General features: G+C 36.5%; 1 protein-coding gene, 1 long non-coding RNA gene and 1 other non-coding gene across 3 annotated transcripts; all 3 read left to right on the top strand.

Moving 5' to 3' along the window:
• The first annotated feature begins 1,436 nt into the window (after positions 1 to 1,436).
• Positions 1,437 to 1,543, top strand: LOC111890263 (small nucleolar RNA R71). Its single transcript, XR_002849786.1, has one exon. It is a non-coding gene; the product is annotated as a small nucleolar RNA R71 (small nucleolar RNA).
• A 46,232-nt stretch (positions 1,544 to 47,775) lies between these two features.
• LOC122194713 (uncharacterized) lies at positions 47,776 to 55,317 on the top strand. Its single transcript, XR_006184289.2, has 3 exons — positions 47,776 to 47,963; positions 54,035 to 54,252; positions 54,347 to 55,317. It is a non-coding gene; the product is annotated as an uncharacterized LOC122194713 (long non-coding RNA).
• Positions 55,318 to 56,339: 1,022 nt separating this feature from the next.
• Positions 56,340 to 59,342, top strand: LOC111890237 (receptor-like protein EIX2). The gene has a single exon (XM_023886393.2). The coding sequence runs from the start codon at positions 56,340 to 56,342 to the stop codon at positions 59,340 to 59,342; it is 3,003 nt and encodes a 1,000-aa protein (XP_023742161.1).
• Positions 59,343 to 72,089: the final 12,747 nt, after the last annotated feature.

Below are 72,089 nucleotides of genomic sequence, written 5' to 3'. Positions count from 1 at the left end.
CCAACAGTTGTATCATCGCCCATCATCGTTGGAGATATCTGTTCGTCGTAGTTCATTCGTTGTATCATCGTTGCCACCCTTCTTTTGTTTTCAGATCTACAAACATTTTTGATACATTTTGACTGGTAGTAGTGGTTGTAGCCTTCTCAGTCTAGATCTGTAGCTCAATCCGACTTTCATATGATGCTAGGGTGTTAGTGGAGGTGTTGACAAGTGTTGTTGTCGACGTTGATTAATGGTGGTGCTGGAGTTGGTCATGGGTGTGGTGGCGATGACCGGTGGTTTTAGAGGATTATAGCAAAAAGAGGTGAGGAATATAGGTAGGAGAGAGAGGGGGGGGGGGGGGGGGGAGAGAGAGAGAGAGAGCTATTTTCTTTTTCTTTTTAATATTAAACCATATAAATAAATAAATGAAAAAACTGGAAAAGCAAAACAAAGGGAAAAATTGTCACTTGATCAATGAACATTTTGTGCTCATGCTCTAGTGGGTTTTATCTTGCTCAAGATAAATAAGGAAGTGGCAGCTGATAAGGTTTTACATGATAAGTTTTAGAACTTTCCTGCAGGAACCACAATGTAACATTATGTCCATCACGTTGTGAAAACTAGGTAGAGCCTTTTTCTTTTGTTCCCTCACCTCTTTCGACTGTTGATTGGGAGGTTCAATGGCTGCTTTGAGGATAATCAGAAGCACAAAAATTGTTTCTTGTTTAGTAGATATTGCCATCATATGTTGTTGCGTTTTGGTTCGGAATTGCTAGGAAGTAAATGTCTTGCACTAGTTTTGACAATTATATAACTTATTTTTTCTATATTTGATAAGGAAGCTTGTTGATTTCTCAATATAACATTAGTAGCATTAAGCCTTTTTTTCGCTAGCTTCTATAAAGCTAGCTAATACTGATTCGAGATCTGGTTTTTTCCTGAGTGGTACTTGTTATTTTTGGTAGAAGTCTCGCCTTGTTTTTGGTATTTCTCTTCTTTTTCTTTTTGATACTCTTCATAGGTCTTTCAATCCTTTTTAGGCTTTCTCCAATCTTCATTGCAACGATCACCACTTGAGTAGCAAACTTGCGCCTTCCTAGACCCGTTCTTGTCTTAATCATAATCATTAGTTAAATGTGGCACGTGAAAGTTGTCATACCCAACTTGTATCGTGTGAATGGATCATCCCGTCTTCATGATCCTCCTAACCATATTGTCGAGCTTTTCCATCATCACCGTTAAGCCTTCCGAATCTCCATCACTATTTACTTTTCCTCTTGTCACATCATCTTTAGTGTTGTGATATTCTCATTAGTGCTTGGCAAATTCTTTTATTAAAGCCTTGTTTGTTGTCAGATCTTTCTTAGTCATTGGTCCTTGAGATTCGAGGAGCTCGCGAGTGCTCACATTAATTCCATCATACAAAAATGGAGATTTCTTGTTGGATGTTTAGATCATGTTGTGCAAAATTATGAACTAATCCTTTGTAAAGTTCCCAAGCTTCATATAAGGATTCTCCATTTAATTATTGGAAATTCTGGATTTCTTTTTTGAGCTTTGCTATCTTAGAAGGAGAGCTAAATTTTTGGATGAATTCATTTTGAAGGCTGCCCTCGTTGTGATCGCTCGAGCTGGAATTGAATTTAACTAATCCTTTGTTGCTCTTGTAACATCGTTGGAAGCATCCTCAGTAGCACCGTGTCTCTTGTAACATGTGGAACATTGAAGTAGTTTGCAATGTCCAAAACTTTGTTAATGTGTCTGTATGCATTGTTGTGATCCTTCCCAGAAAATGGAATATCCTTGAGTTTCACACCCCGCTAAAGCGAAAACACAAGGTGTCACAGTACAAAGGGAATCATAGAAAAAGTTAAAAGACAACACCAACCATAGTATTAAAAAGCAATACAATTTACAATGAGATTAAACAACTTTTTAAAATAAATTACAATGTATTTGAAAGAAAAAAAATGCAAATGCTCCTACAGGTGTTGTGTCTCTATGTGATACTTACTCGATGATTCCTCAAAAAGAATCTAAAACAAGCGTCAACTATAAAAATAGTTGGTGAGTACTCACAGGTTTATAACATAGTATAGTTTGAAGTCATGAAAATCAGAATATGGATAACTGTTTCCATAAACAAATGTTCATTGCTAAATAAGTAAATAAGTTTTCATGTATAGAAGTTCATTGCTAAAACGAGTAATAAAGTTTCCATAAATAGATGTTTGTTGCTAATATGAGAAACAAAGTTCGTTGCTCAAATGAGTAAACAGGTTCACTGCTACAAAGGGAAAACAAGTTTATTTCTAAGACAAGTAAATAAGTTTCCAGTTTTTAAATTCCGTTGCTATAATGAGACACAAAGTTTCTATGTGTGTAGTGATCAAACTATGAGTTCACAACGCAAGCCTAAGACTGAATGCCCTCTTGAATGCTATGTCTATCGCTAACATACAGAGAAATATGGTAAAATGCACTCAAGCAAATCGTGCGAGTGAGGAGTTGTCTACCTCCTAATAGCGCTATCCATAATGACCATGGGTTCAAATGAGTTAATGAGTTGTGTGAACTGATTCTAGTGACTTAAACGCGATAAGTCCTCATGAATTAACAATAGCATATACATACACAACAAAATATAGCAACCAAGTTTGATACAAGTCAAATTAAATACAACGAACAATAAACTGTTTTTGGACATGCTTTTCCACCTCAAAACATTTAAAAACTAATAATAAGGGGAGTCGTGAATACTCATATTGATATGTGAAGGTATTTGTGATGTCTTGAGCTAACTTCCCTCATGTCCTACTACCGATTCCCTACAATAAGGTTACACACTAGTAAGTCTCTAGTCGAAAATCTAACATTGGTATACTTAATTTCTACATTAGAATTATGCCAATATCATGTCAAAATTACGTTTTGTATAAGTTACAAATACTTCTTCGAAAATTCAGATTTCCATATACCAATTGACTTATTAACATTTGCAAGTGACAAATTCCATTTTGTGTTATTGTTTGAAATACATTTTAGAACTTGTTTACAAACTAAAAATCCAAAACTAAATCCTGTCAGTTCTAAAAATTTAGAAATATTACATTTCAGTTCTAAATATAATTTAGAACCCTCTTGTAATTTTCCATTATTTTCTAATATTCTTAACTATTTTTCTACTATTTAATTCCTTAAAAACATCATAAAATCATGAGAAATAATAAACAATTCATAGAAATTCCGAATCTTTTTATAAAACTGTTATACAATATGTATAAACTGGGAAAAATACTCAAATTAATTTTCAAATAGTTTAACCAGATTTTATGATTTTTGTGTGTTTATTATAGCAAAAATCTTAATAAATAGGAATCAGTTTATAAAATTCTCCAAACATTTTGTGCCACTATTATTTAACATATATAAGTTGGAAAAAATATCAAAGCTAGTTTTCAAGTATTTTAACTATTTTGCTTTGTTTTATTCATTTAAATAGGCATTAATTCGTGCAAAATAATTAATAGTAAGTAAAATTCACTAAAATTTTCATTTATGATTTATATATAGTATAAGATATTCTGATAAAGTTTCATAATTTATGGATAAGTGTAGCTATTGTTTATTAATTTAATTCCTTAAACTTTCATTAAATCGGGAAAAATAAGAAATTTTCTTGGAAAACTCTGGAAATTTTTTCATGGAGTCTTTATGATGTCTAGAAGATGCAAAAATTATGAAATATGGCTTTGGACATTAATAACTGTATTTTTATATTTATTGCTATTAAAAAAATAAATTAGAAATCACCAGAAAACAACCTTAGAAATGTATACAACTTCATTAAGAGTCGTTACATAGTGCATAGGTGATACCAGAATTTATTAACCATCAAAAGTATTTTATATGAATTACTGCTCTTTTTTCTTGCAAAACTACAATAAATCAAGAAAAACGAGTTACTTTTTGAAAATTTCTAGATCATCTAAGTTTGTTGTTTAGATTCTGGGAAAAATCGAATTTGAGCAGAAAAGAAGTTTTAGATATTTTTTATGAATAAATCCTTTATGGGCATTCTTAATAATGCACATTGATAAACAAGCCTTTAAGCTTGATGTTCATCACATGCATTATCATTTGAAGACCATGAATGAACTTAATTTGTTCAAAATAAGGTTTCTAAATGAAAAACTTGAATGCATGTGGTTTTGGATCTTTAAAACTTGTAAAACTCAAGTTGATCGATTTTATTTAGGTTTTGATCATTGGATTTCACCTTCTAACAACATGCATGTTGTTTTGGGGTGAAATCCTACCACCATCATAATCAAATTTGACATGCATGTGAATAATCTCAAAGAAAAGTGTAGAAGAGGGAGAAAAATGCAAGAAAACATTAAATTTTTGAAAGAAAAGTAAAGAAAATATAAGGAAATAAATTTAACCTTGAATATAATCTTCAAATGATGAAGATTTTTGAGTAAAATGAGGAATATTTTCTATAAATTTTGTGGGTTTTGAGCTAAATCATAGAGGTAAAGAATGGGGGTTTTAAAGAGAAGAAAAGAGAGAAAAGAGATATTCTGTCTCTCTGGATACCCAATCTCTCTCGTCATCTCTTTGGGGTTTCTCTCCACCAAAAAAGCCACCAAAATACTGAGATGTAAATGAGCTAATGTGGAATTAAATGTAAAAATCCCTCCTAGTTATTCTGCATCTATGTTTGTCAGTTTTTGGGAGGAGAAATTTGAACTTATGAGGAGGGTTTCGTTTTATTTTATTTATATATTTTGTATTAATTCCTTAATTTTTATACAATCTCTTTCAATTTATATAAAATGTGTATTTTATATAAATTTTGTTCATGATTCTTGAATTTTTAGCTTATAAATGAAAGGTTAATGTTAATGATTTAAATTAATTTCCTTGATTATATTTCTACATTTTAAATATATTAATTTGATATTTTAGAGTTTATAAAAATTTTCATGGGATTTTAATGTAAAACTTCATAAATTTAAGTTTTTAGGACTTTTAGGGTTTTAAGGAATTTTGTAATTCCTTGGATATGAAAATTAATCGAATTTTTAAACATCAAACTATTTTTTTGTTTCAAAGCTCTTCTTCAAGTTAGAAATAACATTTGTAATTTATTTTTTATCGGTTTATTGGCGTTTCTATGTAGTGGTTTCGAGACTAAAGTGAATTTGATGAATGTAGTATACTAGTCCTAGTTTCAACTTTGACTTAAGTTTCTATAAGACTTTAACCTAATTTCTATTTCTAGGTCAAGTGCATGAAGTGTCTACATGATTCATGCAAAGATGTTCAATTCAAAGAATGACCCGAGTATGGATAGTCATTATAGTTAAGTAGTTGTAGAATTCACATACCAATGTGAAATCTAAGTACACTGTCCTTTTATTCTACTTGTTTCCAAGTTTATAGTAGGTTATAACATAGTTCCTAGTTATAAAGTATATTATGTGTCGTACCTATATGTGCAATTAAGTATATTCAAATCTAGAATTGTCTAAAATTTTGATGGTTGTCACATTGAAATCATTGGAATTGTTGGTGCTTATATGCGCAACTAAGGATGTGTCCCTTTAGCTTAAAATTAATTGTGATTGGAATTGTAGGTGTTACAAGACTTGGCACATCGTTATTATGCATTTGCCTGTTGTACTCTTCTATAGTCATTATGTTGATGTCACCCATGTCTTTTACTTCACTTTCTACCTCGCTTTTAGATTTTTTTCTGATTCATGTCTGCTCTCTTTCTCATCTGGTTGTTTCTTCAAAGGTAAGATCATGTCCAACTTGAAACAAGATTGTGAATGGATTTCATCGATCTTCTTGTCCTTTTTCTTGTGAAACACGGATTCTAAATTTTTAAGTTGTGGCACAATATTTAAGGAAGATCCCATGGTCATGTACTACTAAAACAAAACAAAGAAATCGCATACAAATGAACAAAAACAAAATAAACTAAAAACTGAGATCATTATGTTTTCATGTCATGGAGAATGTATCATCACAACGTGAAAGCTGCCTAAACAGAAGACTTGGTCATTCTCGACTCGACGAGTCATTCTTGGACTCGACGAGTCCATGGCTTGACTTCCCTTTTCTGTTGTGGTTCGAAGGAACCCAGTGAGTGTTAGAGTGGTCTTAGAGGGGTCCGACGGAGTGACTCAATGCATTAGACTTTGTCATAGACCTAGAAATCATAGTAATCAAGGAGTTGTTCATACAACTCGGCATGTCGGATGAAGGTTTACGGGTCATAAATGGGTTTATGGCCGTACAACTCGGCAACTCGACGAGTCCATGGCTTGACTTCCCTTACACAAGATTCACACACTTATGCTCCTTTCTCTCTCTCTCTCTCTCTCTCTCTAGCCATACACTCTCTTCTATTCGTCAATCCCTCCTCAACCACCTAACACCTATATATATACTTGGGGAATATGGGCCATAAATGGGTTTACGGCCGTAAACAGCCATCATGGCTGTAAACACAACTACAAAAACATATTACATGACCAAAAACTATTAACGCATAGAAAAGTAAAGTATAAACCATATTTTTGACCCAACAATCTCCCCCTTGGTTTATATCTTTCTTTTCTAATTGACCCAACAAGCTCCCCGTAAAAAGTAGTTGGCTTTTCTGTCAATCTTTATTTGGAGCTTGGCCTCAGCTTTAATCTTCAAATTCTTCACAACTTGAAGATGAACTTGATGAATCCTCAATGAACGACTTCATCTTCTGCAGTTGGGATTTTCTTCAGAATTTAACATTGAATTCACATTGGGTGAGGAGGCTTGATGTACTGATTCTCGAAAGATAGCGCATTCAGCTTAAGAATCTTCAAGCAGGTACAAGGATAACAGAAAATTGATTGAGGAGGTTTCAATACAATATGTCACATAATCTTCAAGTGCAACTTCACCTTGCTTCTGGGGATGAAAGATTTAATGTTGAAAGAATATCTTCATTTCTTGCCCCTTCGAATGAGAATTCTTCGATGATCACGGACGAAGCCTTGGCTCAAAAAATTTCGACACATACTCCATGAGTTTCATCTACATCTAAATTCACTTTTCAAGACAAAACAAAATTTGATATAAACATAAAACTAAAAACAAAGGTAGCACACAATATTTTTGGATTTTTCATATTTTCTGAAAAAATAAAACAGAAACAAAAGTATTTCTAGAGTTTAGATTTTTCTGAACAAGAAATAAAACAGAAATAACACTATTATTTTTTTGATTTTTAATTTTCTGATATTTGTTTGATTTTTTATTTTTATGATTTTTTTTTTATTTTTAATATATATTTTTTTAATTCTCCCCCTAAATTTGTGCATAAAAGAAAATTATGAACAAATTTAATAAAAAAACAAAAACAAAAGATAAATTTAAGACACTTTTGGGATCAAAGTTACCAGACAATCCAATATCATTTATCTGCACACACCTGCATATTTAGATCTGGTAAATCACCGGTATTGTGATCCACTTAAATACAAAGGATGTTGACAAATTAGACAGGTTATAAGTGACAAGACAATGAGATCTATATTCTTAAATGGACATTTAGCTAACGACGACCAAGGATATTGTTGTCCACTTACATTAAGCAGCGAGATCTACAGACAACCTATTAAATGGTTCAATTTTAGATGTGCTGGAACGTGTTTCCCACTTCCTGACATACCCTGGTAATCAAGAACTTCCAAAGAACTCTTTACATTAGGTGGTTATGCAATCATTAAGAAAGAAGTCAGATATAGAAGTGCATATGTTGTATCCTAGGTCGGATGTCTTCCAATCACACAGAGGGAACAACATATGACTAACATAAATAGGGGGTTAAAGAGGTAGTACAGTGCACATGATGTGTCCCAGGTCGGATCTTCTGATCATGAAGAAGGGATAACATATGGCTAACAAATAAAAAGAATTTCATAGATATGGATATGCATAGAGATAGAGTTGCATATGTTGCATTCCAGGTCGGATATATTCCAATCACGCAAAGGAAGCAACATATGACTGACAGATAGAAAGCAAGAAAATAATTTCCTACAGACCTATTTTATCAGAATCCCCCAGTTGCTCTATCAATACCGGAATTAAGGACATGAGTCCATACATCAAGGAAATGTTGAGCCACAGTTCTAGATAATTAACTTTTAGTGTATCTCGCAGGCTCCCATGTTTATCTCACGGCTCAATCTACCTTAACGTCGTATTGTCACTCCAAATGAAACTATCTAAGTCCATATTGTCTAGTCCTTTCAATTTTCAATCTAAGTCTAGTCCTTTTAAATCCTTTGTGCCTACCAGCATATTAAACATGGAGTCTAGACAATTCGGATTTAGTGCATTACATGAATTTTATATTTCCCTTTAGAACTAGACTTCATATCACTTCCCAAACAATACATACCAACGAAAAACTATAAGAAAATAAAAGATTGTCTTCAAAACGAATCAGTTTAAGATAAACTCCGGAGTATAGAGAAGAGAACTCAAACTGTAATTCACCTATTGAATTTGCATCCAGAAGGACTGAGAACAGCACGCATAATCTCAGAACAGATCCAAAAATTCTTCATTTCATTAAGCACTAACCCTATGTGTGATCCCTTCCTTTCTTCCTTTCTCGCAAAGGACATATATTCTCACTTAAAGTTCTGAGTGTTGTACAGTTGAGAGATGTCCCCTATCATGTGCTTGGAACAGCCAGTACCAACAAAACGAAGTTTGATGATATGCCTCTATAGCTGCTCCGACACAGAACAAGATCAGTTGGTCTTTAGAACCCAGTCCATTTTGAAACTGGGTTGACCTTTTTCATCCTTGCACGGTACTCTCTCCCATGACATGTCATGTTTATCATAAACAAAAGATGAAGAAATATTAGAGTCATTAGATGATTTAGGAGTCTTCACCTTTGGTACCCATCTATATTCGGGTTTAACTCATTTCTTGTTCAATATGATGGGAGCCTTGTCTCTTTCTTTTGAACTTGAAGTTGAACATCGAGATGACTTTGATGTTGGCTTCACGGGAGCATCTCTTGGATAGCACTTCTTGGACAGCATTCCCTTATTGTTCTTGGGAGTTGGATTCTTGGCCTTGTAGGTTTGATTCTTAGCCTTCTGCGCATTCCAGTCACCATTGTGCGATTGTGACCTCGAATGATTTCTTTTGAAGAATCTCCCACTTTGCGCGTTCTGCTAGCCTTGTGGGTAGAAGGGAACGTATGCGCGATCTGTACAATTTTTGTCAATGTGTCCAGGTGTTCCACAGTGAAAAAATATATTTTTCTTCACTGGGAAGTTGTTTCTTCCTGCCCCTGGTGGTGTGACCTTGCCTTGTCTCTTATTGTTCCCAAAAGCACAGTTGCAGCTACACTCTGATTTGCATGTTTTGGTGGCATGTATTTACCAACAGCAGGTTGATTAATAACAACTGAGTTCGAAGCAACCGATTCAGAGTTCAACGAGACATTGGTTTGTTCAATAGTGTTCTCCTTGTTCTCATCTTCCGCTACTTTACATGCACAAGAAGTAGAAACATTATTATTTTACATCTCATCACCCTCAGTTGGCCCTGATTGTTCAGTCTTAACTGAAGTTGGAGTTGGTTTAGGGAGTGGGTCAAACTGAGTATGTGTCTCTTCCTCGTTGGTCTCAAGGGGTGGGTTATAATTGTCATTGAAGGGAGGTGGTACACTATGATACCCTAACCCCTTAGTTTGATTATCTTTGAATGTTAATTGTTTTTCAATCATCGATGCAACTACCTCACTTGACACATCAAATTTCTTAAAGTTGAATTCAACATCTTTATATTTTGCTTTTAATGCATCAAGTTCGGCAGTCACAGCATAAAAATCTTTCTTAAGATATTTATAATGAACATATTTGTCACTGTACTCTGACTGTAATTTCTTAAAGTCATTAGTCTTGGCCTCTAATTGTTCTTTTAATGGTTTCAGGCCTTTCCTAAGTTAGTACCCCTCATACTTAAGTTCCTCATTTACTCTTTTTAATAAATCGATGTGTTCATGTAAATTTGTAACAGTTTTAATGCAAGTTTGAGAGCATGAAACTTCATTGACCGGAATGTTTGAGGAAGTCATTGTTTTAAAAAATATGCCCTTTGACTTAAAACTCAAAAGTCAACCTTAAAAGTCAAATTTAAAAAATCAAACTTAAAAGTCAAGCTAGAAAAGTCAAACTTCAAATTCAAACCGAAAAGCTAAATTTGAAAATTTGAAAGTTAAACGAGAAAGTCAAAGTTTAAAGTCAAAGGTCAAACTTGAAAGTCAAAGTCAAAATTTTAAGGTCAAAAGACAAAAATAAAAGTCAAAAATCAAAAACTAAAATTTTTGGGTTGAAAATGAAATTTAAAAATAAAAGAAATTGAAATTTTGGGCAAAATATGTTAATAATGCGAAATTAGTTCGAAATGGAATCGTTTTGAATTAAATTTGGAAGGATTGGAACGTGTGTTAAGTTGGATCATCTGGAAGGCCTGTTGGTTGAGGAATCAGGGGACCCAAGTTCCAAACTTGGCAACCCCCAAAACGGCCCCCTTTTTTTAAGTAAACAAGCTGCTGCAAGACTATATGATTTAAATTTCGAAGGCTTGTAACGTGTTCCTTGCTACATCAAGTGGTATGGCGGTGGTCTAAAGTGGTATGGCAGTGGTCTAAGGAGGTGAGACACTCAGGTTCGAATCCAAGCACCCCCAAAATCCCCTTCCCTCCTTTTTTTAAGTATAGGTCATGGTGGTTGTTTACGACCGTAAACCCATTTATGGCCCATATTCCCCAAGTATATATATAGGTGTTAGGTGGTTGAGGAGGGATTGACGAACAGAAGAGAGTGTACGGCTAGAGAGAGAGGGATAGAAAGGAGAATAAGTATGTGTACGTGTGTGAATCTTGTGTAAGGGAATTTCATTCATATCATTCAAACAAGATTCATATTCTTCTTCTTCTCTTCTATTTTGATCTGGCATCATCCATTTGATTGGGATTTCACACCATCAAATGGATTTGATTGATACACATGCAGATTTGGGACTTACCAGGTTGAGGCATGACATTGTGAGGTTCTGTGATGGTTTACCAAGGATCTGAGTATGATGTCCTAAATTTCAGATTATTTTGAGTCTTGAGTTAAGAGATGGTAAGTGGTGTATCAAGTATTTATGGTTCTAGTGGGATCCCTTCGGCTAATTGACATCAAGCAAGGTTATCTAAGAATGTGAATTGCAGCGAGAAAAGGAGTTTTATCATGGCAGTTGCCAACAGGATTAGTGATGCTTATTTTGGATGGGTGTGTGCACCTATCTATGTTGAGCCGTGGACCATGAGTTAGTGAATGCAGTGTGGTGTCAACTGGAGGATGAGTTCATGGGGTGATAAGAGAAAGTGTTTTAAGACTACGGAGAGCTATAGCATCCATGAGTTAGTGCGAGAGAGTGTGGTGATACTACGGGGAGCTGTAGTATTCACCAGTCAGTGAGAGGGTGTGGTGATACTGCAGGGAGCCGTAGTATTCACCAAACAACGAGTGAGCATTGTGAAACTGTGGGGAGTCGTAGCTTTCACTGGTCATAAGGAGAGCGTTGTGAATCTACAGGGATCCATAGTATTCACTAGTCAGGGCATGACACATGGGAGTTCCTAGGCTTGGGTAGCCTTATCAATTGAGTATGTGGGATTTGGGTGGTCGGGCCAAAGATGAGACTAGGATCTACCTATTGGTCGTGAATCGTTGTATCCTGAGTTAAGGTGTGGTTATCGTAATCGGAAGGAATTTGAAAAGTGATGTACGCGTGAGTTGCAGGTCATGGGTTATGAGATTAGTACTTCATTAGGACAAGTGTCTCCAATTCTGCATCGGGCTAGACTCTCGAGTTTGAATTGGCTCTAGTGGTGTATTGATAAGACGAAATGATATATCAGATTTAGAGGTGGGTTCCATTTTGAGGGGTACTGTGTGTTATCTGATGTCTTAGACATGAGTGAGCCAGCTTGTTTGTAAGGGAAGGACCACGAGACGTATGTCACTAATGATTAGTAGCGAAAGAGGTCGGGAGAGTTGGGTGTCAAAGTCTTGAGAAAGTTGGATGTTCAATCACTTTCTATGTCACATAGTGAGTTCCTTTGGGACTACTATGGAACAGACTATGACAGGACCCTTAATGATCTTATCTATTTGGATGGTGCTTCTAAATCAGCAATGATTTGGAGGACTAGTAAAGCAAATTTGATTAGAATATAAACTTCCCAAACTTCCATGGACATTGACAATGGTAATATTGGAAATCTGGAAAAGCTTTCTCTACCCAATGGAAAGGGATCGGCCATAGTCAACTCGGTTGAACAAATGGTAAAGAGAAAGGCTAAGTCTGAGATTGTCCCATGTACCATTACCAAAGAGTCCATATGTTTCTCTTGTCAAAGGAAGGGGCATTGATTGAGAAGCTTCCTATTGACCTGAAAGATCATAAGGTTGATCGAGTCAAGTGTAACGACGTGAAAATTTAAAACAATTTTTTCATTTTTAAAATGCATACTTTTATAACACTTTGTAAAACAATCTCATTTGTTCAATTTTCAAAACATAACTCCATAATTGAATAATTAATAATCCAGGAACCTCAAAACATAACTCTTCCTCCGGTGTATACAATCAAGCCAATGTCGTCCCGCTAACCCGAAAACCTGAAACACATAACACTGTAAGCACGAAGCTTAGTGAGTTCCCCAAAAATACAACATACAACACATACGCCTTTCCAGGCCATAACTCTATGGGACCTTTCGGTCCAAGTGTCTCAGGGGACTTCTGTCACGAATCCCGGTAGACCTTCTGGTCCTTATCATACATAACATACATAACACATACATATCACACAAAAACATATAGCACATACATCTCATAGCATATAAGACCTTCCGGTCACACATAGGCACCCTTCCAGGAACAGTATAGTGAGAAGACTCACCACGGATGATGCACAGCTCCTATATACACTGTTGATATGCACCGGCCTCTAACTCTGTGCCAAACCCACAATTATCTCAATTAGGAACTAGGTCCAACCCCTTACTTATTAGGTCTAAAGATAGACCACCTACCAGCCATCAATGTCCTAAACCCATTGGGCCCACCAAGGCCCAATAATAAATGGGCCCTCACACGGCCCAATTCCCAAACAAAAAGGCATGCCCAACCCAAGGTCCCTAAGCACATATATACACTTCTCTAATCCAAGACTCTAGTGCATGAGGTCCAAACTCCAGGCCCAACACAATGCTTAACACAAAAATCCCTAGAAGGAGTTACGCGGGGCGTACCCCCTTGGTACGCTCAGCGTACCCAATCGCGCATGGAATTGATCGGGGACCTCAACCCACTACGTTGCGCGTTCTGAGACTTACGCCCAACGTAAGTCACAGACTCATCCTTTCGGTATTTTTGGTCTGAATAAGTTAAGACATGGGCTCATGTCACAGATCTAGGCTCTCTACTGCCTCTTAATCCATAAACTCAGAACCTTTAAGCCTTTGCATGGCTATAAAGACCACCAACCTCTCCAAACTCTTAATCTCTTTCCTCATTAAGTTCTTAACTCAAGCTTGACTTAATATTAACAACCAAGACTGGATTTTGAAGAACTTACAACTCATAATACACTGAAATAAGGTAGATTCTAACTTATGGAGGCCATTTGCTCAAAAAGCCTCCATCTTGAGACTAAAAACCCTAAAAGTTGGTCCATCAAGCACAACATAAACATGATAAGGAAAGATCTGAGCTTTTTACCTCTAAAAGAAGCTCCAGCCTTTGAAGAACTCAGATCCAACCTTGTAATCCAACTTCTAGCCTCCACAAAGACCTCCTCTTCTTCTTCACCATCACACAAAGGCTCTTTCTAGCTCAAAACACTCACACACAACTTTAGAAAGATGATGATGCTCTCTTAGGGTTTCTCACTGTGAAATGGTGGCTAAGGATAAGGCCATAGCATTCCTTATATAGTGCACAAGTCTCATTTAGGGTTTGAGTATGGGCCCACTACGCCCAGCGTAGTTCAAGGTATGCCCAGCGTACCGTGAGTATTCTGCGCCAACATAAGCACATGAGTAAGCGCAACGTACTCTTCAGTATGCCTAGCGTACTCATTCGTAATAACTTTCATTTAAGGGCAAATCTTGACAACTTGAAGAAGAAGAAGGGTTAAATAGATATATCCAAATTCATGGATGTTACAATTCTCCCCCACTTGAATTAGACTTCATCCTTGTAATAGCTCCTTACAACAAAGATCGAACCCAACTAACCGAGAAGCACCACCAAAGGTCCTTAAACCAGCGACTATCACTTCCAAAGATACTTGATCCCACCAAGGACTCCTGACCCGAAAGGGGCAGACCCAACTGCCATTACGGTACTCAATCTGAATCTTCAGAACTTGAAAACTCTTGTGGTCTACCTCCTTGCCAGACCACCGTCGAAACTGTTGGGTTTTGAGCAATCTAACACTTCCTAAGTGTGCATGCAACCCTAATAAACCTTGGATCTATTTTTCTTCTAAAATATATGCAAATAATAACTTCCAAGGTTTCTTCCTAACTAGCATAGCATAAGGATTATGAATCATAAAACTACTAGTAGAAATACATACCTTTTGATGATGGTTGATTGTTTGGAGTTTGAGAGCCAAGCACCAATAGTGTGAATGCCTCAAATGGAATCACAAATCACCACAAACGTATGGAAAACTTTGAGAGAGTAGTATACTTTCCTGTGGAATCGGCCACCACTAAGTCTCACACAACTAGAGTCTACACTTAAGCCATATTTCTTGCATCATATGCTTCTTTATATAGTGTGCATGGCTAGGGTGAAACCCTAATAACCCATGTCTTTTCCTTTCCAAGGATCCATGGGTTAAAAGCTCCATGGATCATCCATGGACTTCCGTATTAGCTTAGCCCATTAACAAATGAGTATTAGCCCACACTATATAAAATATAATAGCCCATAATTTAATCAGTCTTCTTTTTAATCTCTAAATTAATTCATAATTAATTTAAGACTAAAACTAATTTAATAACATGACTTCATATTAATATATTATAACTTATAATATATTAATAAATCGTAAGTATACAATTCTCATAAAATTATCCATAAATCGTTTGGATGAAATGCAACCCAAATGGACCATGCCGGGTCGGGTCAAGTATGTACCAAATAAGTTATGGACTTAGACACCTTATCCAACAGACTCCCATTTGGATAAGTCTAATAAATATATTTGCGTATGTTACTTCAGGAACCAACCAACAATCGTAGCTCTCGAAAACTCTGTTGAACTATGAAGCGCCATTTTAGATAATTGATCATATAATCCTCTGTTCTCATGATATTAGCCGGACAAATACATGGAACAACGTTGTACTTATTGTCCAGCAGTTTGTTTCCCGATTTTCGATTTGTTTGACAAAGAACTTAATCGAACACATCAATTTAGTTCTGACCGACCGGTACATAGGTCACAACAAAATCATCGAGGGGCCCAGATATCGCTTCTATTTCTAGAAAGAACATATAAACTTCGACTCACATGCTTGTTCTACTACTTGTTGAATTGTACACAAAGGCACGTTTTATAACATCAAGTTACTGATGCGTTTACGTGCAATCAATGCACAACCAACTCATAGGTAACAACTCATATCTCTAGGTTTGAAGATTTATATGATATTACCATCTCACGATCACTCGAGATAAATTCCATGAAGTGATACAAATGAGCGTGGGTTTATTCCAATACTCATAACTTATGAGCACTCATGAATGTTGTAGCAACCATTACTATGACAAAACCCATTTAGCCATGTACAAACTCGATTCATGACAGTCTTGATTCATACCTACTTCCAACATATGAACGACTGTGGAGTGTTTAAATAACTTAGTCATTCGGAAAGAATAACCTAGCTATTTTGGAAGTCAAAACATGCAAAGTGAAACACAATAATAATCAAATCCAATATGGTCTCAGAACCCTTTTGAATATAAATAGAACCACCTTTTATTTATCACCATATTGATTACACATTATTCATTGTATAATGTTTCAAACAATCAACTTAAGACTTGAATAAAAACAATAGTCGTCCCATGCTCCAGGCATGTACACTGTGTTTTCTAAACAATAGTTATGCCATACTCCAAGTATGCACATATTGTTTGTCTATGATCTTTACTTTGTGAAGTAGATCAATTGACCATGATTCCAATGTTGCTCATTTCACAATCCCAAATCCTTATTGTAAACGTAAGAATTTCTAATTTCTACCATTTACCAAAAATCTGTTAGACTTTAAACTTATATGCATTAATCCTCTCATAATGATTATGCGCAAGGTCACCAAAACCTTGTCATCAGTCATTACAGAGGATTCCAAAGGAGATCAACTCTATGGAAACGAAAGTCTCATATTCAAAGTACATTGCTTTGAACATCCTTCTTGCATTAAGGTTTTCTAATCTTACATGGATTGAATAACTTCCACCTATGGAGACGTTTCCATAGTCCCATTTTGACTATCACTTCCGAACAAGAGTTACTTCTTTTCAGAACATGTCAATACGGTCCTTTCCGACAACTTACATCATCCTTCCAACTTTCCCTGAGCAACCAATCTTTGGCGAACCTCATATTTGTCCTCGACAATTGCTTAATCACTTTAGTCATATCCAGTTCTAGACTTTTCCCTTCTCAATGCCTTAAACATTTGGAAAATTTAGAAAAGATGAATATTATAGCACATGCAATCGATCCTATATCCGAAGCATATGGGACACGATTCATGATGTTTGACATAAAGACATGATACTAGACCAGTCTTTTGCTACAATATTTTTTATTTGCCATGTTTTCAAAATTTAACTATGAAGAGGGATGCCGTAATCATAATCGAATTTTGAAAACGCAATATATATAGAATTTCTTCAAGTTGAACCATTCCAACACAAAATTCATATATATTCTTGACTAAAGATGATTAAAATCTCAATCTAAGCTTTAGAACTGAAATGAAGTATAATTTCCTCTCCCTTAATTATAGCAAAACAACTTTTCAACCCTTGTAGCTTCACGAATTGAAGCATTGTTTTCTATAATTAACATTGCTAGCTTTCAATACTAATCATAATTATCATGCTACCACTAACATGATGATTATTAGCATAACACTTATGCTCCCACTAGCTTTGACATGTATTCAGAAATCGGCTGGACTTCTAAAATTTAGATTCATACATCTTTCCGTAGATAGCTCACCTGTGTGTCTAAGCAATTTCAAGAACTATGAAAAGGGATGCCGTAATCATAGTCTCAATTTCTTAGACCTTTGCCATTTCTCATAAGTCCATGTTAGTGTGCCGGTTAACCACACACGCTCCACTAACGACTTTTGAAAATGCAAATAACACAATTGATATCTACTTAAAATCTACTTAGTGAAAGCGTTTCCTCACCATCATTTTCATGAATCGGAGAGAAACCTTATGACACTTAGATTTTATAGTGTATGAGTTCCTATCCATGTGAATTTGTCAAAACGATAATCACAAGACAAGGTTAGTGACAAATTCAACCTTACATGGATTAAACTTGTTTAATCTTAGTTTCTTGTCACCTTGGTAGCACAAGGCCCACCAATGCTTCCAAGTTGAACTCTGATAACTCACATGCAAATTCAACTTATTTGAAGTAAGTACAGAAATAAGAATTATGTCAACACAATAGGTTGCAAACCTTAAGTCGTGTGCTAGTGATAAATTACAGGTTTCACTCTTGATTAAATCATGAAACTCTTTCAGGATCTTTAAGGCTCCCACTATCCCCTTGACATATAAGTTTCCCCAGTCAAGAACCATTCCTTGACAAAACAAATATTCAAGGGATAGTGCGGATTCTTATCAAGACTAACACTTCACACAATTGGTCTTAGTTGGTCTTTGTCTCATCCAAGACATCACAACTTACCAATCTCAAATGTATAAGGGTAGAAACATTTTACACTACATTTGATAAGTGTTTTAAACCTTACTTTATGTCACTCAATGTTACAATCTTGGAGTACGACTCTAAGAATTGTTTTGGAACGAAGTATGACTCATCTTCTTGATTTTAACCAATCCAACAATTCATGACCTCTCTTCTTAGCCATAACAATGCACTAAGACGTCCTTAGAGTATGAATTTGTGATATGGTTTCATAATCATTAAGATGATCATGAAATATTATACTAAAGTACTCTCCCATCCTTTCAGATTTGAGAAACTTTTATCTTTCTTCCTAATTTGATTCTTCTCATTTGTTTTGTCATACATTGTAACATTTCCAATGTTATAGAATTATACTTAACCTCATAAGTATAATCATATTTACTAATCTTTAGTAAATCATGACAAATCAATCTTTGTGGTGGACCTTGACCAGCGCATACCCAGTGTACCTAATTCCTTAGCCCTTCAATTGACTCACATATACATGTGATCGAAGAATTAGTCTTAATTTTCAAAGATGAAAATTCTCATTCATCATACAATACAACTTGTATGATTCCAAGTTTCTGTCCAATTGAAACTTGGGTGATGAAAAACTTTCTTCATTTGGTAAATTCAGACACTACCACAAATGAAAGAATCAAATCCACTTTCCAATATTGCTATTACTGGAAACATATAAGCAACAATTTTCCACAGATGCCATTGTAAGGATATTTTTAAAATAAATAAAATTAAAACCCTTTTTTTCTTTTATTTTAAAACTTTGCGGAATAATTTATCCTTACAATCCACATGAAAACCTTGTTGTTATCTATTCATAAGCAATATATTATAACTCTTAAGCAACAGCTCAAAATTCTGATTACCGAACCATGCGATCGAAACCCACCTTCGCAATCAGAATCAACATATACTTACTTTAAGCTTCCTATCTTTTCTTTTGATTCTTAAAAACATCAATATGTGACCCATTTACATTATGTAATAAGAATCTCCAAATAGGAACTTAATAGAGTTAGTCAGTGGACTTTAACTGAAGTAGAGTCAAACTTTTTGACTTGATCAATCTTATGATCTTTCAGGTAAATATGGCAGCTTCGCAATCAGTGTCCCTCCCTTTGGCAATAAAACATATAGACCCTTTGGTAATGGCACATGAGACTATCTCAGACTTAGCCTTTCTCTTTACCATTTGGTCAACCGAGTTGACTATGGCTGATCCCTTTCCATTGGGAAGAGAAATGCTTTTCTAGATATCCAATGCTACCATTGCCAATGTCCATTTAAGGTTTGGGAAGTTGATCTTCTAATAAAATTTGCTTTACTGGTGTTCCAAATCATTGCTGATTCCACAACACCAAGCAAATAGATAACATCATTAAGGGTCATGTCATAGTCTGTCTCATAGTAGTCCCAAAGAGACTCACTATGTTACTAAGAAAGTGATTGAACATCCAACTTTCACGAGACTTTGACACCCAACTCTCCCGGCTTGTCAATATGTGACTTTATCTCCAAGATGTGAGCACACATAGACTATGCTTGCCAATAGGGATTGAGTGACTTTAAACTTTTCAAGAACTTGTGGGTGAGGGAGAATAATTGGAGGAGGTGGAGGAAGTGAAGCATGATGTTGAGGGACACCATCTTCAAGAGATTTGGGAAGATCATAGTTGTCTGAACCAGACATCTATAATGGGAGAAAATCAAGTTAGTTGATTCAAAGTCCTTAATATAACACCCAATATGAAATATTAAGGCTAGGACCCAACACAATATTTTATAACTTGGAAGAGGGATGCCGTAATCCAAGCTATAAAATATTTGAAGGTAGGCGAATGACGATTCACCAATTTCCACCATGAAAAATGAAATAATTTATTAGGTTTTAATTGGATTTGAAATTCCTAGATCTTTTGAGATTCATTGAACTTTTCAATGGCATGTTTCAATCTCGAGTGTGCCCTCTCAAATTTTATGACCGGGATGTCGAGGATCACAAAACAAGGTGTGAATAACCATACCAATTCACTTGATACCCTTAATATTATCACCTAATCAATGTGCCGGTTAACCACACACGCTCCATTGATCTATGACAAACATTAAGTCACCCTTCGTGGTCTTTACTAGTCCAAGTTAGTGTGCCGGTTAACCACACACGCTCCACCAACGACTTGGTAAGGTACAAAGTGTGAATTCCATGGGCTAGCACCAAATTCACATTTTTCCTAAAGTAACTAAGATTGGGAATTAAATAAAAAAAATATTTAGTTACTTTATAATAATCATTATACTTTTAATGAGAATTTAAAGTCATTGTCCTACCCGTTCGGCTAACGACCCTCCACCAGTCAAGCAAGCGGTGGGTGAGAGTGGACACCCATTAAGTTGCCATTTTATAGGCAACAACCTTATACCCACCTTATAGACCGGCTTCGTGAATGAGGCCTACTAACGGTAAAACGGCTTGTTCTTATACATATATATAATAATTAACCATAAATCTTATAATAGTATAAGGGTAGAATTTTAACTTTTAAAACTTCTAGGGTATGGAATTAAAGCTTGTGTGAGACTTTACAAATTCCAAAACTTGAGGGCAAGTTTTGAAAAATTCATAAACTTTTGGATATTCATAACTTATGAGTTTTAATTAAGTGTTTAATACTTTTAATGAAGAGTCTCTTGGAAATCCATAACTTGAGGACAAGTTATGAAGTTCATAAAAGCATTTATTAGAAAAACTCTTCAAAAGTGTAACTTATGACTTCTTAAAAAACATTTAAAAGAAAAAAACTTTTGGAATTCCATAACTTGAGGATCAATTATGAATTCCATTAAAACACATTAAGATCAAGAATTAACTAACAAACAATTTGCAAATAATTCCTATGATCTAACAAAACTCATATGAACATGAACATCCACATCAACAATTTCAAGAATCATATGAACACATATAAACTTGAAATTTTGATTATAACTTTGAAATTGGTCCACCATCATCATTACCACATCAAAAACAGGTTTTTTGAGTCGAAAACAGTTTAAGGTAATGATTCTACACCAATTCCAGCACCAAAACTCGAAGATATGCTGTCTGGGGGTCCAACTCGTCGAGTGCATGAACCAAGTCGCCGAGTTGGATGAATTTTGTCTTGGACTCGGCGAGTCTGCTGTGCAGACAGCACATAAACTTCGATTTTCAGCAATTTGCATCAAGTATTCAAGAAAACAAGCCTAGGCTCTGATACCACTATTGGGTTTTGAGCAATCTAACACTTCCTAAGTGTGCATGCAACCCTAATAAACCTTGGATCTATGTTTTCTTCTAAAATACATGCAAATAATAACTTCCAAGGTTTCTTCCTAACTAGCATAGCATAAGGATTATGAATCATAAAACTACTACTAGAAATACATACCTTTTGATGATGGTTGATTGTTTGGAGTTTGAGAGCCAAGCACCAATAATGTGAATGCCTCAAATGGAATCACAAATCACCACAAACGTATGGAAAACTTTGAGAGAGTAGTATACTTTCCTGTGGAATCGGCCACCACTAAGTCTCACACAACTAGAGTCTACACTTAAGCCATATTTCTTGCATCATATGCTTCTTTATATAGTGTGCATGGCTAGGGTGAAACCCTAATAACCCATGTCTTTTCCTTTCCAAGGATCCATGGGTTAAAAGCTCCATGGATCATCCATGGACTTCCATATTAGCTTAGCCCATTAACAAATGAGTATTAGCCCACACTATATAAAATATAATAGCCCATAATTTAATCAGTCTTCTTTTTAATCTCTAAATTAATTCATAATTAATTTAAGACTAAAACTAATTTAATAACATGACTTCATATTAATATATTATAACTTATAATATATTAATAAATCGTAAGTATACAATTCTCATAAAATTATCCATAAATCGTTTGGATGAAATGCAACCCAAATGGACCATGCCGGGTCGGGTCAAGTATGTACCAAATAAGTTATGGACTTAGACACCTTATCCAATAGAAACATCACCTAGTTAATCATACACCGACTAACAGAATCTAATAACACTCTACCAACCCTGATTCCTTGATCGATCCCGATCGCAACCTCAAAAGGAATAGAAAGGTCATAATCTCCTGCTTTCTCCACGGATTACTGCAAGAACCATCGTCTGGATTCATCAGAGAGAATGAACCCCAAACTCTAATCTCGAGCACCATAAAGTGATCATGCTTGCTTGAAAATATCCTCTGACCTCTATAAACCGAATAGATGAACCTCAAGTTCAGCCATTCCATATCCATAGGTTATCACCGATTTCCCATCTTATAATAATTGTCTCAACTCTTGGTGATACACAAGTCACGCTGTTCGCTTTCCCTCAAGCAAACACTACAACTCTACTGAAGATCGAATTACGCCTGAACTTTGTTGATTACTGCCCAATAGTTCAGTGCATCCTATTGCGCCTCCCGAACCAAGGCCCTGAGCTACTCAAGTCTAAGACATCAGATGACAAACAATACCCCTCACATGGAACCCACCTCCGATTCTAGAATCTCATCTCATCTATCCCACACCACCATGACTCAACTCAACTCGGGAGTTTGGTCCGACCCGTAGTTGCAACCACTCGTCCCGATGACCCATTCAACTCATGACTCGCGACCCGCAACCCATGCGTACTTCACTTATCCAATTCCTTCGGATTGTGATGTCCACACTTTACTCAGAATATAATGATTCCCAATTATTGAGGAGACCCCGGTCTCGCCCCTGGTCTGACCACCAGGCTCCAAAAAACTCATAATTTAGGGCTATTCAAGCCTAAAACCCTTCTGTGTCATGCTCTCAACAAGAGTGCTTCAACATAATAATCTCTCGCTAACTAGTTCATACTACGGCTTCCCATAGCATTACAACAACCTCCTACTGACTAATGAGTACTACGGCTCCCCATAGTATCACAATATCCTCTCTCTAACTAATGAGTACTACGGCTCCTCGTAGCATCACAACACCCTTTCTCTGACTAGTGAGCACTACGGCTCCCCGTAGCATCACAACAACCTTCCACTGACTGATGGGTACTACAACTCCCCATAGTAGCACAATACCCTTTCCGTTTGGCGAATAACACAACTTTCCGCAGCATCGACACCCTTCTCATTATCTGGTGGATACTACAGCTCCTCGTAGCATCAACATACCCTTTTGCACTAACTCATTTAACTGCAGCTCTCTACAGTCTCACCCCACTAGTTCTTACCACTCCACAAACTCATCCTCGGATCGACGGCACACTGCGATCATTAACTCGTGCTCTGCGGACCATCCATAGATAGGTGCATGCACCTACCCAAATTATGCACCACTATACTTGATGAAAATTGTCATAACAAAACACCTTTCCTTGCTGCAATTCTTTGCCATAAAGAATGCACTTGCCGTCTCAACTCACGACCCTAAAATTATCCTAAATCCAAGACATTAAGTTCGGATGCCTCGATACACTACCCTAGAAGCTCACAATGTCTCGCCTCAGCCACTGATCTTCCTAATATACAACCCGAAATTCAGAATATTTCAAATTCTTACTTTGAAATATGGAGGGATCGTCAACAACCTAGAACATGTTGATGGTGATCCGAAACTCCTTCCCATTTTTCTCATACCCATGCCAGAATACTCCTAATGACTTTGAAATTTGTTGACTAATCAACTCCTACCCTTCCCAAACTGCATAACAGCCCAAACATTGAACCAACATTCCTCAACCAACGAACTACCCTACGATCCAACCACCTTGATTTCATCATTGTAACCTCAAAGAATTCCTATCCACCACAAGGTCTCTGACCAATGGTCACTTGTTGTGGAAACACTCATCCTTTTTCAACCATATACCACCTACAATATCTTGCTCTGCACCTTGCCTCGATCACCAATAACCCTGGACTCATGAATCCACACCGCATGTCTCTATATCCAGATCTCTAACCATTCTCAAACGAATCTCTGATCCTCTTAACAAAATACCCGGTCCTCCTCCACTTAGGTTTTGAACCGTAACCAATTGGTGCACCAACACTTTATCCCATAGACTGTCTCCACCAGTAACATCGCACCCAAACCCGCAAGGTGCAATGCAACGCTCGATGATCTCCCTGACAAAGATTAAACAACTCCAAATACCCGAATCTCATAGGAAATCCTCAGAACTGACCATCATGACTGCCTCTAGTCATTCAGAATCTCACATCATACCATCACCGGACCTCCCAAATGTCCAATATTAACCCTGACTCCTAATCTGGAAATAATGAACTATCATGCTCCACATCCTCAACTTCTCGCCCAACCCTCCGACGCGTCCCTTATCATAAGAGCAGAAACCACATTTCCACTCTCTATACCCATCAAAGAAAATAAGAGTCGCCGCCCTGATATACTCCTCTTGATCATCCAACGCTGCAGCTAACACATTCCTTATTATGCTCAAGTAGGGTGTATCCTGGTCCTTGACCATCTCAGTCCCCACTGACAACCTGCTCAAGCTATATCATTCCCTCGCGACAGACCTACTGTCGGATACTCTGATTGAAGATCACCATCAGTGCGATCCCACAGGGCTCACCCCCAACTCAGAAACCGAATCTCAATAGCTCTTACATCTCCCTCAGGAAACGGAAATAGCACCACTCAAGTCACAAAGATAACATCTCTACTATCGGTCGGTTTCCCTGATCAGACCGCATTCTTCCAAAACGCACCATCCCTACTCAACTCTGAGTCTTGAGACTCTGTTGGCATATCACCAAAAATCCCTCGGAGCTAACTCGATTTCCCTATCAAGGGATGCTCCACTAAAACTCGTTCATCTTGGCCTTCTGGACCCATACTCTTTCACATCCGACCTTGATATAGATAATCACTACAGAAAAACTGGTAAAACCAGAAGCACTAATCGCCACATATCATGGTACTCAAACCATGATATCTCCTCTCAATCTGCCACCAATCATGGTACTCGAACCATGACATCACCTCTCGATCTACTTCCAATCATGGTACTCGAACCATGACGTCACCTCTCGATCTGCTACTTAGAACCTCTGGAATACTCCCTGCATCGAGTATGGGTCCTCTGCTTTCAATAGTACGGGCCCATACTACCTGCCACATCTACCCATACTCTCTAAACGGACCACCCCAGATTGCCTAAGTAGCTGCTCAACCTTCTCATCACCAATCTCAATACGTGTGCTTGCTCCCCAACAAAATGCTCTACTTTGTCAGTGTACTTATCTGACAAGGTCACTTCCTAGGCTCTTCCTAGGTTCTCACGCTTCTCCGCCATCAGCTGCTGAGAAACTCCTTATGATGCCAGTCATCTACCTCCTGAATATCGTCACATTCACTTGGTAGCTAACTCCCATCCTCGGGATTTCCACAAAGCACGAAGCAAGCAGCATTCGGGCGTCGGATAAACACATATAACCCGCTCTAGGTGATAACTCCACTAGCTCTACTCATACCCAAAATATATCACCGAACTCTGCAACTCTACTCCCAAGGGTATCTCGTTACTCTCTCAGTAGGCTCCACCAATGCTCATCTAGGTATCTTTCCTAGATTACTCCTCTACTCAAATCCCTCTCTACAAGGATTCCCGCTGGATACTGTTACTCAGCACATACTCGAAAGCGCATCACAGATAACATCAACTCTTAGGCTAAGGCATCACAAATCAGGTCACTCTAGTCCTAATATATGAAATACCTAGCCTATCTCTAGCATGCATAATATCTCATAAAACATAAGGTAAGGGTATTTTGGGAAATCACCGTTTAGGCTCTGGCTGATTGTACACTCTGCTCTTTCTCGTTTTCTCTTAGAAACTCTTGCTCATTTTAGAAAAATCATTTATTTTGAAAATTTTCCTCCATTCCTTAGTTTGAGTCCAGATATAACCGAAGGTGCATCCGAATCCCTCAAACTAAGGCTCTGATACCAACTTGTAACGACGTGAAAATTTAAAACAAATTTTTCACTTTTAAAGTGCATACTTTTATAACACTTTGTAAAACAATCTATTTGTTCAATTTTCAAAACATAACTCCATATTTGAATAATTAATAATCCAGGATCCTCAAAACATAACTCTTCCTCTGGTGTGTGCAATCAAGTCGGGGCCGTCCTGCTAACCTGAAAACCTGAAACACATAACACATAACACCGTAAGCACGAAGCTTAGTGTGTTCCCCAAAAAACCACATACAACACATTCGCCTTTCCATACCATAACTCTGTGGGACCTTCCGTTCCAAGTGTCTTAGGGGACTTCTGTCCCGAATCCCGGTAGACCTTCCGGTCCTACCCTTATCGACCTTCCGATTCGTAACCTCCTGACCTTTCGGTCCATGTCATCTTGACCTTCTGGTCCTTATCATACATAACGTACATAACACATACATATCACACTGCACCATATAGCACATACATCACAGAGCATATAAGTCCTTCCGGTCACACATAGGTACCCTTCCAAGTACAATATAATGAGAAGACTCACTTCGGATGATGAACAACTCCTATATACACTGTTGATACGCACCGACCTCTAACTCTGTGCCAAACTCACAATTATCTCAATTAGGAACTAGGTCCAACCCATTACTTATTAGGTCTAAAGATAGACCACCTACCATCCCATCAATGAACTAAACCCATTGGGCCCACCAAGGCCCAATAATAAATGGGCCCTCACATGGTTCAATTCCCAAACAAAAAGCCAAGCCCAACCCAAGGGCCCTAAGCACATATATACACTTCTCTAGTCCAAGACTCTAATGCATGAGTTCCAAACTCCAGGCCCAACACTCAAGGCCCAACACAATGCTTAGCCCAAAAACCCCCCAGAAGGAGTTATGTGGGGCGTACCCCCTTGGTACGCAAAGCGTAACCAATCGCGCATGGAAGTGATCGGGGACCTCAACCCACTACGTTGTGCGTTCTGATACTTACGCCCAACGTAAGTCCCAGACTCATCCTTTCGGTATTTTTGGTCTGAATAGGTTATGACATGGACTCATATCACGAATCTAGGCTCTCTACTGCCTTTTAAGCCATAAAGTCGTAACCTTTAAGCCTTTGCGTGGCTATAAAGACCACCAACCTCTCCAAACTCTTAATATCTTTCCTCATTAAATCCTTAACTCAAGCTTGACTTAATATTAACGACCAAGACTGGAATTTTACGAACTTACAACTCATAATCCACTTAAATAAGGCTGATTCTAACTTATGGAATCCATTTTCTCAAAAAGCCTCTATCTTGGGACCAAAAACCCTAAAAGTTGGTCCATCAAGCACAACACAAACATGATAAGGAAAGCTCTGAGCTTTTTACCTTTGGAAGAAGCTACACCCTCTGAAGAACTCAGATCCAACCTTGTACTCCAACTTCTAACCTCCACAAAGACCCCCTCTTCTTCTTCACCATCACACAAAGGCTCTTTCTAGCTCAAAATACTCACACACAACTTTAGAACGATGATGATGCTCTCTGAGGATTTCTCTATGTGAAATGGTGGCTAAGGATAAGGCCATATCATTCCTTATATAGTGCACAAGTCTCATTTAGGGTTTGAGTCTGGGCCCACTACGCCCAGTGTAGTTCAAGGTACGCCCAACGTATCGTGAGTAATGTGCGTCCAACTTAAGCGCGTGAGTACGCGCAGTGCACTCTTCAGTATGCCCAGCGTACTCATTCACCATAACTTTCATTTAAGGGCTAATCTTGATAACTTGAAGAAGAAGAAGGGTTAAATAGATATATCCAAATTCCCGGATGTTACATCAAGAAGTTTGACTCTACTTCATGTAAAGTCCACAATCTAACTCTGTTAAGTTTCTATTCTGAGATTCTTATTACATGATGTAACTGGGTCACATGTTGATGTTTTAGGAATCAAATAAAATTGAAGAAACTTAAAGGAAGTATATGTTGATTCTGATCGCGAAGATGGATTTTGATCGCATGGTTCGGTTATCAGAATTTTGAGAAGTTGCTTAGGTGTTATGATATATTGCTTAGGAATAGATAATAACAAGTTTTTCATATGCTTTTGCACTATAAGGATATTTTTTTCTGCAAAGTTTTAAAATAAAATTTTGATTTTATTTATTTCTTTCATTTGTGGTAATGTCTAATTTACCAAATAAGGAAAGGTTCTCATCACCCTAGTTTCTATTGGACCGAAACTTAGAATCATGCAAGTTGTATAGTATGATGAATGAGAATTTTCATCTTTAGAAAATTAAGACTAATTCTTTGTTCACATGTATATGTGAGTCAAGTGATGGACTAAGGGATCGAGTACACATTTTTGTGTATTGACCAAGTCCACCACAAAAGATCGTTAAGACCATTCGTAATGATTTACTAAAGTTAGTAAATATGGTTATACTTACAAGTTTAAGTGTGTAACTTGAGTTTCAATGTATGGAAGAACGGATGAGAAGAATAAAGTTAGGCAGAAAGATAAAAGTTTCTCAAATCTAAAAAGATGGGAGAGTACTTTAGTATCATGTTTTGTGATCATCTTAATGATTAAAGATCCATATCAAAATTGGTCTTCTAAGGACATCTTAGTGCATTCTTATGGCTAGGAAGAGGAGTCATGAATTGTTGAAATGGTTAAATCAAGAAGATGAGTCATACTTCGTTCCAAAACAAGCCTTAGAGTCATACTCCAAGATTGTAACTTGCGTGACACATCTGAATGAAGGTTTATAACACTTGTCAAATGTAAGAGTAAAATGTTTTCTACTCTTATACATTTGAAGTTGGTAAGTTGTGTTGTTTTGGATAAAACAAAGACCAACTAAGAGGCCAATTGTGTGTAGTGTTTGTCTTGATAAAGAATTTGCATTATCTCTTGAATATTTGACAACATAGTCTTATATGTCAACAGGAAAGTGGGAGTCTTAAAGATCCTGAAAGAATTTCAAGATCTAAAAAAGAATAAAAACCAGTAGTTTGACACTAGAAAACGAAGTGAGGTTTATAACCTATCATGTTGACATATTTCTATTTATGTGCCCATTCCAGTTAAAGTTGGCTTTGCATATGAGTTCTGACAGTTCTCAATTGGTTGCAAAACAACTTGGAAGCAATGGTAGGCCCTTGTGCTGCTAGGTGGCAAGAAGTTATGATTGCACAAGTTCAATCCATATGAGTTTAAATTTTTCACTAACCTTGTCTTGTGATTATGGTTTTGACAAATTCACATGGATAAGCACACATACACCATAAAATCTATGTTTCATAAGGTTTCTATTCGATTTATGAAAATGATGGTGAGGCAACACTTTTGTAACATCCCGGATTCCCAGGTATTATTCATTCTTATATTTTTTGTATTTTGTGAGGAGACTCGGCGAGTTGGAGCTCAAACTCGCCGAGTAGGATCACGATTTTGGACGCGGGTTCGCATCTGGACTCGGCGAGTCCAAGGAGTGCACTCGGCGAGTCCACGCTGTTTAATGAAACCCTAATTCTCCGGGTTTGGAGCGTATTTAAGGGCACTTATAGCTTCCCATTGCGGCTACCAGTCCCTTGAGAGAACCCTAAGAGAGCTAATTCGTTTTGGGAGAGAGGAAGTCACTTTTGGGCCTTTGTATTCTTTTTTTAGCATGAGGAAGGTGGCAAGAGCAAGGAGGAGGTGAGATTCCAGCAGATCCAGAGTCAAGAGGCTTCATTTTGAGGTAATGGTTCGAATCTCCTTCAGTTTTAGGGTTGATCTTTAGAGTTAGGGTTTTATAACCCCTTTAGAGAGTGATTATGTGAAGCAAATGGTCCCTCTTTGAGTTTGTGCCTTGGATCTGGACTCAAAGAGGTCCAGAGACCTTAACCATTGGAGCTTTTTGGGTTATTATGGAGTCATTGGACCTAGGTGGTTATTTTTGGGACCAAATCTCCTTTTGATGCCTTGTGGGGGTTATACAAGCATCAAGTTTCGAACTTTACGTGACATTCATGCTTGGGAAGGCCAGATCTATGGTTTGGGAAAGCAGATCTGACCTCAGAAGGTCAATAGAGTTTGTGCATGGCATGAACTCGCCGAGTTGTTCTTGAGACTCGGCGAGTAGGGTTAGGGTTTCACATAAAGTGTTCAGCGAGTAGACTCGCCGGGTTGGGGGATAACCCAGTGAGTTAGGGAGAGTCAATATGGGGCTGAGTCAAGCCGGAACTCGCTGAGTTGTTCTTGAGACTCAGCGAGTTGAGTCGTGGTTGCCCTGCGATTCATACCAGGTGGAACTCGTCGAGTTAGGGAAGTACTCGACGTGCCAAGAGAGGATCCGAGGGAGTCAGTGAACGCGTATAGACTCGCCGAGTCGCTTTGGTGCACTCGCCGAGTCCGGTCAAAGTTGACCGTTGACCAGAGTTGACCAGTGTTGACTTGATAGGGTTAGTCAACCTTAGTTGTAAAAGTGTTAATTAGAGATATATTGTATTATAGGAAGATTATAGCTCGGGGGATCGAGCATGAGTGATTTCAGGGATTTGCGAGTTATCAAGATACACGAGGTGAGTCTTCTCACTATACTTTACCTTGAGTAGGTAACTAGAGTATGTGATACAGTGTTTGTATGCAATATATGTGTTATGTGTTGCACTGCATTATTCTATGTGATTTATGTTGTGCATGTTTACAGAGTTAGAACCTGAGGGTTCACAAATTTTGGGTGCACGGACCCACAAAGTTATAGCCTCGAGTGGCTAATATGTGTTATATGTGGTATTTTAGGGAACTCACTAAGCTTTGTGCTTACAGTGTTTGGTGTTATTTGTTTCAGGTACTAGTGACGACCGTGGGAAGGCGCCGGCTTGATCAGTACACACACACGGGATTTTATGTTATGAGATCTTGGGATTTTTGTATGACATGGATTGAATTTCAAACATGGGTGTATTTACGAATATTAAATGAATTACGTTTTTATAAAATGCGAAAAATTGTTTTGAAATTTACGGTGTTACAACTTTCACTAAGTAGATTTTAAGTACATAACAGTTGTGATATTTGCATTCTTAAAGTCGTTAGTGGAGCGTGTATGGTTAACCGACACACTAACATGGACTTGTGAGAAATGGAAAAGGTCTAAACAACTAAGACTATGATTACGTCATCCCTTTTCATAGTTCTAAAAATTGTTTAGACACACATACGAGCTATCTAAGGAAAGGTGTATGATTTTGATAAAGTTTTATCAAAGCATCTTGTATCAGAAATCTGAACTTTGGTAAGATACTCAATAAAGTATTGATTTCTAGAAGTTCAGCTGATTTCTGAATACATGTCAAAGCTAGGGGGAGCATAAGTGTTATGCTAACAATTATCATGAATCGTGTCCCATATGCTTCAGATATAGGATAGATTGCATATGCTATAATATTCATCATTTCTAAATTTTCCAAATGCTCAGGGCATTAAGAGGGGAAAAGTCTAGAATTGGATATAAGTAAAATGATTAAGCAATTGTCGAGGACAATCTAAGGTTTACCAAAGATTGGTTGCTTAGGGACAGTTGGAAGTATAGTGTTAATTTTGGGAGGACCATATTGACGTATTCTGAAAGGAGACAACTCTTGTTCAGAAGTGATAGTCAAAATGGGAATATGGAAATGTTTCCATAGGTGGAAGTTATTCAATTTGTGTAAGATTAGAAAAACTTAATGAAAGAAGGATGTTTCCAGGGAGTTGATCTCCATTGGAATGCTCTGTAATGTCTGTTGACAAGTCTTTGTGACTTTGTGCATAATCATTACAAGAGGATCAATACATATAAGTTTAAAATCTAACAATATTTAGGTAAATGACGTGAATTTGGAATTCTTGCATTTGTGGTAAGGATTTGGGACTGTGAAATGAGAATCATTGGAATTATGTTCAATCGATCTATTTCACAAAGTAAAGATCATAGACAAGCTTAGTATGCATAACTTGGGTGTATGGCAAAGACTAGTGTTTAGAAAACATAGTGTGCATGCTTGGAGCATGGGACAACTATTGTTTTAATTCAAGTATAAAGTTGATAGTTTGAAACAGTATGCAATGAATAATGTGTAATCAATATGGTGATAAATAAAAGGTGTTTTATTTATATTCATAAGTTCTGAGACCATATTGGGTTCGATTATTCTTGTGTTTCACTTTGCATGTTTTGACTTCCAGAATAACTAGGCCGTTCTTTCTGAATGACTAAGTTATTCAAACCATCCATAGTCGGTCATATGTTGGAAGTAGATATGAATCAAGACTGTCATGAGTTGGCTTGTAGATGTCTAAGATGTTGGACATAGCAAAGAGGTGCTACAACACTCATGAGTGCTCATAAGTTCTGAGTATTGAATTCAACCCACGCTCATTTGAATCACTTCATGGATTTTATCACGAGTGAATATGAGACGATAATATCTTATATTCTTCAAACCTAGAGATACGAGTTGTTACTATGAGTTGGTTATACATTGATTGCACGAAAACGCATTGGTAACTCGATGTTATAAAACATACCTTTTTGTATGATTTAACAAGTAGTAGAACAAGCCATATGAGTCGAAGTTCATCCATTCCTTTTACCTTCAAGATAAAAGCAATATCTGTGGGCCCCTTGATGATTTAATGATGACACATGTGAGTGCTTGGCCAAGCCAAGATTAATTTGATATGTTCAATCAGTCAGTCATCATGAATCGAAAATCAGGAAAACAACAAATGGACTGAGAGAATGATTGATAATCCATGTCTCATTTCTTATGATATCTAGAATGGAGGAATATATGATCCCTTATCTAATGGACAAGTCATTGACGAGATCAGAGTTCAGTTACAACGTTAGAGTTTGACATAAGCTTTTGAGAGTAACGATTGCTAGTCCAGTTATGAAGTCATACTTGCAATAATAGTTTTAGACTTATCCAAGTGGGAGATTTTTGGATTAATGTCTATGTCCATAACTATAATGGGAAGACTTGACCCGACCCGGCATGGTCCAATTGGGTTGCATGGCATCGGAACATTTGCATAGACCATTTGCGAGAAGAGGACATTTGTGGCATATTAATATATTATAAGTTCTAATATATTAATATGCAATCATGTTATTTAATTAGTATTGATCAAGAATTAATTTGGACTTAATTTAGTGATCAAAAGAGACTAATTAAATATATGGGGATTGATTGTGTAAATCACTCATTCTTTTATAAGTGGGCTTATGATCCATGATTCCTTATGTTGGGTTTAACCCGTGTAGTGACCCATGGATACTCCATGGAGGTTAAACCCTATAGAGCATAAGGAATGGGTAAAGTCGTGGGTTACATGGTGTAACCCTAATGTGAACACTATATAAAGACCCCATTGGTTGGAGAAATTGGCACTAATGCATAATATGGAGGGCAAGTCAATTTCCAAGTCTCATATCCTCTTCTCATGGTTATTCCAAGTGTTGATGATGTTGTGTGAACCATTTGAGGTGTCACACTTGGGGCACTAGGATCTCGAGCTTCATGGAGTCAAGCTACATCATAAGTTATGTCTTCTAACGTATATTATTCCATATAAATCAATGTTTTGAATGCTAGTTAGGATAATACCTTGGAATATTCATATTTGCATGTATAATAGAGAAAACACAGATCCAAGGTATTTAGGGTTGCATGTACACTTAGGAGTGTTACAATGCTCAAAACCCAACAGTGGTATCATAGCCTAGGCTTGTTTTCTTGTTATACTTGCAAAATTGGCTGAAAAATCGAAGTTTGTTGCTGTCTGAACAGCAGACTCGCCGAGTCCATGAAGGGGCTCGACGAGTCCCAGGCTAAACTCATCCAACTCGCCGAGCTCATTCTTGCACTCGACGAGTTGGACCCCCAGACAACATATCTTCGATTGTTTTGGCTGGAATTGGACTAGGAACATTACCCTAAGCTATTTTTCAAATTATAAACCTGTTTTTGATGTGGTAATGTTCATTCTAATCTAATTTCAAAGATAATGGTCAATATATTCATATTTTGTATTAGTTTAATGGTTAGGCTAATTACATGAACAAATTTGATTGAATTACCTTGTTCTTATGAGTTGCTTAGATTAATAGAAAATTTATGTGAAATTGTTGTTTTCAATCCAAAATAATCTAAGAGTTGGTTCTAAAATGTGTTTTTGTAACTTGTCCTCAAGTTATATGAAAAGTCACATTTAAGATTCATAAAACTCATAAATATTTCCATAGGTTATGAATAAAGAAAAGTCATATTCTTTTAATAGTTTAAAGTCTTCCATAACTTGTACTCAAGTTATGGAACTTGAAGAGTTTTTCGAATTAAAACTACTATAAACACATAAGTTATGGAATTGAAAAGTTTTTGAATTGTTCAAAACTTGCCCTCAAGTTTTGGAATTTGAAAAGTTTTCTTTCATGAAGACTTTAATTCCAAATTAAGCCCTTAGAATTTTAAAAGTTAAAATTCAACCCTTATACTTTATAATATTATAAGTTAATAATATATATATATATATATATATATATATATATATATATAAGAGCAATTCTTCTTACCATTAGTAGGTCTCATTCATGAAGCCGGTCTATAAGGGGGTATAAGGTTACTGCCTATAAAATGGCAGTTTAATGGGTGTCCACTCTCACCCACGACTTCCTTGACTGGTGGAGGGTCGTTAGCCGAACGGGTAGGACAAGGACTATAATTCTCCCTTCATTAAAAGTATTAATGAGAAATACTAAGTAACTATACTCTTATTAATACCCAATCTTAGTTACTTAGGAAAAGGTGAATGTGGTGCTAACCCATGAAATTACACTTTGCACTTTGCTTAAGTTGGTTAGTGGAGCGCGTGTAGGTAACCGGCACACTAGTTTGATTTAACAAGGTAGGCAAAGGGTAACTTAATGTTTATCATAGTATCGGTAGAGCGCGTGTGGTTAACTTGCACATCGATTGAGGGGTAAATATTAAGGGTACCAAGTATATTTTCATGGTTATTCATACCTTGTTTTGTGATCCTCAGCATCCCAGTCATAAAACTTGAGAGGGCACAATCGAGATTGAAACATGCCATTAAAAAGTTCAATGAATCTCAAAAGATCTAGGAGTTTCAAATCCAATTAAAACCTAATAAATTATTTCGTTTTTCATGGTGGAAATTGGTGAATCGTTATTCGCCTACCTTTAAATATTTTATAGCTTGGATTATGACATCCCTCTTCCAAGTTATAAAATATTGTGTTGGGTCCTATCCATAATATTTCATATTGGGTGTTATATTAAGGACTTAAATAAACTAACTTGAATTTCTCCCACTGTGATGTATGGTTTAGACAACAATGATCTTCCCAAATCTTATGGAACAAGCTTTCCTCATGAACATGATTTCCCGAGTTTGGCTCATGGAAATCATACTTCTCTTCCTCCACATCATTTAATTACTCTCCCTGACCCACAAGTTATTGAATAGTTCAATGTCACTCAAGCCCTATTGGCAAGCAAGGTCTATGTGTGATCACATCTTGGAGACGAAGTCACATATTGACAAGCCGGGAGAGTTGGGTGTCAAAGTCTTGAGAAAGTTGGATGTTCAATCACTTTCTATGTCACATAGTGAGTTCCTTTGGGACTACTATGGAACAGACTATGACATGACCCTTAATGCTCTTATCAATTTGCTTGGTGCTTCTAAATCAGCAATGATTTGGAGGACTAGTAAAGCAAATTTGATTAGAATATCAAATTCCCAAACTTCCATGGACATTGAAAATGGTAACATTGGAAATCCGGAAAAGCTTTCTCTTCCCAATGGAAAGGGATCGGCCATAGTCAACTCGGTTGACCAAATGGTAAAGAGAAAGACTATGTATGAGATTGTCCCATGTACCATTACCAAAGAGTCCCTATGTTTCTCTTGCCAAAGGAAGGGGCATTGATTGTGAAGCTGCCCATTTACCTGAATGATCATAAGGTTGATCGAGTCAAGAAGTTAGACTCTACTTTAGGTGAAGTCCACTATCTAACTCTGTTAAGTTTCTATTCTGAGATTCTTATTACATGATGTGACTGGTTCACATGTTGATGTTTTAAGAATCAAAGAAAATTGAATAAACTTAAAGGAAGTATATGATGATTCTGATTGCGAAGATGGATTTCGATTGCATGGTTCGGTGATCAAAATTTTGAGCAGTTGCTTAGGAGTTATGATATATTGCTTAGGAATAGATAACAACAAGTTTTTCATATGCTTTTGTACTGTAAGGATATATTTTTCCGCAAAGTTTTAAAATAAATTTTTGATTTTATTTATTCTAAGTATCCTTACAATGGCATTTGTGAAGAATTGTTGCTTATATGATTCCATTGATAGCAATATAGGAAATGGATTTGTTTCTTTCATTTGTGGTAATGTCTAATTTACCAAATAAGGAAAGATTCTCATCACCCAAGTTTCTATTGGACCGAAACATAGAATCATGCAAGTTGTATAGTATGATGAATGAAAATTTTCATTTTTGGAAAATTAAGACTAATTCCTTGTTCACATGTATATCTGAGTCAAGTGAAGGACTAAGGGATTGAGTACACATTCTTGTGCACTGATCAAGTCCACCACAAAAGATCGTTAAGACCATTCGTCATGATTTACTAAAGTTAGTAAATATGGTTATACTTACAAGTTTAAGTATAATTCTGAAACATTAGAAAAGTTTCAATGTATGGCAGAATGGATGAGAAGAATCAAGTTAGGCAGAAAGATAAAAGTTGCTCAAATCTGAAAAGATGGGAGAGTACTTTAGTATCATGTTTTGTGATCACCTTAATGATTAAAGATCCATATCAGAATTAGTCTTCTAAGGACATCTTAGTGCATTCTTATGGCTAAGAAGAGGAGTCATGAATTGGTTAAATGGTTAAATCAAGAAGATGAGTCATACTTCGTTCCAAAAAAAGTCTTAGAGTCATACTCCAAGATTGTAACTTGAGTGATACATCTGAAAGAAGGTTTATAACACTTGTCAAATGTAAGAGTAAAATGTTTTCTACTCTTGTACATTTGAAGTTGGTAAGTTGTGTTGTTTTTTATAAAACAAAGACCAACTAAGACCAATTGTGTGTAGTGTTTGTCTTGATAAAGAATATGCACTATCTCTTGAATATTTGGTAAGATAGTCTTATATGTCAAGAGGAAAGTAGGAGTCTTAAAGATCCTGAAAGAATTTCAAGATCTAATCAAGAATAAAAACCTGTAGTTTGACACTAGCACATGACGTGAGGTTTATAACCTATCGTGTTGACATATTTCTATTTCTGTGCCCATTCTAGTTAAAGTTGGCTTTGCATATGAGTTATGAGAGTTCTCAATTGGTTGCATAATAACTTGGAAGCAATGGCAGGCCCTTGTGCTGCCAGGTGGCAAGAAGTTAAGATTGCACAAGTTCAATCCATATGAGTTTGAATTTGTCACTAACCTTGTCTTGTGATTACGGTTTTGACAATTTCACTTGGATAAGAACTCATACACCATAAAATCTAAGTGTCATAAGGTTTCTCTCCAATTCATGAAAATGATCGTGAGGAAACACTTTCACTAAGTAGATTTTAAGTAGATAACAGTTGTGATATTTGCATTCTTAAAGTCGTTAGTGGAGCGTGTATGGTTAACCGACACACTAACATGGACTTGTGAGAAATGGAAAAGGTCTAAACAATTGAGACTATGATTACGGCATCCCTTTTCATAGTTCTAAAAATTATTTAGACACACATATGAGCTATCTAAGGAAAGGTGTATGATTTTGATAAAGTTTTATCAAAGCATCTTGTATCAGAAATCTGAACTTTGGTAAGATACTCAATAAAGTATTGATTTCTAGAAGTTCCGTTGATTTCTGAGTACATGTCAAAGCTAGAGGGAGCATAAGTGTTATGCTAAAAATTATCATGTTAGTGGGAGCATGATAATTATGATAAGTGTTGCAATTTAGTAACATTAATTATAGAAAAAACAAAAGCTCAATTGGGAAAAGGTGTTTTGCTATAATCAAGAGAGAGGAAATTGTATTTCATTTCAAATCAAAAAGCTTAGATTGAGGTTTTAATCATCTTTTGTCAAGGATATATATATATATATATATATATATATATATATATATATATATATATATATATATATATATATATATGAATGTTATGTTGGAATGACTCAACATAAGGTAATTCTATATATAGGTCCATTATTTGCGTTCTAAAATTCGATTATGATTACGACATCCCTTTTCATAATCTAAATTATGAGAACATGGCAAACAGAAAATAGAAGTATTATAGCAAAAACACTAGTCTAGTATCATCTCTTTATGTGAGACATCATGAATCGTGTCCCATATGCTTCAGATATAGGATAGATTGCATGTGCTATAATATTCATTATTTCTAAATTTTCCAAATGCTCAGGGCATTAAAAGGGGAAAATTCTAGAATTGGATATGACTAAAATGATTAAGCAATTGTCGAGGACAATCTAAGGTTTACCAAAGATTGGTTTCTCATGGACAGTTAGAAGTATAGTGTCAATTGTGGGAGGACCATATTCACATATTCAGAAAGGAGGCAACTCTTGTTCAGAAGTGATTGTCAAAATGGCAATAAGGAAATGTTTCCACACGTGGAAGTTATTCAAGTCTTTGTGACTTTGTGCATAATCATTACAAGAGGATCAATACATATAAGTTGAAAATCTAATAATATTTCGGTAAATGGCATGAATTTGGAATTCTTGCATTTGCGGTAAGGATTTGGGACTGTGAAATGAGAATAATTGGAATTATGTTGAATCGATCTATTTCCCAAAGTAAAGATCATAGACAAACTTAGTATGCAGACTTGAGTGTATGGCATCACTAGTGTTTAGAAAACATAGTGTACATGCTTGGAGCATGGGACAACTATTGTTTTAATTCAAGTATAAAGTTAATAGTTTGAAACAGTATGCAATGAATAATGTGCAATCAATTTGGTAATAAATAAAAGGAGTTTTATTTATATTCATAAGTTCTGAGACCATATTGGGTTCGATTATTCTTGTGTTTCACTTTGCATGTTTTGACTTCCAGAATAACTAGGCCGTTCTTTTTGAATGACTAAGTTATTCAAACCATCCATAGTCGGTCATATGTTGGAAGTAGATATGAATCAAGACTGTCATGAGTTGGCTTGTAGATGTCTAAGATGTTGGACATAGCAAAGAGGTGCTACAACACTCATGAGTGCTCATAAGTTCTGAGTATTGAATTCAACCCACGCTCATTTGAATCACTTCATGGATTTTATCACGAGTGAATATGAGACGATAATATCTTATATTCTTCAAACCTAGAGATACGAGTTGTTACTATGAGTTGGTTATACATTGATTGCACGAAAACGCATTGGTAACTCGATGTTATAAAACGTACCTTTTTGTATGATTTAACAAGTAGTAGAACAAGCCATATGAGTCGAAGTTCATCCATTCCTTTTACCTTCAAGATAAAAGCAATATCTGTGGGCCCCTTGATGATTTAATGATGACACATGTGAGTGCTTGGCCAAGCCAAGATTAATTTGATATGTTCAATCAGTCAGTCATCATGAATTGAAAATCAGGAAAACAACAAATGGACTGAGAGAATGATTGATAATCCATGTCTCATTTCATATGATATCTAGAATGGAGGAATATATGATCCCTTATCTAATGGACAAGTCATTGACGAGATCAGAGTTCAGTTACAACGTTAGAGTTCGACATAAGCTTTTGAGAGCAACGATTGCTAGTCCAGTTATGAAGTCATACTTGCAATAATAGTTTTAGACTTATCCAAGTGGGAGATTTTTGGATTAATGTCTATGTCCATAACTATAATGGGAAGACTTGACCCGACCCGGCATGGTCCATTTGGGTTGCATGGCATCGGAACATTTGCATAGACCGTTTGCGAGAAGAGGACATTTGTGACATATTAATATATTATAAGTTCTAATATATTAATATGCAATCATGTTATTTAATTAGTATTGATCAAGAATTAATTTGGACTTAATTTAGTGATCAAAAGAGACTAATTAAATATATGGGGATTGATTGTGTAAATCACTCATTCTTTTATAAGTGGGCTTATGATCCATGATTCCTTATGTTGGGTTTAACCCGTGTGGTGACCCATGGATACTCCATGGAGGTTAAAACCTATAGAGCATAAGGAATGGGTAAAGTCGTGGGTTACATGGTGTAACCCTAATGTGAACACTATATAAAGACCCCATTGGTTGGAGAAATTGGCACTAATGCATAATATGGAGGGCAAGTCGATTTCCAAGTCTCATATCCTCTTCTCATGGTTATTCCAAGTGTTGATGATGTTGTGTGAACCATTTGAGGTGTCACACTTGGGGCACTAGGATCTCGAGCTTCATGGAGTCAAGCTACATCATAAGGTATGTCTTCTAACTTATATTATTCCATATGAATCAATGTCTTGTATGCTAGTTAGGATAATACCTTGGAATATTCATATTTGCATGTATAATAGAGAAAACACAGATCCAAGGTATTTAGGGTTGCATGTACACTTAGGTGTGTTACAATGCTCAAAATCCAACAGTTTTGTGGTATGAGATCCTTTCGGTGGTGCTTTTCGGGTTGTTGGGTTCGATCTATGTGATGTTGAGGAGCAATTTTGAGGGTGAAATCTAATTCAAGTAGGGGAGAATTGTAACATCCGGAATCCCAGGTATATTATTCACGTGTTTAATGTTGAGGTTTATTAGTGACTCGACGAGTTGTGAGTCCAACTCGTCGAGTACAGTCGAGTTGATCGCGTGGGATTAATGAATGGACTCGACGAGTCAGAGAGTCGACTCGCCGAGTTGGTGCTGGGCAGAGAAACCCTAATTTCCCGGGGTTGGGGCCTATATAAAAAAACTTATGCCCATATTTCTACCTCCCCAGCTGCCTAACCTTCCTGTGTAAAACCCTAAACGTGTGTAGTGAGCTATAAGCGTCTTAGAAGCTAAACTTGGAGTAACCTAGTGCATCTCTTGAACAGAAGAGGAGATTATTCATCAACGCAACAAGAGAATCAATTGGAGGTAAAAGCTTGCACCTTTCTCATTTATTTGCATATATCTTATTTCTATGGAAGATTAGGGTTTCTTCCACCTTTTGATGGGACTTCGAGCATATAGAGTTATCTTGGGGTTTAAACCTCAGATCTGGACATCGTAAGGTCCCTAGAGTCCAAAGGTCCCAACTTTATTCATCCATATGAGGGTTATTGTGCTTAACACCTTGTGAAAGCATGTTTTGGTATGTTGGAGCAAAATTACCATGCATGAACGTATGTAACGTCCCAAAATTCAAAACTAAAAAATATTTCTTTTAATAAAACATTACTTAAAGCATAATCATCAATCCAAAACATAATCGGGGTATTAATTTCCAAAACATATGTTCATTATCAGAGTAAAACATTCCCAGACTATCTAATCTATGGTGTGTGCCATACGATCACCCCGAGCTCTTCCCTCCGCTACCGGAAGTACCTGAAACCAAAATTGGAAATCGTAAGCACGAAGCTTAGTGAGTTCCCTAACCTACCACATACCATGTAAAACCACATACTGCACATACTGGGCCACGCCCGCTATTCTGGGCCTCACCCCCTACCTCGGGCCTCGCCCGCTACAACGGCCCCGCCGCTCCAGGCCTCGCCTGGCTTCGAGCCCCACTCGGATACATATCTGTTTAACTTAGGCCTCGCCTGTCACTGGGCCCCGCCCGCTAACATATAATAGCACATAAGCATATAACAACACATAAGCTAACATATACTCACAAATCCTGCCCTGAGGCCTCGCCTATCTTGGGCCTCGCCCTTGTCTTGCTACTGATGAGTCATGGAACCCCATCCACGCCCTTACTGGTGGTGAGATACGGGCCCAGCCCACACTCACTCTTTCCCTAACTTGGGCCTCGCCCCTACTCTGCTACTAATGAGATGTGGAACACCGTCCACACTCTGCTATTGGTGAGATACGGGACCTCGCCCACACTCACCTCCCTACCAGGCACATACATGTATCACACAGACAAACAAGTATAAACTATCACATAAACCATTCCTTGGGCATCCGCCCGCTATCATTGGACCTCGTCCTGAATATCATACTAGCATACTGTGCCTAGGGCTAACCCCCGGGTCTTCTACTCATAACTACATGGGCCGGCATTGTGGCCTTAGACCCATTCACACAAATGGAAACTCACCTGCACTTGCTGAACTTGCTGATGATGACTCCTCTAGCTGCTGCCCAGCAACTCTTTGAACTCCTACTCCATTAACTCCCCGAGCTACCAGTATCAATGCGACACTTAGTCTAACTATCCTCTGAAAGTCAACTACGTCAACTCTAGTCAAAGTCAAAGTCCTGGTCAAGGTCAACCTTCCAGGTCAACCCTACTCGCCGAGTCTGCCTACTAACTCGCCGAGTTCACATGCTCAGAGTCCTTCTATTCGTGACTCGACTCGCCGAGTCAGCCCCTAACTCGACGAGTCTACCGATTTCCGAGTCCTGACATGTCCAGCTCACTGAGTCCCCACTCGATTCACTGATCTGAGTCTTAACTCGAAGGGTTTGGGGTTTCGCTACTTGACTCGCCGAGTCCAAGGCAATCTTCAACAGACTCGCCGAGTTGTTCTTCCAACACGCCGAGTTCCTGCCCAACTTCATCCAACTCGTCGAGTCCACCCATGTGACTCGCTGATTCACTCCAGTTCTTAATCCATTCAATGGCTTTTCGAGCCATGCAGGGGTTCCAAATCATAGATACATACTTCTAAAGCTCAATCCTTACGTAAAGTTGCAAAATTTACTTATAACTAAAGAGATCTAGGCTCAAAACACTCTATAACTAGGTTTTAAGACAAAAGGGCTTCACCAACTACTCAATATCTGATGCTTTACGACATATTGGACCATCCCAACACTAGATCTGAAGTGGCAACCACATATCTAAGCCCCAAACCTGAATTGGGTCTCAAACAACCATAAAACCCCCAAATCCCATAACAAAAATAGATCTAGATGCAAAGGAGGGAAAATAACATCTTATTACCTCCAAGATGAACACAAACTGAAGTAGATCTCGGATCTACACCACTCCTTTGAAGCAACCCTCTTGATCTTCAAGTTCCTTTCAAAGGTCCCCTCCTCCAAAGTTATTTCTCTCAAATGATAGAAGCTCACACGAAATCTAGGGTTACAGGCTCTCTAGGATGATATGGAGGTTGAGGAAGGGACATAACACCCTTTATATAGGATACAACTCTCGGGATTAGGGTTTTCCTTGTTCAGACAAGACTCGCCGAGTCCCCTTAGGGTTTTCTTTCCTTTCTTGGCCATCCTGATTTTGGGTGTTACAACGTAAAGATTGAAGCTTTACATGACAACTGAGTCGTGAGATGCTAGATCTAGTGTTTGGAGTGGTAAATCTGCTTAGAATCGTCTGAATGAGGAAGGAGTTTGAATGGACTTGCCAAGTCGATGAGCCAACTCGACGAGTCGGTGAGGGTTTGTCTTGATGAGCTTGATCATGCGATAACTCGGCGAGTTGGGGGTCAGCTCGATGAACTGAGTGGGACCTTCACAAGATTTCTGAGGAAACGAATGGACTCGACGAGTCACATGGGTGCACTTGGCAAGTCGGGTCAAACATGGACTGTTGACTCGAGTTTGACTTATGTTGACTTTAGGGTTTGGTCAAACATGAGTAATGAAGACCATGGAGGGGTAAAATGGTCTTTTATCCACTTCAAAAGTTAGAGAGAGAGAAAATCCTCCGGTTATTAGAGTCATGAAAAGAGTATTAATTAGAGATATTCATCATTTATGTTAGGCGGAGGCTGGTTCGAGATTCGAGTGCGTGGTTATTTGCTCACTTGCTTGCGAGGTGAGTCTTCTCACTATACTTACCTAGTGTGGTAATCTGAGTGGTGTGACTGGAAGGTCTTATGTGTTTATATTTGTATTGTGATATCCTGCATTATTTCTTTGTGATTTATGATGTGTATTATTCTGAGCTTACAGAGTTAGGACCGAAGGGTCCATCAGAGTTATGGAATCGAAGGGTCCCACTGAGACACATTGACTGAAGGGTCATACTGTGTTATAGCCTCAAGTGGCTAATGAGTTGTATATGGTATTTTGGGAAACTCACTAAACTTCGTGTTTACCGTGTTATGTGTTATGTGTTTAAGGTACTTCTTAGGGTCACAGGAAGGCGTCGGCTTGATTGTACACTGATAGTTAGTTTTGTTTACTTCTTTTTATAGTTTATTTTAGCATATTTCATTCATAATTTAGATAATTTCCATGCATATTTTCCCTTTTGTTATTTTATGACTATTTCAGGTACTTTCGAATCTTGTGAGCATAATTGCAGGTTTTCGGGTCTAGCGGAGCGGGAGTGTTCGGGACGTATGGGAAGCAATGAGATTTGGTAGACAAAAATGATGTTAGGCTTGGTGATTGTGGAGATGATGCATGGAGCGAGCTTGATGGTTATTTGAAGGCTTGGAGAGAAATAAACTTTAAATTTGCAAGATGTGGGAGTTTATTCAAGCATACGTAGATTTTTAATCAGGAGAGTGCACGAGCTTTGGAGGATTTGGAGAGGTCAAATTGGGCTTAAAATGAAGAAAAACTTGAAGAAAATGGGCTAGGAGGTGATTGGATTCGATCTGGGCTAGTGGGATATGCTTTGGAGGCCCAAAATCTCAAAGAAGCCCATGTCAGGCACCACCCGCGCAACCCACCCGCGCAGCAGCACGCGGGTCGCGCAACCTCCTGCAGGGGTAATTTCGGAAATCCATTTGGAAGGCTATTTGAGGAAGGTTGGTGCCCATCTTTTGGGGACTCTTGGACATCCGATTTTTGGAGATTCTCTCTGGAGTTTTGAAGACTTTTGAAGGCCAAGAACACTTGAAGAACATCATATTTTTACCTCTTCATTCTTGCTTAATGTTTGGTACAATTTTCTCTAACTTTGTTTCTTTGAGTTTAGCCATGCTTGGCTAAACTAATCTTGGTTGACTTTTGGTTAATCCTTTGAACTTTTGTTGAATGTTGAAGAACCCATGAACATGTTCTTAAATCTTTATGGGAATGTTTTGTGTTTTAACATCTTATCACTACTTGTATGTTTTAGTTCATGAGTTTAAATGTGTTTGTGGTGATTAGTTGGCTAATTTCTTGATTAAGTAAAGGATCCTCAAATTAGCAAGCAACAAATGATTTTTGTGTTGTTTTTGCTTCACACAATCATAAAAACATTTCCTCCAACATGGTGGTGAAAGCATTTGACCCCTCTTGGATTTGGTGACTTTTTGGTTCTTAATGCTAGTTGACTTTCACTAATTACATGCTATTTGGAATTAGTGACTTTGACTAAGGAAATTGTTATGAGATTCTCTAGCCATTTCAACAATTAAGAAAAGTCCAGGTAATCTCAAGCTCCTTGGATTACTATAGCCAAATTAAGGATTTAAATCAAAGTATTGCACCATTGGATTCTAATGATATGTTCATCAAAAGTCAAAGTGAGGAAACTTTAAGTCAACCATCTCTCCCTTATTGATTTTACATCAAAATCTTATTTTTGTTGCATTTGTCTATTTAAATCATAGTTAATTCTAGTTTGTTTCAAGTATTTCAAAACACCAAAACCCCCCATTTTATTTTTATTGTCATTTTACAAGTATTTTTACAAAGAGATATTTCATAGAGTTATAAATTGAACCAATCTCCGTGGATTCGATCCCTTTACCACTATACACTATTTTAGTGTGTAATATTCAGGGTTATTATTTGTGTTGGCCTCGACAACCACTATACACACATACGAGATTCAGTTGTAATTGAGAAGATCCTGTTGTTTTGATATATAAAGTTTTGATTATGAGATTTGATGATTTGACATTGTGACATTTTGAGATTTTATTACCATGATAAATGTGTTTTTAAATTGAAATATTTTTCTTTGAAAATTTACGTCGTTACTATAAGCATAAAAAAAATGTCTTTTTCTGACAGTGAAAATGGAGATGTGACATTATGAGAACTCATTGTAATGTTAATAATCAGTCTAAAAGAAAATTGATATATAAGTTGAAATAGTACTTACATACAGTTTCGATAAAAAGTATACATATTTATATAAATTAGAAATACTTATATACAATAAAACAAATACTTTTAGTATGAAAAGTACTAATAATATAAACGTTTGAACTTACCAATTTTATGTTGATGCTTTTTTTATATTCACATGTATTCTCAAAGAATTAAAAGTCACACGTGTAAAATAGTTTGGGTAACAATAATAGAATGGCAGGCATACATTTTTTTTGTTATTGTTTATTATTATACCTATTTGTTAAGGGATTGTTTGTAACTTAATTTTCAGTTATTTAAAACTAGGTATAATATATATGTAGGATTTTTTTCAGTTATGGTAGTCATATTTATGCTATACTTTTGTGTATTGTTTAATGTAATCAATATCCGTGATCCATGATAACATTACACAAACCGACATTTCTGCCGAGTTGCACATCTACATTTCCATTGGAAATATCAACTTAATTTCCATTGCATTAACCAGGAAAAGTTAAATGGTAAGGACGTATATATGAGCAAGGAAAGATTGAAGAATTGCTACATAATGTGTATTCACATTAATTAAATAGTAAGGGTGTATATATATGAGCATTGAAATATTCAAGAACTACTACCTAAATAAGTGCATTCACATTGAACACATAGGTACATAGGCATATAGAGACGAATTTAACATTCGAAGTTGGAGAAAGTGAAATGTTATCCAATATATAATAAAATAGATTAGCTAGTGAAAAGATAATATATTAACTAGAACCCTATAGCTAAAAGTTACCCCAACATCGTCTAAATGGTACTACAACAATATGATCAACATTCAACATAAACCTAATTTTACCTTTTAATAATTGACATGACAAATATATCAATTATAATCTATAAACAAAGACGTCATGTCATCTTGACACAACTTGCTAAAATCTCAAATTGTTAGAAAAAAAAAATGTTGAACATTTGCTCATCATACATCATTAAAGTTTTGTTTGTTAAATGAAATAAGTTTGCATTTGCTTTTGGTTATATAATTTATATCTTGTCATGTCTAAAACTAATATGCCTATGACGTATTTTATCATCTTTTATATATTTTTAATATTGTATTTAAAGTAAAATGTAAATCATATTATTTGATAATTTATACAAAAACCCTAACTTCTAGTTAGTTCAATTACTGCACTCCCTTATTTCTCTTTTTCTAATATAAACAAATATGTATGACTTTTAAGAAAGATGAATTTGGGAAAAAAAAAAACAATTTTCATGGGCCATGTATATTTTGTCAGCATATATATCGGGCCTGGGCCTTATATTGTATGGCTGTATACTAAATATAGTAAATACTGTTTTGGTGTATGGCTTATTGTTAGTTGGTTTGGGTCGGAAGATGAAAACTACACCGAAAAATGATGAATTCCGCCGGTGATTGTGATTGGTGAAGCAGTAGCAGGTAAAATAGAAATCAGCAATAAAAAGCCCCAATTCAAACCCACTATTGACGATATCAAACCTCGTCTCCGTGATCTGGTAATCTCTTTCTCAAACTTTTAAGTTTTTCTTCAAAACTTACTCCGTTTTCTGAAATTCTATGAAGTTTAACATGTGTACATTGGTTAATTGATGCTATGTAAGACTCTTAGTTTGATCTTTCTCTTTATATTTTATTTTCCATATATATATATTATAATTTTTATAGATCTAATCGTTTCGGATAAAGTTCAATTTTCTATAAACCAATGATTCTAAACTAGGTGTTGTTTTGTCATGATGTTTCTCTTAGATTTTAAGATCAGATCCAGTAATCGAGAAGGATGATTCTTAATGATATAAAAGAACTTGTGGTGTTGTCTATCTCCATCTTTTATAAACAAGAAAGAATGTCTCACTGGCCCTTTACTCCTTTTAGCTAGGGCCACCATCTTCAATTAGGATTGTCCCTCTTTCTATCTTTTTGAGTCAGCATTGCATTTTTTTACATTATTGAGTCAATGAGTGCATTCTTTTTACATTATTGTTTCAATCAGTGCATTCTTTTCTAAATCATACCTTCTTCACTTCCAATGAGATTTCCATATTCTAAAATGATAATATTATAATCAAATCTTTTTTTTGGATGTAATTTTACGAACAATTTAATTGTGAAATTAAAAAAAAAACGTTCTACATATATTTTTATTAAATAAAATTACTCTGCTTTTGGTTAATAAGTAAAATATAATTATTGTAAGTAATTGTTGAGTTGTGCAGTCTTGTGTTCTTTTTTTTTCTCGCATCAGTTAAATGTGTGTGTGTGTGTGTGTGCGCTAATCGGAGTCGTAAACATTAATGTACATAAACTATAACTATACAAAAGAGGTTTCGAAAAATAAATTTATTAGGTTTAGATGAAATATTTCTTCTCAAATTTGTATTTTTCACGATGGTTGTTTTCATGCGTTTGAATTTGTGATAATGAGGAATGACTTAAAGAGCGATGAAAAATTGGTGATGGTTGCAAAACGCTTTATTCACTCATAAAACTAAAGGTGGGCACCTGAGCCCGGATGGGAGTACTACCATTACATAGTCATATCCATTCATGGACGGTTACTCTATTTGATTCCATCATTTTATTTTTTCAGAATTATATCACATTATTTGATAACCAAAAAATATCACAAAATTGGAAATGATATTTATATTAAATACAAATTGCCAAGACTTGTAGTATTATTGAATTCCCCCACAAAAAGGTCACCAGTATATATGAGGCCATCCGCTTTAAAAATTCATCTTCACAGTTGGCACTATATAAACCTTTGTAGGGGCATCTTCATAGTTCATATATACATCAAGACAATTAGACAAACAAAAAGCATCAAAATCAGCATTTACATCATGCATCCTTGTGTTTTAATAATTTTCTTACTTTTCTTGCTACGCCTTCAGAATACAACTGCGAACCAATTGGTGGTAGACGAAGGAGTAGGAGGGGGATATGATGATGGTGTTGTTAACAAGTGTTTGGATAAGGAGAGAGATGCTCTCCTTCAATTCAAAGAAAACCTTCAAGACCCTGATGGTAGTCTCTCTACGTGGAGAACTGAAGATGATGACTGCTGTGCATGGGAAGGAGTCATATGTGACGACCAAACAGGTCATCATGTCACAGGGCTTCATATTCCCTCTGCTGGTCTTGTAGGTGAAATTAGCCATTCATTGGTTAACTTAACCTACTTGAATCTTCTTGATCTTTCCTCCAATTCTTTTCATGGAACCATTCCTCCAGAGTTTGGAAACCTCACCAACTTGAAAGTGCTTAACCTTCGAGATATTGGAAGCTGTAGAGTTGAAAATCTAGACTGGTTGTCTCATCTATCCCTCTTGGAGGCACTAGAAATGGAAGGGATTTCCCTTGCCAAAGCAAACCAGTGGGTAAATGTGATTTCGAATCTCCCAAAACTATCAGATTTAAGGTTAGATGGATGTGAGCTGTCACAGGTCATGTATCCATATTCTTCTTCATTTCTCAACTCTTCTTCATCTATTTCTTTCCTTTCTCTCAGAAACAACAATCTCACCTCATCCATGTATCGTTGGTTGCTCTCATTAACCAGCAATAGCCTTCATATTCTTGATCTCTCTGGCAACATGTTAGATGGGATACCCAAATTTCTTGGTAACCTCTGTAGTTTGGAAAGTTTTCATTTTAATAACAACCGTGCCGTTGTTAAATTTCCTGATTTTCTGAACAACTTGTCTGGATGCACATCACTTACATTGCAACAGTTGTCTGCTGAAACAAGCCAATTTACAGGGTCATTGCCTGATGACATTCAAAACTTTTCATCCCTAGAAGGTCTGTACCTATCAAATAATCACATAAATGGAACCATAAGCGAGAAATTTTGGGAACTACCCCTTCATGCTTTTGATGTTTCTCAAAATCATCTTAGTGGTGCTATCTCTGAAAACATTGGAAAGTCAAAGGCTTCTATTATAAATCTTTCAAAAAACCCACTCCAAGGAGTTCCTTCCACAGATCACATGTCAAACCAGTCTTCTGTAACGTATATAGATCTGAACTCTTGTAAGCTAGGGCCTCACTTCCCCAAATGGATTCAAATGCTGAAAAAACTTAACGAGCTTGATATTTCCAATACTAGTATTTCAGACACCGTTCCTCCAGAATTTTGGAACATTCATTTAAGCTCTTTGAATCTCTCTTCCAACAACATCAGTGGGGAAGTACCAGATTTATCATCGAGTTTTTTTGGCGCTCAAATGATAGATTTGAGTTCCAACAGCTTTAACGGTCCAATACCGCATCTTCCTTCCGGTTTGCAATTGTTAAATCTTTCCAGAAACAAATTCTCTGGAGGAATCTCCTTCTTATGTCAAATGGTTGATGGGTTGTTAAAATTTCTTGACCTCTCCCATAACACTCTAACAGGACAACTTCCAGACTGTTTGTGGCATTTCCAACATCTAACAGTTCTTAATCTAGGACACAACAGTCTATCTGGAAGGCTTCCTCCCTCTATTGGATCTTTGATAGAACTCGAAGCGTTATACTTATACAAGAACAACTTCTTTGGAGAATTGCCTTTGTCTCTAAAGAATTGCACGAGCTTAACCTCATTGAATTTGGGGGCTAACAAGTTTTCGGGTAATGTGCCTGTTTGGATTGGTGAAAACCTATCGGAGTTGTATGTTCTTACCCTAAGATCAAACAATTTCTTCGGAACCATCCCTTCAGAATTATGTCAGTTAGCAAATCTTCAAATTTTAGACTTTTCAAGGAACAATCTCCATGGAAGCATCCCTTCATGCTTGAATAATCTTACAAGAATGGCTCAAGTAGGATTCTTACCTCCACCAAACGTACATCCATATACATCTCAGTGGCATTGGGATCTCATTGATGAGGTGTATATCGACCATGCAATGATCGAGTGGCAAGGAGATGAGCGTGAATTCTATAGGAATCTGGGATTGTTGAAGAGCATTGACCTGTCAAGCAACAATTTAACAGGACATATCCCACATGAACTCACCAACCTTCATGAACTACTTGCCCTCAACTTGTCAAAGAACGCTCTACTTGGAGAGATTCCACAGCAACTTGGTGAGATGAAAAATCTTTTAGCTTTGGATTTATCTAGAAATAGTTTATCAGGAGGGATACCATCAAGCATGTCTCAGATGACTTCATTGTGTTACCTAGACGTGTCATATAATAAATTGTCAGGGAGAATCCCATCAAGCACTCAACTCCAGTCCTTTGAACCATCAAGATACGATGGAAACACAGAACTATGTGGACTTCCCCTTCCTAAAAAATGTCCAGGAGATGAAGAATCACAAGTTGGTAAAAGCGAGGGTGATGAGGAAGACATAGATGAGCTTGAGAGATGGTTCTATATTGGTGGGGGCACCGGTTTTGCGACAGGATTTTGGATAGCATGTGGCGCTCTACTTCTCAATCGTCGTGGGAGACGTGCGTTTTTTCAGTTTTATGATAACTTCAAAGATTGGGTTTATGTGAAGGTGGTGGTGTTCATTGCAATTTTGAAAAGGGTTAGACATACATAGTTTCTCATCTGATTTTTATTTTTAACTTATTTTCTAATATGTATATCATCTTGTATAGACCATTACTATTCTTTTTAAGGCTAGGATCATAGTATTGTAATTACTTGAATTAGTCTATCTTTAATTAATCTATTTTATTAGTTATTAATTTAGAAAAAAAATGATAAAGAAAAGTTTCATTACTATTGGGTTTTGTGCTGTTTTGTTTAACAAATATTGGGCCTATAAACATTGGGCCACACACCAGTAGACAACAAAAATATGTCGATGGTTACTGTCTAGCGTCCACTATGGCTGGCATCACCTCTTATGTCTTATTGTTTAATAATTTTGTAAAATTAAAGTGTGATTTCTGAAATGCATGAAAAATAATTTGTGCTTGTACATTATTTATTTGATGCTACGCGAGACTCATAGTTTGATTTTTCTCCTTCCTTTTGTTGTCCACATTATAATTTCTCTAGGTCCCATCGTTTCCGATAATGTTCAGTTAGCTATAAGAGACTGAATCCAATCTAGTTGTTTTCTTTAGATGCTTTTCTTAGATTTTAAGTTCAATCCGATGATAGAGAAGCTACCGGATTGAGAGAACTGTTAGTCAGTTCACACACTTTTTGGTAACAGGAAACTTTCATTATGGAATCGTTATCATCCCAATCACATAATATAATAAGTTATGATAATCTGTGGGTGGCTATTTTAAAATATTTTGTGTATGCAAAGTTAATTTGTTTAACATAGTGGCAAAGCTAGGGAGGGTCTAGAATGGAGTATCTCAACAAATTGGGTTCAAAACGTTCTTGCAAGAATATGGCGTATATGCAAGGAACACAAAGGAAAGACATTGATCGTGGGTGTGTATGTAGACGATCTCATTGTTACGGGTGACTGTAACAACAAAATAACACGATTCAAAGAACAAATAAACAGGAAATCTGAGATGAATGATCTGGGAAAACTCTCAAAATTGGTTAACTCTATACTGACCCGACCTGAGTTGCGATGGTAAGTAGATTCATGGAAAGACCCACACTTCAACATATGAAATCCATGAATACATCTTGAGGTATGTGAAAGGGACCATAGAGAGATGGTAATGGTGTTCTTAACAAGTGTTTGGATAACGATAGAGAGATGGTCACCTTCTATTCAAAGTTTCAAACTTGCAAATTTCCAATTTGCAAATCATAATGCAAAACAGAAGTTTTTGGCCCAACTCAACCCACTCACGTAAAAATTGCAAGTGCGAGCCCAAATGAATTTATCTCAATTCTCAAATGGGGTATCAACGAAAGTGTTCAAAGTTTTGGCACCAAAACGCTCATATCACTGTATCAGTGTAAATTCAAGTATTCAACCAAAAGATTCGAGGAAAGGATCATAGGAATGAGTTCGTATCATCCATTGATTAAGGTAAGTGGAAAACTATCGATTCCGTCTATGTTCATCCATCAAACTTCCTCGGAAGATGATCAGTAAATCCTCGATAAACCCTAATATGATATAGCGGAATATAAATAGAGTATAACCACAAGCTTTCCTGCAAACCAAACTTTAGACAGATAGAAGATTGTTGAAGTTGGCGTGCTTTCCAACTTTCAAAGACACAACTTTCATGAATGTGCTTAGTTCATGTGTTAGTGTACATGTAAATATCTAGGTGAAATGGGAGCTCATTATTTATATGCATAGAATTTCATATGGTATTGTGCAGTTGTTAGTGTACTCTTATTTAAGCTCATTGTTGATATAAATAGACTAAGTGTGTATCATTTTTGTCCTTAAAGTAAATTTCTTTCATGAAGAATGCTCTGTAAGAACAATATTAGACAATATTCTGGATATAGAGTGTATACAAGATAGCATGTACTAATGGAGGGAATGAGTGAGATTAGTTGGAAACATTGGATTAAAACACTTGTTGTCCTTTCCACAAATCACAAGGTTGAATAGTGCTACTCATGAGCTAATTACTAAACCGTTGTGAATATTTTTCTTTTGTTTTCAATGTGCTGGATTCAAAGAGAGACCATTTTTCACACTTGGAACCAGTGTAGGTGCTGATGACACTCTTCATAGAGCAAATGTTGACAAAAAAAAAAAACTGAGGGACCAGAGTTGAATTGTATCCTTGATGTTGTTCTTGAAAATTTCAAGCCCATTAAGAAGGGAGATAATATCTCTTTAAATCCAGAAGAATCCCAGACTCAAGATTCAATAAAAAGCAGAAAAGCATTTGGAGGTATGTTATCAATTCATTGCTTTTCTTTCTTTAATTTCATTATTCTTTGTTCCACTTATTCAAAACGTTAGCTAACAACTAAATCCCTTTTTAGACAATTTAAATTTAGGTGTTTTAATGATGACAAGGGTTGCTAGGAAAACCACCTGCTCCAAAGGGTTTAGTGATTCTGAGAGGTGAACCAAAGCCAAAGCAAACAAAACATCAGAAACAAGAAACCACTGCCTCTTTATAGTCACTGTAAGTATCACATCCGTAAAAAAACAAATTTTGACAACATGTATGAAATATTGTATTGCGAAATGCAAGAAATAGCAACTTACTTTCATTTTCTTTCTATTATAGCATTCTACTTTTACTTTTTTTTTCTTATTAAGGCATTGTATTTTCATTTTTTTCTTAGTACGACATTGTACTTTGAAAAATCGACCAATTTATATCAGTGAAAAATGCTTTGTATTTGAGGTTAGATTATTTGAAGTATGATTGTGTAATAGGCACAAATGAATGAAAGTGCCTTGTTGATTCTTGCATTAAGTAATGTAAGCAGTTTTGTTTTGACAAACAGATGTGGGTGGGAGTGAGTGGTGGGACAGTGGGTTTTAAATTTAAATGTGTGTGGGAGTGGGAGGGGATGAGGTCTGCCACTTTGGGTGGAATTGACTGGCATTAATCCAACAATCATTCCCTGATTCTCATTGTCAAACTCAAACCACTGAAATTGGATTCCACTCAGTTTAATAGTGTTCTGAATCCCTAAAAGCTACATCCTTTTTTGGATAATCGTATAACATCATATGTATAAACAAACATCTTAAGAGTAGTTTGACTAACGGTTAAGACATAACTTATGTTTGGTAATGAAAAAATCGAACGTACGGAATGGTTCATTCCGAATGAAAAAATAAATAAATAAATAAATAAATAAAAACTGTTTGTTTTGACCTATAGAATGGAATAGATAATTCAGGCGGTGATTGTAATTTGTGAAGCAATAGCAGGTATAAGAGAAATCAGCAATAAAACCCCCCAATTCAAGCAAACTATTGAGGATATCGAACTTCGTGTCGAAGATTATGTAGCCTCTTTCTCAAACTTAGTCCATTTTCCAAAATTCATTAAGTTAATTAACCTGTGTACATTTGTTAATTGATTCTATGTGAGACTGTTAGTTCGATTTTTCTCTTCATATTTTATTTTCCATTGTATAATTCTAATAGATCTCATTAATTGTTTCCGATAATATTCAGTTAGCAACAAATGATTAATGGATGTAAACTATTTGTTGTTTTTTCTTGATGTTTTTCTTAGATTTTAAGATCAGATCCAACAATTGAGAAGGATAATTTTTACGATGTAAAAAAAATTTTGTTGTCTCAATCTGTTTTAGTGCATTTCTTATGGTATAAGAAAGAAAGACATCTCAGGTCTCACTCACCCTTTTGTCCTTTAGGGCCACCATTGTCAATTAGAAGTCTTGTCCCTCTTTTTACATTATTGAGTCAGCATTGCATTATTTTTACAATATCGAGTCGCACTGCATTCTTCTTACATTATCAAGTCACAGTGCCTTCTTTTTACATGTTTGAATCAATTAGTGCCTTGTTTGCTAGCTACATATTCTTCACTTTCCATGGCATCGGATTTCCGTAATCTAAAATTATAATATTATTAATTAAATATCTTTTTTCGTTGTAATTTAACAAACTATCCAAATGTGAAAGCAAAAACTAAAAAAACTGTTTATAGATATTGTTATTAAATAAAATTACTCTACCATGCAACTCTTGTGTTCTTTATTTTTATCACATCAGTTAAATGTGTGTGTGTGGGTGTCGATCGTAAATTCATAATCATAAACATTAATGTATCACATTGGGCCAATTTAAATTTCAACATCTTCACTCATTAAAGTAACAGTGGGTATCTGGATTGTATACCCCACACAAATAGGTCATTAATTTGAGGCCAGTAGGCCATCCACTGTAATAATTCATCTTTGCAGTTGGCACTATATAAAACTTCATAGGGGCATCTTCATATATACATCAACACAAACAAAAATCACCAACATCTGCACTTACATCATGCATCCTTGTGTTTTTATAATTTTCTCACTTCTCTTGGCATGCCTGCAGAATACAACTGCCAACCAATTGGTAGCAGTGGAAGAAAGAGACGATAATAGTGTTCTCTCGAACAAGTGTTTGGATAAGGAGAGAGATGCTCTCCTTCAATTCAAAGCAAACCTTCAAGACCCTGATGGTAGTCTCTCTACGTGGAGACCTGAAGATGATGACTGTTGTACATGGGAAGGAGTCACGTGTGACAACCAAACAGGCCATCATGTCACGGAGCTTGATATTAGTTTGTTTAGTCTTGAAGGTGAGATTAGCCACTCATTGGTTAACTTAAGCTACATGAATCATCTTGATCTTTCGGGAAATTCTTTTCATGGAACAATTCCCACCTTCATTGGTTCCATGATTCTATTGAGTTACCTTGACCTTGGTCAAAATAATCTTAATGGAACCATTCCCACTTTCATTGGTTCCATGACTCTATTAAGGCACCTTGACCTTGGCCACAATAATCTTAATGGAACCATTCCCAACTTCATTGGTTCCTTGACTTTATTGAGGTTCCTTGACCTTCGTTACAATAATCTTAACGGAGCTATTCCCAAGTCCATTGGTTCCTTGACCCAATTAAGGCACCTTGACCTTTCCCATAACTCTCTTTATGGAACCATTCCACCACAGTTTGGAAATCTCACCAACCTGCAAGAGCTTTTTCTTGCTCTTGTTGGAAGATGTAGAGTTGAAAACATAGAGTGGCTGTCTCATCTCTCTCATTTGGAGGTACTTGAAATGGATGAGATTTCCTTAGCCAAAGCAAACCATTGGGTGAATGTAATTTCGAGTCTCCGGAAGCTATCATATATAAGGTTGGAGGGATGTGAGCTGTCACAGGTGATGTATCCATATTCTTCTTCATTTCTCAACTCTTCTTCATCTATTGAATCCCTTTTTCTTGGAAACAACAATCTGACCTCATCCATGTATCGTTGGTTGTTCCCCTTAACAAGCAATAAGCTTCGTTTTCTTTATCTCTATGGCAACATGTTAGATAGGATACCCAAATATATTGGTAACCTCTGTAGTTTGGAACGTTTGTACTTCTATAACAACTCAGCTGCTGTAAAATTTCCTGATTTTCTGAACAACTTGTCTGGATGCACATTGCTAACATTTCAAGACTTGTCTATTCGAAGAAGCCAATTTACAGGGTCATTGCCTGATGACATCCAGAACTTTTCATCCCTATCATATCTGGACCTAGAAGATAATCAAATAAATGGAACCATAAGCAAGAACTTGTGGGAACTACCCTGGCTTGAAAAGATTGATGTTTCTCAAAATCATTTTTCTGGTGCCATCTCTGAAAACATTGGAAAGTCGAAGGCTCTTTATATAAATCTTTCAAAAAACCCACTCCAAGGAGTTCGTTCCATAGATCATATGTCAAAACTTTCTTATGTAGAGCATATTGATCTGAGCTCTTGCAAATTAGGCCCTCACTTCCCCAAATGGATTCAAAAGCTAGAAAGACTTACCCGTCTTGATATTTCCAACACTAGAATCTCAGACACAGTTCCTCCAGAATTTTGGAACATGCAATTACTCTTTTTGAATCTCTCTTCTAATAACATCAGTGGGGAAGTACCAGATTTATCAGCAAGTTTTTTCGGCACTCAAATGATAGATTTGAGTTCAAATAGCTTTAACGGTCCAATACCGCATCTTCCTTCCAGTTTGACATCATTAAATCTTTCCAGAAACAAATTCTCTGGAGGAATCTCATTCTTATGCCAAATTGTCGATGGGTTACTGGAATTTCTTGACATCTCCCATAACTCTCTAACCGGACAACTTCCAGACTGTTTGTGGCATTTCAATCAACTGAAAGTTCTTAATCTAGGAGACAACAGTCTATTTGGAAAGCTTCCTATATCTGTTGGATCTTTGATCAATCTTGAGGTGTTGTATTTATACAAGAACAACTTCTCTGGACAATTGCCTTTGTCTCTAAAGAATTGTACAAAGTTAAACTTCTTCGATTTGGGGACAAACAGATTTTTTGGTAATGTGCCTGTTTGGATTGGGGAAAATTTATCGGCGTTGTATGTTCTTATCCTAAGATCAAACAACTTCTACGGAACCATACCTTTACAATTATGTAAATTACCAAATCTTCAAATTTTAGACTTTTCAAGGAACAATCTCCACGGAAGCATCCCTTCATGTTTGAATAATCTCACAAGAATGGCTCAAGAAGGATTCTTAGCGCCACCAAACGTGCATCCCTATACAAGTACATTTGGAAGCTTTTCAAATTTTATTCTTCCATATCCCACTGAAGAGGAGTATGTTGACCATGCAATGATCGAGTGGCAAGGAGATGAGCGTGAATTCACCCGTAATTTGGGATTGTTAAAGAGTATTGACTTGTCAAGCAACAATCTAACAGGACATATCCCATATGAACTCACCAATCTTCATGAACTGCTTGCTCTGAACTTGTCAAGGAATGCTCTACTTGGAGAGATTCCACAACAAGTTGGTGAGATGAAAAAACTTTTAGCTTTGGATTTATCTAGAAATAGTTTATCAGGAGGGATACCATCAAGCATGTCTCAAATGACTTCATTGTGTTACCTAAACATATCATCTAATAACTTGTCTGGGAGAATCCCAACTAGCACACAACTCCAGTCCTTTCAACCTTCAAGCTACGATGGAAATGCAGGATTGTGTGGACCTCCCCTTTCCAGAAAATGTCCAGGAGATGAAGACTTACAAGTTAGTAAAAGCGACGGTGATGAGGAAGACACAGAGGAATTGTGGGGATGGTTCTATATTGGTGGGGCCACTGGTTTTGCTACTGGATTTTGGATAGCATGCGGCACTCTACTTCTCAACCGTCATGGGAGACGTGCATTTTTTCACTTTTATGATAGCTTCAGAGATTGGGTTTATCTAGAGGTGGTGTTGTTCATTGCAAAATTGCGGAGGATTGCATGTATGTAGTTGTCTATATTTAACTCTTCTTTCTTGTTTTGTATGTTACATTTATCAAAGTATCATTAAAAGTTATCAAGTACACAAGTCCCCATTTTTGCGATGCAATCGAGCCGTGCACGTCCTTTATTATGAGAAAACCTGAAACATTTAAAACAGAAATCGTAAACACAAAGCGTAGTAAGTTCCCCAAAATACTACACACAACACATCACAAATAAACAACTATGGGTTATCAGCAACCCTAGGGACTATCAACAGTCCCATTGCGCAAACAGCACGCCCAGTGGGTTATCAACAACCCTCGAGACTATCAGTAGTTTCAGTGGGCAAACAGCATGCCCGGTGGGTTAATAACAACCCTGGAGACTATCAGCAGTCTCAGTACAAGTATCACATATCACAATAATAACAACTAGACCCAACTGGTCATCACAAATATGTCTATTCTACCACACAGGCTAATGCAAACATACAGGTGTCACAAAGACAACTAGCATCCTACATACACAATTTAGTGAGTTGGCATTGGTGCCTTCCACTTAAAAGCACCGGGAGAAGACTCACCTGAATTTAAGAACTTTAAAATACTATGATACGATCCCTTTGCTGCATTGTTTGCACCCGTGAATCGACTGACACCAGAACTAGATGAAATCTTAATTAATAATCTAAAACCCTCAAGTTTGACCCAAGGTCAAACTTGATCAAAAAGTTAACGGTTAACAAAATTCAATGTCAACAAGTCAACTTCAGGCTGAGTACACCCACTGTACTCATCTCGTACGCATGGCTTACTCACTATCCAGGGACGGGACTCCTCATGAGGACACGTAACGTACTCGGCCAAAAGGCACTCTTCCATTAAGTGCTTAATCTCTTAAGCCCTTTCATCCAACCCATAGATTTAGTCCCATAACATCATTCTAAGTCACAAAGCTTCCACCTTTATGACTTTTCTTGTCTAGAAAAGGTCCAAAAGCCAAAACCTACTTATTATTCCATGAAGACATCATGATACTTTCATGGAAGGAATAGAAGGATAAAGATCACATTTTTATGGATCCTAAAATACCCATAACTAGATTATAACCCGCGTTAAACGTGGGGAACATATTAAAAAAATATAAAAACATTTATATATATTGCATAATAATTATAAAAGAAAGTTTATGACTATTGTTATTATTGAAATGTGAAGAAGAAACATTGAAATCGATAAATATCTATAAACGTTGCAGTACCTCTTTGTAGACAACATTTTTTATTTTATTAGTTGAATGACCTTCCTCATCACATATGAATACCTTCAAACATTTTTTGCATGTTACACGAGAAACGACATATAACTGACCATGGATGAAGATAGGTTTACACAAGTATAATCCAACATTTGATAATTATTGTTCTTGACTTTTGTTAATGGTCATAGCGAAACAAATTGTTATTGATAATTGCCTATGTTGAAAACGAAATGAAATTTATATAATTCCATAATTTAAGCCTAACAAAAAGTTGATAAATGAAATATTAAATATATTATATGATATAATTCCATAACAAAATTGATGATAAGAACTTTAACTTGCAAAGATTGTAAATGTCTTCTGAATGAATTAACATGTAATTTGGATGACAATTCAATGAGAGGTCTATCCCCATACATGGTTGATTAAAAAGACTTCAAAAGTTGTATTTTAGATTGTAATAACAATCGACCAAGAGGGATATCGACACAGAGAAGATCATGGAGAAGAAAGTATATCTAAACATGTTTACTTGATGTTCTCGTTTCTTCAAATCAGATGATCAGGTTTAGAAGCAATAGAGGTAAACGATTTAGAAATTACAAAAGGTTTGTATAAATATATATACCAGCAAATATCAGTAATAGATAAATATATTATTTAAAAAATAATATGTCAACATTAAAATATTAATATTTTTTGGATATTATGTGATTTCAATTCAAAAAATTGCGTGTGCCGATTATTAGCATCTAGTTTTCATGGATTATGTTATTGTGATTAAGAAATTCTATATGCATATTATACTTTACCAAAAAAAATCCTCGATGGTTCATGGAAATATATTTGAATTTTAATATGGTATTAGATTAGATAAGGGTATATGCCGAAAAGTGAAGAAAAATGTTGAAGAATATTCAAATAGTCACTTTAAAAACCACGCTTTATATGCTAAAAGATACATCCCATTGTTTTTTGTTCAAAGTTTATCCATGTTGCTGCTTCTTTGTGATAATTAAAGCTATATGTTTTCTCAATTACTCGGTCCCTTTTAAGGGGATTCTATCTACACCATGCTGCAAAAACCATTTAATAGTCAAAACCACCGTTGGTCAAGTCATATTAAAAAAATAAGATAATTATATTTGATTAATGATAGGCTAGTGTGATGGAACGTTAAATATCATTCTTCTTTTCTTCACTTTGACGCCAATTAAGATTTTTTATTTTTACTTTTATGTTTAAACTAATTATTTTTATATTAATATTTGTAAATATATAATTTAACTTCTAAAATTTATTTTGTATATTTTTTATTGATGTTATAATCTCTAAATTAATTTTTCATAATATAAAATAAATTTATAAAAATATCATATTTTTTTTATGTTGATTGGTTTCGTATTAATAATTTGTCTTCATTTTCTACGTTTGATTAGACTCATATTGATATCTAACCCGTCATTAGGTAGTTGTCTTAACCGCAACCGCACCTAACTGATTAATCTTTGTGTATGCAAATAATAAAAAATATAATATTAGTCATTTCGGTGCTGCCACTTTTTTGTTTCTTTTATTATTATTAACGTCAAACAAAAATCATATTAGAAAAACACAATTATCCCTTGTAAGTTGTAACATTTCACTACAAAAGTTTTTCAAATTTATATTTATCAGAGTTTGGTTGAATATATATAAGTGGCTGGATATTATTCTTATATATCAATGCTTTCTTTTCTATATTAACATAATAAAATATATAAAAACTGGACCATTGAAATTTGAAACTCTAGCCAATTGCCAAGTCGTCCCACACATTCTTATATATGCACGTTTTAAAGATGCATAATTTGTTTTGAATAAAATTTACCATGGAAAAGATTATTAAATTCTTACAAGTGGCTAACAGTGGCGGAGCCAGGATCAAAGTAAAGGGGTATCCAAAACCGATGGGTTCAGTTTCTCGGTTTACCACATTCGGTTTCGGGTTTAAACCCAAACCCATTCAAAAGTTTAACTTGTTGAGAATTGAAAAGTTTGTGCTGCTTATATAACATAAGTATATGAGTTATGTTTCATATTATGACCGACATGAGATAATTTTAGAATTTTAATAAACTAGTTGAAAAACTGATAAACAAAATAAACTAATAAAGTATACTCATGTAAGGGCCAAAATTTGAAATAAGGACATCAAAGTTAGAAGTTCAGGGCTTTACCACTTAGACAACTCAGTACTTGTGTTTAAATTTCACAACATCATAATATAATAGATGTAAAATCCATATAAAGCTATATAAAATATGGATGTCAAAAAGTCCCGTGGGACCCCGTTCCCGTGGGGGCCCCGTCCTGTTTGGGGGATTTTTAAAAAAAAAAATCTGGGGCGGGGGCAGGGGTAGGCAATCCTGTCCTGAAACCCCCATGGGGACCCCGTTAGTAAATTACACATATATTTACATATATTAATTATATAAATATAATAAATAATAACATGATTTTGAGCTTCTAAAATTTATCAAAAACATGTTTTTAAGTTGTTAGTATGTTTTTAAGATGCCATAAATTTTTTATTTTTAACATGTAAAATTCTGCTATAAATAATTATTTGTTGCCTAAAAAATAGTTTCTTTTAGCCTAAATAACAACTTCATTTGGCCCCAAAAAAATGTAGCCCAAAATCAATCGGGGGCGGGGGTAATAAAGGGGATTTGGGGGCGGGGCGGGGGTAGAAATGCTGGACATTTCGGGGGTGGGGGCGGGGGCGGTGGCGGAGGATGCACTCCCTGTCCCGTTTGCCCCGATGACATCCCTAATATAAAATGAGCCACGAAAAAGTAGGTCGACCCTACAAAAAACAGTTTGTTCCCTTAAAAGGCACAAAAAAACTTTAAGGACTGAAAATGTAAAATCAAAACACATAACATGGCCGTTTCGTCACTCAAAAAAAAAAAATTTAATACCCGACACTGAAAAGGTAAAGTCAAAATACATAGTAGGGCTGTTGCGTCAATTTATATATATATATATATATATATATATATATATATATATATATATATATATATATATATATATATAAATGATATTACAAGGCTATATCCATTAAAATATAAACATTGGTAAATTATGACAAGTAAGGCTTATGCTTACTACCCACACAAATATTTAATAAACTATAATAGGTATAGTTTAGGGTTATTTTACATAACAAACACATGATTAAAGGTTTTACACATACAAAAGAGTTATTACCACTATGGATAATTATGATAAACTATAATAAGTATAGTTGAGCCATTATACCCCCACAAACGAACACGCTAGTTATAATCGGTATAGTTATGGCATATATATATATATATATATATATATATATATATATATATATATATATATATATATATATATTACAAACAAAGTGATAAACTATAATAGGTATAGTTTATGTTTCATCTACACTATGAACTTAATTACAAGAAAGAAATTCACCATCACCACCACTTTTGGTAAACTATAATATGCATAGTTCATGTTCACTAGTCACTATCACTATTTGATGAACTATGATATGTATAGGGTATATTCACCATCACCACCACTTTTGGTAAACTATAATATGCATAGTTCATGTTCACTAGTCACTATCACTATTTGATGAACTATGATATGTATAGGGTATATTCACCATCACCACCACTTTTGGTAAACTATAATATGTATAGTTCATGTTCACTAGTCACTATCACTATCCGATGAACTATGATATGTATAGTTTATGTTCACAGTCACTATTACTATTTCGTACACTACACTAGGGTTTGGTTCCGGTTTTTGGATGTAAGTCCACATTAAATTTTCGCATTGTTAGACTTCAACTATAATCGTTGAGCGTATATGCTTGAGTTATACAAGAATTTAGTCTGGATTGGCTTAGAATTGGTGGTGCCCGCCTCATCTCCTGTTCCTCGTTGGGTTGTGGACCTAGGGTAGACCCACTATATTCAACGTTTTATCTAACTTAAATCTTATATAACTTATATACGCTGGACGATTATAGGGGAAATCTACGGGTCAATCTAGGGTTCATCAACACATCATATAGGAATATTCTGTTTACACTTAACTAAGAAAATATTGGATTTTCTGGAAATCAAACTCTATCGATTTTACAAGGAAAACGGTTTCTACTTCAAACAAAACTCTTATGAACTCACCAACTTAATTGTTGACACTCTTTCAAAACTACTTGTATTCTCAGGAAATCAGTGAAACAGGAAAACTTCAGCGCTTTGAGGATGGGACGTTAACCGTCAACAATTTATTTTTGTCATCATAATGTAATTGATTTTGAAACATATAAACACATACTTTGGTGTAACTTTTTCAATTATATTTATGATGGTTGTATTTACTTTGAGCACTATTATACACGTTGTTGTGATATTGTACATGAAGTCCTCCACCCCCGGACGTTTCCGCCACCCTTGGTTTGGGGGTGTGACAGATTGGTATCAGAGCATTGTTTATAGTGAACTCAGTATATCGAACCACATAAGATATACAAACTATAAATACATTGGGACTGAAAGTCTCTGATTTAAAGTTTTCAAGGCAACTATACTTTTAGAAACAAATAATTTCTCGGTAAAAGTAGGAGCATGTGCACACACACTAGGGTCAGTATCATGGTGGGATGGGACAAAAGTGGTGATTGTTGAACAATACGAGTAGGCTTGGGGATGTATAGTCAGGTCTGGGAATGACATAGCCTGATCAACTATGTCTCACCTAGAAGTGATTAGCATATGCCCAGGAATGGTCGTAGGTGTTGCAACAAGTCTAAAAACTTACCAACACTACCACAATGAAATACCATAGGGGTATTTGGGGTTATTATAATTACTTATTTGAGAACTAAATAGATTTTTATCAATAGGTCAATAATTGCCTAGTGGATACATTAAAATTATATGTGTCCAGGACGTCATAGACTTAGAATCTGTGGATCTTTGCTTTACTTCCTGTTCTCGTTGGATTGGGGATTTAGAGTTAGGATCACTTATTCGAAGGTCTATCCTATCCCAAATACATATGACTAGTATGCACTAAACAATATATTGAAGTACCTGATAAATATCATCTTATAATTATCTAATTAGTACGTCTACTTAGTTATTTCTTATATCCCCATTTCTCGCGAAGATATCATGGCTGAATTCCATCCCCACGACGACCCGTACTACCCTAACCACGGCAATACTGAATGGCTCGGAGAGGAGCCAGAGAATGATTACCGAATCCCTTGGATGGTCACCAAGCCGAAGGCTTTGCTGATGGTTCTCACTCCGACCCTAAAGTGGAGAACCTACCCTGATGGCCCTTGTTCCGAATCCTAACCCTCGTCCGGTTTCTCAAGGCCCAACGCCTCCTTGGGTAGAGTGCTTGGAAACCTGGAGCGAAGAACACGACCAACCTAGGTTGTTAAATGGAGACATTCGAATCCTTCAGAATCCGGAGACTACACTATTCAAGGGAACCGTAGCATTGCCCAAGATTTTCCTTACGTTATTGAGGTGTAGACCTATTTTCCTCGAACCCTATATTACAAACAATTTACATATGGTAACTCCACGAAATTCTTAATATATACCAAGTGATTTTAGGAAGGGATCAAGCGAAACAAATCACAAGTTGCATTTGAGTCACTACCACTAAAATTCATTTATATGGGCTTTGTTATGAATTACATACAAAATACTTTTAAGTCAGAACATAATACAGACAAGTCTGGCTTGATAACATCTGACTTGTCACTACTATTAAAAACTTATCGTTGTTCGTCTCTACCAACTTATGACAGGACTATGTCGCCAAAGAAAAAGTCCAGACCCTCCGGAAGCACAGCACCGCCCCCTCCGCAGTTTGATCCCATAATGTTTCAAGCTGCCGTAACAGCAGCCGTGGCGGCAGCAATGTCGCAAATGGGTACAAATGGTTCCGGCGGCTTCGGATCCAGGAATACTAACTCGAATCAGGGGGACAACACAGGGCGTACTAAGGAGTGTTCTTACAAAGACTTCACGAATGGCAAACCCGATCCTTTCGACGGAAGCGAGGGCGTCATCGCACTGATGCAATGGTTCGAAAGGACCGAAGCAGTCTTCGAAATTTGTGCTTGTCCCGAAGCAAGCAAGGTCAAGTATGCGGCATTCACCTTCACAAGAAAAGCTCTTACTTGGTGGAACGGCAGAGTTAAGTCGCTTACTCCTGCAGTGGCTAACTCTATAAGCTGGGAGGATCTAAAAGCTTTAATGCTGAAAGAATATTGCCCAAGAGGCGAAGTGCAAAAACTGGAAGAGGAACTCTGGAACCTCAAAATGTCGGGGATGGATCTCGAAGCTTATACCGCCCAATTCAATGACCTAGCACTCCTCTGTCCTGCAATGGTCACCCCAGCGGAGAAAAAGGTAGAACGATACCTTTGGGGGCTATCATCCCAGATTCATGATAGTGTATTGGCCTCCAGACCAACTACCTTCGACAGCGCCAAGGAGTTGGCACAATAACTCATCGACCATTGTGCCAGCCGTGACACTACGACAACCACACCAATTTTTGCTGTTCATGCTGCCACAACCCTCACCACGCCAACTCCCATGAAACAATACGCTAGAACCCTTCCGAAATGTAACAAGTGTAGCTTCCATCACACTGGGGCTTGTAGAGAATTGCATTGCACGAACTGCAATAGGAAAGGGCACACTACCCGTTTCTGTAGGGCACCGACACGACCCATCAACCAGTTCCCCGGCTCTGGAGTAAGCCCAGCCTGTTACAAATGTGGAGAAACAGGCCACTTTAAAAGGAACTGCCCAAGAGCAAGAGATGCCAGTGGTGGTAGAAGGGTGCTTGCGATCACCGAAGGAGAGACCACCCCGGAACTGCCCGCAAATATTAGTACGTGTTCCTAACATCGACGTTTAAATTCCAAATTTCTTTATTTGATTAAGTCTAGCATCGATTAAAGCATGCATAGTAGTAATGCCAAGGATTAAACTGAGAGCATAAACAATAAGAAATTCCAAGGCCATCATGAGACCATTCTATGAATTTACTTCGACTCCGTAATGGGACTGCATCATAGGGATGTAGGTCAAACCTTCGAGAACATACTTCTACTCTATAGGTGAACGGTTGAAATACATCTAGGTTCAATGATAGCCCTGACTAAGAACTCTAATTCATTAAGAAGGATTACTAAGAATGTTATTTGTTATGATTTCCTCACTTATACATCCCCCAGTTATATATAACGAATACCTGGTAGATAATAGAATGTGAGAATTCTGACTTAGTTTCTTTTCCTCGTTGGGATGTGAAACTGAAGTAGAATCACACATTTTACTATCCGCCCAGTATTGGTTATATCATAATGTGTATAAGCTAAGTTTTCATGTATAATAACTCATCTCCTAGTCATAATCAAAATAATGTAGAGCCGACCTTAGTCATTCACAAACTCCTTGCCTGATTTAAAATTTCGGGACGAAATTCCCTCTAACGGGGGGATGATGTGACAATCGTTAATATTCGGTCAAGTCAAAGTCAACTAGAGTCAACAAGTCAAACAGGTCAACTCAATTTGCCCGTAGGTACTAGAGTTTACGTTATGTAATTTCTAAACAACTCTCTATTCTAATGAGAGATCATAAATCGAAAAGTGCGTACATCTAGATCTCCTTAACCTAAAACGGTGGTACGTAGAGAGCCAAACCGATAAAACAATGTTACATACTCATCGGGAGTATGCAAGATCCTTAAACAAGGCTTAACGGGGCTTACGGACCCTGCATTGCGAAGCCGAACCCTCAAAAAGGTCACCAATGAAACCTCTCTCAATCGTTTTCACTTTATCTCTCTCTATGAGAAATCTCTCCCAAATCTCTCTAAGTATGTGAAATCTCTCCCAAATCTCTCTTTGTATGAGAAATCTCTCCAAGAATGTCAAATCTCTCCCAAATCTCTCTAAGTATGTGAAATCTCTCCCAAATCTCTCTTTGTATGAGAAATCTCTCCAAGAATGTCAAATCTCCCAAATCTCTCTAAGTATGTGAAATCTCTCCCAAATCTCTCTCTGAATGAGAAATCTCTCCAAGAATGTCAAATCTCTCCCAAATCTCTCTAAGTATGTGAAATCTCTCCCAAATCTCTCTTTGTATGAGAAATCTCTCCAAGAATGTCAAATCTCTCCCAAATCTCTCTAAGTATGTGAAATCTCTCCCAAATCTCTCTCTGAATGAGAAATCTCTCCAAGAATGTCAAATCTCTCCCAAAACTCTCTAAGAATGTGAAATCTCTCCCAAATATCTCTTTGTATGTGAAATCTCCCCAAGTATGTCAAATCTCTCCCAAATCTCTTTGAGTATGTGGAACCTCTCTCAAATCTCTCTCGAAATCTCTCCCAACTTTTTATAATCACTCGGGGCATCCCGACCCTCGAATTTGGCGAAAACAACCCAAAAACGGAAGTCTAAGCGAAAAACGGACTTAAGGAACCGAAACCCCTCTTAGGAACCGAAAGTCCTCTTAGGAACCGAACCTTCTGATGAAGAGGAACCGAACCGAAGGTACTGTTCACTACAGTTCATTCGGTTCTGACTTCTCGCCTTTTATCTCCGGACCGAACCCTCACCTTCGCTTCTGACCCTTCGGACCGAGCCTTCGGACGGACCCTCGCCCTTCGCTTCTCGCTCCTGGTTCGCATCTCGCATCCGGCTCAGCAACCACCATGACCGAACCTCGGCCTAGGACCGAGAGGCCTCGCTGGGAAGCCTTTTTCTCCCGGTTTTCGATTAAATTCGCGTTTTAAGCCCGTTTTTAATTGTTTTAGCACGGGATTTTCACCCCAAAACTTTATTTTAACATATAAGGCCCCTAAACTATTAATTAATCACGTTTTTAAGGATAAAACCTTATCCAAAAGGGAGTAGGTGAAGTACAAAGATGGAGTGTTGACTTTACCTTATTTTATGACACAAGCAACCACTCCCACACCCACTCTATGACCAGCCACACCTCCCCACCTTACCTAGGTCACATCAATGTCCTTTCCACTCAATCATCACTCCTTCCCACGTTTTTGAGAGCTGAATATTCATCCTCTCTCCTCATTTCTCTCATTTCCTCTCTTTTCACCAAAAGGAGCAAACTCTTTTCTCTCTCATTTTCCCTCTCTAGAACTCGAGATTTGAGGGCTGATCTTTGGATTTTCCTCCACATTTGGTAAGAATAATCCATTCTCTTTATGATTATCTCAATTATTTCCACTCGAATCATGGATATCTTACACAAACTCTCTCATAATTGTGTTAGATCTTCGAATCTTCAAGTGATTCTTCAAGTGTTCTTGGGTTGAACACTTCTCTTCTTCAACACTTACCTACTGAAATCACTTAAGGTGAGTTCATACCCCTACATTTTCATGTTTTCTCAAGTTTTTAGGGGGGGGGGGGGGGGGGGGGAATACAAGTTAAAACACCAAGAACATAACTACACTTTTCTAACAGCCTTCATCAGAAAAGTTCAACTCCATTCACGGACTGTTTTGGACATCTTAAACATTTTAGTTTTCAAAACTGTTTTAGGTGCATGTAGTTCCACTTCTTAGCTTTAAAATGACTACTTGCACATCTCCATACGATTTTTCTACAATTTATGGTGATTTTTACAAAACTGCCTATCATTTCAAATATCAATCCGGACCAGTCTGTGATTATGGACTTTTTCACACAAGTAATAGGTCATTAAAAATTATAATAAAAATTATGAACAAACTAGACTCATTTTCCAAACTCTTAGAAGTTGCAGAACTTGATTTGGACATTTTATGATTTTTCTACAAATTTGCCAATAACAGTTACAAAAAATGTTATTAACAGAAAAACACTATAAATTTCATTTCACCTTGTAACAGGTTGAGCAAGGTCTACATCATTATGTGATTATGTGTTGTTGCAATATATGACAATTTTGTATTCTTATATAGACATACATCAGAAAACAAATGGATTTTTACCTCCACAAGTATGGCAAATATATAAATGATATTAACAAGTAAGGCTTATGCTTACTACCCACACAAATATTTAATAAACTATAATAGGTATAGTTTAGGGTTATTTTACATAACAAACACATGATTAAAGGTTTTACACATACAAAAGAGTTATTACCACTATGGATAATTATGATAAACTATAATAAGTATAGTTGAGCCATTATACCCCCACAAACGAACACGCTAGTTATAATCGGTATAGTTATGGCATATATATATTACAAACAAAGTGATAAACTATAATAGGTATAGTTTATGTTTCACCTACACTATGAACTTAATTACAAGAAAGAAATTCACCATCACCACCACTTTTGGTAAACTATAATATGCATAGTTCATGTTCACTAGTCACTATCACTATTTGATGAACTATGATATGTATAGGGTATATTCACCATCACCACCACTTTTGGTAAACTATAATATGCATAGTTCATGTTCACTAGTCACTATCACTATTTGATGAACTATGATATGTATAGGGTATATTCACCATCACCACCACTTTTGGTAAACTATAATATGCATAGTTCATGTTCACTAGTCACTATCACTATCCGATGAACTATGATATGTATAGTTTATGTTCACAGTCACTATTACTATTTCGTACACTACACTAGGGTTTGGTTCCGGTTTTTGGATTTAAGTCATTGTTAGACTTCAACTATAATCGTTGAGCGTATATGCTTGAGTCATACAAGAATTTAGTCTGGATTGGCTTAGAATTGGTGGTGCCCGCCTCATCTCCTGTTCCTCGTTGGGTTGTGGACCTAGGGCAGACCCACTATATTTAACGTTTTATCTAACTTAAATCTTATATAACTTATATACGCTGGACGATTATAAGGGAAATCTACGGGTCAATCTAGGGTTCATCAACACATCATATAGGAATATTCTGTTTACACTTAACTAAGAAAATATTGGATTTTCTGAAAATCAAACTCTATCGATTTTACAAGGAAAACGATTTCTACTTCAAAAAAAACTCTTATGAACTCACCAACTTAATTGTTGACACTCTTTCAAAACTACTTGTATTCTCAGGAAATCAGTGAAACAGGAAAACTTCAGCGCTTTGAGGATGGGACGTTAAACCGTCAACAATTTATTTTTGTCATCATAATGTAATTGATTTTGAAACATGTAAACACATACTTTGGTGTAACCTTTTCAATTATATTTATGATGGTTGTATTTACTTTGAGCACTATTATACATGTTGTTGTGATACTGTACATGAAGTCTTCCACCCCCGGACGTTTCCGCCACCCTTGGTTTGGGGGTGTGACAGGTGCCGTTCAAAAAAGAAATCAAAAGCTGATATTTATTAATTGAGTTAAAGAAAGCAATCCGGTCAAACATGGTGAGCCACCTTCATCC

The sequence above is a fragment of the Lactuca sativa genome, chromosome 6 (assembly GCF_002870075.4).
Source record: "Lactuca sativa cultivar Salinas chromosome 6, Lsat_Salinas_v11, whole genome shotgun sequence".
Classification (NCBI taxonomy): domain Eukaryota; kingdom Viridiplantae; phylum Streptophyta; class Magnoliopsida; order Asterales; family Asteraceae; genus Lactuca; species Lactuca sativa.
The sequence above is the reverse complement of the archived record's forward strand: the minus strand, read 5'-3'. Positions and strand labels throughout refer to the sequence as shown.

Excerpts from the sequence above, each read along its gene's own strand:
- LOC111890237 (XM_023886393.2), top strand. The coding sequence starts at position 56,340 with ATGCATCCTTGTGTTTTTATAATTTTCTCACTTCTCTTGGCATGCCTG.